The 59305-nt window shown below is 33.2% G+C and overlaps 4 protein-coding genes and 1 non-coding gene across 13 annotated transcripts; 2 read left to right on the top strand and 3 right to left on the bottom strand.

Moving 5' to 3' along the window:
- Positions 1–1391: 1391 nt before the first annotated feature.
- LOC133193597 (rho guanine nucleotide exchange factor 7-like) lies at positions 1392–28380 on the bottom strand. 9 transcript variants are annotated; one of them, XM_061329561.1, is made up of 22 exons: positions 27593–28370; positions 24977–25100; positions 24312–24412; positions 23961–24055; positions 22183–22278; positions 20840–20962; positions 20580–20715; positions 20330–20389; positions 18361–18441; positions 17935–18084; positions 17575–17650; positions 16758–16885; positions 15923–15994; positions 15321–15501; positions 14667–14717; positions 12133–12225; positions 10530–10574; positions 9928–10026; positions 9388–9480; positions 5608–5692; positions 5252–5306; positions 1392–2985 (listed from the first exon to the last, which is right to left on the bottom strand). In XM_061329561.1, exons 1-22 carry the CDS (start codon positions 28070–28072, stop codon positions 2866–2868), a joined length of 2544 nt encoding a protein of 847 aa, XP_061185545.1. In that variant the 5' UTR covers positions 28073–28370; the 3' UTR covers positions 1392–2865. The 9 variants fall into 9 exon arrangements, with proteins under 9 accessions (XP_061185545.1, XP_061185558.1, XP_061185563.1 ...); XM_061329574.1 differs by lacking the exon at positions 14667–14717 and having other exon boundaries at positions 27593–28380; XM_061329579.1 differs by lacking the exon at positions 9388–9480 and having other exon boundaries at positions 27593–28369.
- Positions 28381–40497: 12117 nt separating this feature from the next.
- On the bottom strand, positions 40498–43928 carry LOC133180375 (uncharacterized). The gene is made up of 4 exons (XM_061314920.1): positions 43755–43928; positions 42279–42492; positions 41858–42022; positions 40498–41406 (listed from the first exon to the last, which is right to left on the bottom strand). The coding sequence occupies exons 1-4, from the start codon at positions 43887–43889 to the stop codon at positions 41252–41254; spliced, it is 669 nt and encodes a 222-aa protein (XP_061170904.1). The 5' UTR covers positions 43890–43928; the 3' UTR covers positions 40498–41251.
- A 5381-nt stretch (positions 43929–49309) lies between these two features.
- Positions 49310–51776, bottom strand: LOC133180365 (flavin reductase (NADPH)-like). Its single transcript, XM_061314911.1, has 4 exons — positions 51614–51776; positions 51165–51372; positions 50532–50696; positions 49310–50021 (listed from the first exon to the last, which is right to left on the bottom strand). The coding sequence occupies exons 1-4, from the start codon at positions 51746–51748 to the stop codon at positions 49867–49869; spliced, it is 663 nt and encodes a 220-aa protein (XP_061170895.1). The 5' UTR covers positions 51749–51776; the 3' UTR covers positions 49310–49866.
- Positions 51777–54241: 2465 nt separating this feature from the next.
- Positions 54242–58281, top strand: LOC133193587 (mitochondrial import inner membrane translocase subunit TIM14-like). Its single transcript, XM_061329551.1, has 6 exons — positions 54242–54345; positions 55741–55792; positions 56154–56230; positions 56642–56718; positions 57147–57217; positions 58046–58281. Exons 1-6 carry the CDS (start codon positions 54343–54345, stop codon positions 58114–58116), a joined length of 351 nt encoding a protein of 116 aa, XP_061185535.1. The 5' UTR covers positions 54242–54342; the 3' UTR covers positions 58117–58281.
- Positions 55090–55162, top strand: Trnas-gga (transfer RNA serine (anticodon GGA)). Its single transcript has one exon. It is a non-coding gene; the product is annotated as a tRNA-Ser (tRNA).
- Positions 58282–59305: the final 1024 nt, after the last annotated feature.

Genomic DNA, 59305 nt, shown 5'->3' with positions numbered 1-59305 from the left:
ATCAATGCTTAAATCATATCGACATTATTAAAGTTTATATGAAAGTCAACTGACTTTTTAATGGAAATATAAGTGTTTTCGCTCAAGAATTGTTCAAATTTATTATGAAACCTTATTAGTTAAAAGAAAATACAAAACAAGCACCGCTCTTGCAAGCCGTAGGATAGGTATCACCCCTCGACCACATAGGTGTAATACTGGACAGCTAATTTAAACCCCAGAAACTTGGCGAGACACTTAATCAAATTTAAATGAATATAAATTTCAGAACTACCTACAATTACTATTGAAGAAATCTGAAAGAACAATCCTAACAAAACTCAGTGCTCATACACTATATATTGAAATGGGGAGATACTCAAGGCCACCTATTCCTAGAGAAAAACATGTATGTCATTCTTGTAAACTTTTTATTGAAAATGAAAAACATTTTGTACTTTGATGTCCTAGTTATGATCAGTGTAGATTACAATATTGTGATAGATTTAATGCTCAATGTTGCATGAAGGAAAACCCTATTATTGACATTATCAACTCTCCAAGTATTAAAATTGCTTGAAGAGTATGTAATTTTCTGAAAAAGTGATTTGATATTAGAAAAGAAAAACTTCTAAATAACTGATTTGCTCAATGGGATTTTTATGTATGTTAATTGTTTGTTGTATTCATGACTATATGCCAATGTATGACGTTGTTGTCAATAATATAATTGAATTGAATGCAATTTTCAATGTATGATCAATAGAGCATTTTCATCAATAGAGCTCCACCCTAACTCAAGAAACCCTGACCCATGAATTTCAGAAATTTTGAAGAAGCACTCTTGCTTATCATAACCATGCAGTTAGTTTGTCAACTAAATACAAAGGATAGGGGAGAAGACTTGATGTATTTTCACTATAAAATCAAAAGAGCCCTCTCCTAATTCCAAAACCCCTGATCCAGGGGCCATGAGATTCACGATTTAGTTACAAGCACATTTCTCACCATAACCATGCACTTTGTCTGCTAAATACTCAGGAGCAGAGAAGATTTTCAAAGAATTAATGCATTTTCACTATATGATGAATAAAGCACCACCCTAACACCTGCACCCCTGACCCTGGGGGAAATCAATGTCACAATTTCGGTAGAGGGTTTAATGATTATCATAATAATGCTAACAGTTTAACTGCATGATATCCAGAAGTAAAGAAGATTTCTAAAGAATGATTTTAATGGTTTTGGTTCCACCCCTCAGACCCAGGGGGAGGGAGGAGAGGGGTGCAGAAACCATGAAAATCACAACTTTTGTTCCCCTTTGCCCTTAGATCTACAGTATATATACCAAAATTGGTTGGAACTGATGCAGTGGTCAGCTCAGTGAACTGAAAATGCTTCTGTTGTAACAATGAATCTTTGCAATTGTTTTATTTCACATTTTGTTGCAGAAACTTGCAGAAATATACATTAGACAAAGGAGACAAATCAAACATGTCCAATTATTTAAAACAATGTATTGCACAATGTTTTCATGACAACTCACAATATCATAATTTATTATCAGTCAGTGTTCACACAGACACACACTGCACGCCCCATATGGGTTGTCACATATTCCCAACAGTCACCAACTCAAACATATGTATGTCAATCATAATTACTCCAACATTTCCATTATGCACCGATATGAAGCCCAACACTATATTATAAATCATTTATCCTGATCTACATACATGTACATATAAATTAGCTTGCAACATTCCCCCTTCCCCCACCTTTATATTTCATTATTGATGTAAAGTTTGGAAATTCTCTGTGTATGTGTTTAGCATATTAAGCATATTTGGCACAAAATACAACTACCATCTCACGGTCATTAAAGAGACAAATGTTACAATTAATGAAGCATGTCCCTAAACTTAAATACATAAACTTCAGAACACAAACAACCTACATGTACAAACTGGTGATGGATATTATGCTTTTCTGATTTTCAAACATAAAATTTTACAACTTTTTTTTTAATACTGGGCCTTGCCTTCAACTGCTAGACAGGAAAAGGATATTTTGTATTCTGTACAAAATCTTCATGAAAAAAAAAATGAAATGTGCAAAAAAGAAAGCATATGCATGTATTAATACAATTTCAATGTACAGCTGTAATAAAAAGAGCTTTCCTTTTTCTACAAAATTGTAAATAAATAACATGGATGAAAGTAAATTTTATTTCACAACTTTATAATTACAAATAGTAATGAAAAAGTCAAGCACTATTGCAAATCATTTTGACAAACAAAAGACTCAAATCTCAAAATTCATCATAGAACACAATAAATAAATTTTTAAAAATGCATGAACAATTCTAAATTTTTAAACATTTTATATATAATCTTGATGATTCACAACTCTTTCAATATAATTTTGAATGAACATAATCTGATATCAGACTTACTTGATATAAATATTCTATAAAAACACAATATCTCAGTAAAATGAATGGCGTCTCACAAAGATTCCATGATTATCATAAATCTAGACCCCAAATGTTTTGGTTCTCCTTTACAAAACTGTATAAAAGCAAGCACTGTTTATAAGAAATATTGGTCCTCATACAACCTTATTTCCAACATAATGTATACAATCCTTTTCCTTAATTAAATAGGATATCCTCTAAAGCTTGTGTCAAACTTCTTACAAAATCTGACACAAGCTCAAACTCACGGTCATGTGTTTATCTATTTTAAATCAGACAAAGAACACTATTTTCAAGTAGAATTAAGCACATTTCCATTTCACATCTTATTATAGTATATGTTATTTTCTACTTTGATACATATTTATCACAAAGAGCTGCTGTTCCTATTTTCTTTCTCTCCTGATAAGTTAAGTGGGTGCTTCTTCCCATATTAGGTTGTTGTTTTTAAAGACTTTTTTGATTGTAGACTGTAGTTTTCTTCTGGCTTTCTGCTCTTCTTCTAAATCCCTCTTCATCTTTTTATGTTCCTGTAACATGTAACAAAATAAACACAGTAGAAATACTGACACACAAAAAACCCATTCAATGAAAGCAGGCAGAACCAAACAGATGTCAAAGAGACACATCAGCCATGCCGTACTGAATTAATCAACATAATATATATATGTACTGAAAATTTTGACCAACGGTCTAACAATTTTTTTTCCTTCGCTACTCAGTTTCATGATAAACATAAAGATTACAAAGTCACCTTGACAAATTTTATCTGTAAGTGAAAACAAAGTCTAACATCAAATGAATATTCTGGTAGTGTGCATATCTAGATGCAACATCTATTAAAATTTAGTCTGTGAAGGATTTATAATTCTTGTGACTGGACCTGCTCCAGACTCTGTCAAACACTTTAACTATTTCTAACACCTGGAAATGTAGGTCAAATCATCCCAGTAGGTCAGATGCTGGCCTTATTCATGGTGGGGCATAACACACAAATAAAAAATAAATACAACTAGAAAACTGACCAGTCAGCAAGGGCCCCGCCGAGGGGTAGAAATATAAGGGTGCAGCTTACAGAATGAGAATTTTGATTACAAAAATTAAAAACTATATGAAGAAGAATATGCAATAACAACTGTATTTATAAAATTTCAAGATAATTCCTAAATATCCAACAACCTGTAAAGAGTATCCCTGTATTTACATATTAAGGCAGTAAAAAACATCATATCTATAACTCAATTAAATGTACATTTAAACAAGAATAAAGCATGTGTTTTTTAAAATGCCAGCCTTCAGTGAATGCAAATATCACCCAGGCTTGACCTCAACTTCAAAACAAACATCAGACAAAGGTTAATTTATCTTAAAGTGACAAATAAAGATAAGCCTGGAAAATTTTCTGCCCCAGACAAGATAATTAATCCCATGGGATTAATTGGACTGCTCTCTCATCCTTTTCTTCCAAGTTTACAATAAGAACTTTTTCAGTAATGATAGAATGAGTTTATTATCAGACTAATAAAAAAAAACCATATCTTTATGTATATCTTGTTTTTAGAATTCAATAAAATCATAACTCATTGTGTATTTTACCAAAATAAAGTATGAATATTATTTAAATCCACATTTCAGAGAATGTAAACATCATTCAGAATTGACCTTAACTTCAAAACAAACTTCATTTGCAGACAGAGGTGTTAATTAATCTCAATTAGACAGAAACAGATAATGCTTTGGATTTTCTTCAAGAGGAAAGTTAATTAATCCCATGGGACTAGTTGCAGCTTTCATAGTTTACAATAGGAACATTCTCAGCAGTTATCTCTCTTTGCTCTGGCATTCATTCTAATGTAAAGTTAAGGAATCTACCCCACCACCCCAGCTCCAAACTGGATGACACAGAGAACCAAACTTAGCATCAAAATATGTCTTACTGCCTCTTCAACCAACATACCAAATTTGAACTTAATTGGTCAACTACAAAAAAAGTTATTAGAAAAAAACAGAAAATTTGTGGACGGAAGAATGACAGACGGACAGACAGACAGAGTGATTACTATAGGGCACCCGCAAATCCTTGCGGGGCCTTAAATATTTATCCAGGTCTTATTCTGGATTTTTCAATACAACTTAAAGTATCAATTTTTTATGTCAAATTTGGGGGCACTTCATACTTAATGTTCTCTATGTCATATCATTAGCTGACATATCATTGCCTGACATATCATTAGCTGACATATCATAAGCCGTCATTTCATTGGCTGACATATCATTAGCTGACATATTATTGGCTGACAAATCTTTGGCTGACATGTCATTGGCTGACATATCATTAGCTGACATTTCATTGGCTGACATATCATTAGCTGACATTTCATTGGCTGACATATCATTAGCTGACATTTTATTGGCTGACATATCATTAGCCAACATATCACTGGCTGACATATCATTAGCAGACATATCAATGGCCGACATTCATTGGCTGACATATTTGCTGACCTATCATTAGCCAACATTTCATTGGCCGACATATTATTGGCTTCGATATCATTGGCTGACATCTCACTGGCCAACATTCATTGACTGACATATCATAAGCCATCATTTCCTTGGCTTACATACCATTAGCTGACATATCATTGGCTGACATATCATTAGCCAACATTTCATTGGCTGACATATCATTAGCTGATATATCATTGGCTTACATACCATTAGCCAACATTTCATTGGCTGACATATTATTGGCTTCCATATCTCATTGGTTGACATATCACTGAAGAATCTCACCTGTTCTAGAGTTCTAACTTGGTCCTTTAAGGAATAAACTGTGTCCACCAATGTCCTAAACAGAAAATAATTCAACTTTAACTGCAGGTTATGATGAATCACAGATTCTTCTATCAAAAACTCAATTCAAGAAACATTGCACTTACAATAGTTTATTGATACATTTTTCTTTTTTCTTTCTTTTTTTGAAAGGGGGGGGGGGGGGGTAATTCCTTACACATCACACTAGGTACAAGTGAAGGTTTTTCATAACACCATACATATCTGACTTACTTATATCAGTAGGTTTGGGGAGCTGGGGGGTCTTAACACATTATTCTATTTATAAATTATAACCTATACTACAGTATACTCACTTTTCCTGTAGGTTACAGGGGTCGCCATCGTCTATAATTATCTTCTCCTCTTCTGGCATCAGGACATGGGGACAGGTCACGAAAGCTGTGTACAACATCAAAAAGTGGATATCACAAACAAATCACCACTCAAAGCAAGATCAACATGCTGAGAAATGATTACTAATCTAAGCACACAACAGTATTGTAATCTAATATCAACAACTTGATAAAAAAAAATTAGAGGACTTGTAACACTGTTTCCCAGGAATTGTCTAATGTACTTACTAAATTGTACAAAAAGTGATAATGAAGATTAAAATTTTTACTAAAAACCTTCAGAATGATCCCGTTCACAAAGGCAAAATGTAACAGTTAATGCGATTTTCTAATAAAAAAAGCAGTATCAAACATATATCTCACTTGGCTACCATACACCCACCACTTGAGTAAAATACACTGGCCAGCTTCACTTTCAAAGATGCAAATGTGATGATAGCAGGAAATATTTCACACTAGAAACTTAGAGACAACAAGCAGAATATTCTGCACCAAGACATAGTGAAACATACCAATGTTCTAATAAATTGGATCAAGCTTTTAGGAAACAAGGAAAATTCATTCTTGTATCTGATGGACAAAATCAAATTAAGAAGTAGAATACCATAGCTAAGAACATTCATAAATGCAAGATGAATTTAAACAAGGATTCTAAGAGTATTGCATTAGCAATACTAGTCCCCTACCGGCAAGTGTAATCTGGTTCCCATTAAATATTGAAAATGCCATAATTCCGTCAAAAATCAATGAAGCGGAATGAAATGCAAACTTGATCTATAACACATCAAGGTAAAGTCACATACCAAAAATCAGCTCAATATCTGCAAGCGTTTAGAAAAAAAGTGCGGAAAACCCCGAAAAATTGAGAAGGTCGTAATTCCATCAAAAATCATTGAAGCGGAACGAAATGCAAACTTGATCTGTAACTCATCAAGATACACTCATATACCAAAAATCAGCTCAATATCTGCAAGCGTTTAGAAGAAAAGTGCGGAAAACCAAGTGGGACAGACTGACAGACAGACAGAGGGACAGACAGACAGACAGACGGACAGACAGACAGACGGACGGACAGACTCAGAGGAAACCTATAGTCCCCTCCGGTTTCACCGGTAGGGGACTAAAAAAAGGTAAATTCATTGTTCACCTGTCAAACGTAATGTTTTTAAGAGTATTGCATTAGCAATACTAGTCCCCTACCGGCAAGTGTAATCTGGTTCCCGTTAAGAATTGAAAATGCCATAATTTCGTCAAAAATCAATGAAGCGGGACGAAATGCAAACTTGATCTATAACTAATCAAGGTAAAGCCACATACCAAAATTCAGCTCAATATCTACAAGCGTTTAGAAGAAAATTGCGGAAAACCCGTAAAAATTGAAAAGGCCTTAATTCCGTCAAAAATCAATGAAGCGGAACGAAATGCAAACTTGATCTGTAACTCATCAAGATACACTCACATACCAAAAATCAGCTCAATATCTGCAAGCGTTTAGGAAAAAAGTGCGGAAAACCAAGTGGGACAGACTGACAGACAGACAGAGGGACAGACAGACAGCTAGACAGACAGACAGACGGACAGACAGACAGACAGACAGACAGACAGACGGACAGACAGACGGACGGACCGACTCAGAGGAAACCTATAGTCCCCTCCGGTTTCACCGGTAGGGGACTAATAATAAATACTGGTAATAAAACAAGTTGGAAGATTAAGAGAACATTTTCCCCATTTCTAAAAATAAAACTTAATTGCATAATGGTATATTCATCGCAAACATATAATAAAAGCAAATAAAGCTAAACATAGCAGGGATGCAGTATACTGTAAACAGAGGAATTCTCGCCCCGTTTTCTCCTTTTGCATTCCTCTAATCTAAACAGATTTAATAGAAAAAGAGTTGTCTTTCTTTTGACACAACAAGGTCTGGGTGAATTTAAAATGAAGTAAAATGTAAAACAAATCATGAACAGGGTAAAAACATGGACCCCCTGCAAACACCAGAGGTGGGATCAGGTGCCTTGGAGAAGTAATTATCCTGTCACGCCCGCTGTGAGCCCTATGTATTGATCAGGTAGAAGTACCCCATATCAAATTTAGTATAAAAACAATGAGATAATAAATCATATGAAACATATGAAATATGTCAGCCAAAATAAGACCATCTGCAAGTATGAGGAGATAAAAATCCTGGATACAGTGTATCAGCTAAAAACAAACAAACAAACAAAACAAAACAAAAACACACACAGTTAACATAAAATAAAAGAAATAAATATGAATGTTCAAAATTACAAATAAAACAAAATTAATATCATGCAAGTAATGAAATACAACTATATCATAATTTTTTTTTTAAATTCTGTGCTTTTTATTAGATAAATTGAAAAACATTATAATTATTACCAACTGTACACTTGTATTTACCAAAAGTAAAATCATTTCACAAATTACATCAAAGATTTTTTTTTAAATTCATCCATTTAAAAAAATGCAGCTGATGGAGTTTTTTTTTTACTTCTTTTTACATAGAACAGTTATACTTAAATCATACTTAAATGATTGATGAAGTCATACTTAAATCACATGATTTCATGACATGTTAATAAAAAACTATCTAGAAGTTAGTTTTCAACAAGCTGTAACAAGTGATCTTATATTTAACATTAATGCAGTATAAAGTTACATCTCATTGAGTCAGTGCAAATGCAGTTACATCTCACTGAGTCAGTGGAGATGCAAAGTTGCATCTCACTGACTCAGTGAAAATATAAAGTTACAACTCATTGATTCAGTGAAAATATAAAGTTACAACTCATTGATTCAGTGAAAATATAAAGTTACAACTCACTGACTCTGTGGAAATAAAACTTATATCTCACTGACTCAGTGGGAATAATTATATCTCACTGAGTCAGCAGAATTACAAAATTACATCTCAATAAATGGAAATATAAAGTTGCATCTCATGCTGTATTTAACTCATTGTTTATTGTAGCATCACATCAAGTTTGTATCTGCAATCTGCATGCTGTTAATTAAACACAACCAAGTGATGGTCACCTTGATGACGTGGGGCTTTAAAAGATTGGGAGGGGAGGGGATTTATATTAAATTTTCATGCTGTTATTCATCATGAATAAATAAACATGTATGTAATGCTCTTGAAGGTGAATGTTGCAGACATCTACAGAATGATGTGCTGAGATATTCAAAAGTAAAGGTCATTCAAGGTCATAATTGATTGGCAGCTTTATATGACCAGCACAGTCGAATCCTCAGGCCTGAATCTTCAAGATTTATAAAGCGTAAACTGCCCCAACCCAGATCTGAATCCTGGACCCTAGCACCATACATTTCAAATTATTGATAGAGGTTTTAGTACTCATTCCAAGTCAGTAATTGTTTTGGTAAGTATGAATAAGTATAGAAAGAGTTTTGAAAACTACATTTTTATAGTTTATCCATAAGTCCTTATGGAAAGGGGGGGGGGGGGGGGGGGGGTGAAATTCACAGTTTTGTTCCTACATGGAATATACGAACTTTGGATGAAACTGCTTCAGTCAATTTAGAGAAAAGGGCAGAAATATGTTTAGATTTTTTAAAAAAGCATGATGGGTAGGAACTTAAAACAATAGGTAACTAGATTCTGGTATCTTAATGAAGTGGAAAAGTAATATACAAGGTGACAATACAGGTGACATCACTTGGGGACAACACATGTCAGCATTCCCAGAATACCTTGGATGCCGACATCTCGTCGAATGACATTAGGTGTGCCTGTACTCTCTGACTGTAATGGTTTCACTATGTTTACGGATTCTTTAGGCAAGGCTGCTCTCCAAAGAAAAGAATTTTTTAGATGATTTAGGCTCACAAATCAATAAGTGTAGTGGCATATCCATTTCATTGTATTTCATGTACAAAAAACATTTTTTAGAACATACAACCATAACATCAAATTTATAGTCTTAATAAATTAACTGCTAAATAATCAAGAAATCAAACGAAAACTTCTTGAAGATACACAGAAAATGTAATGGTATACAAACAAATGAAATACTTAAAAATAATGTCAAATTTCACACAAACCATGCAGATTTTTAATCAGATAGTTCTATTGTTAAAAAATCATAGAACTGAGCCATAGCTATGTGAATACACTGAATATATTCAACAATTACATAAAGGGGTGTAAATGGACAAACATATATGGAAACAGAACACAGAAGGCTAGGTTGTCCCCCGAAACAGGGGGAATCACATCAGATATAGTGTTACCTTGGACAGCTACGTCCGCTTTCTTCACACTTTCATTAATGGTACCAAGATTAGGATTAGGAAGGGGTCTCACCAACGTAAATTTTTCCTTAGCAATAGCTACAACAGACAGACAGATGACTTCATTCATAAAGCCACTTCACTAAGCTTAAAGCTGGACAAATATACACAAATTTTATAACACAAAGGTTAATGTACACAGGGTCTGATGTATTTTTGTTCCATCCATTATGAATGCATAACTGTAGAAAAAAATCTTTCCTTCGTATCATATACAGGTATGTATCTCTTATATCAAAATACGTGGCAATTCTATATATGGCACAAATTTTATTTTCAACATAAGGGCTGTAACTCTGGTAGAAGTAAAATTTTGTATTACAACTTGTCTCCCCTGATGGCAGAGTTTGATATCTCTGTACATATTTTATCATTTTTATATGTCAGAACTGTATATTCACAAAATTAGAGTCGTTTAATTGTGCGAGCCAGTCCCTTTGCTATGGGAAATGAAGCACAACAGAACCCCCCGATCATGCCCTGGTGTCCATGCACAAAATGATACTCCTCCGATTCAGGGGAGATAATTGTATCACCATAACCTTCCACGGTTCCCTCCGCACTCAGACGAAGCTTCTTAAGGTCCACTATCAGAGCAGCATTGATAAAAATAAAAACTAAAATTACTACCTACAGTCAATTAATAAGTCATTAAAATGTTAATTTCTAATGGTACAACAATGGCAATTTTTATACAAATGTTTTTAATTACTAATGTAAGATATTACACCTGTCTACAACATTGAAAGCATATTTCATGAATTCTTATCTGATACAAAAAAAAAGAGTTACATATCATTTTCTTTCAATTTTACCAAAGCTTTATGTGAAACACAAAAGAAGTGTTGCTTGGAAGGTACACAACAAGTAAAATATCCTAAGTATAAATCATGCAAAAAATTTCAGGGAAAAATCTGTGCAACTTTATAAATTTTGTTAGTTTCCCATTCTGTGACAAACAGAAAAACCCCAATTAGTGCTAGCCCTTTTTTCATTATTGTTTTATTAAAAGCTCTTTCTTTTCAATTTTAATTTTCATTTGTTTAAAAATAATCTTCCAGACTAACCTACTTAGAGGTTGAACTAATGGATTACATTGTATATATATATGAGAAAAAAACAAATTGAAATTATCCTCTCAAGTTACCTCTGTACAGATTTATCTCTGAAAATTCATCAAATACTTTGTACTAGGCAATTTTTATAAATCTACTTATTAATCAGGCTTTAATAAGTGACACTAACACATGCATTTCATGTCAGTCAATCTGACTTATAGGCAAGCATATGTGTTTAACAACATATAGCACTTGCTTCACAAAATCATTTTATGATGCCATTTCTGAACCACACACGGTTCTTTGTTGGAACTCAATAGAATTAGTGCCTAAAATAATGTCATGGATGGACAAGGGAATTAACTTTTCCTGTTCTCTTTTACACAAGAGTTCTGATCAGGGAGGTAGTTCAAAAATGGCATATTACAATTCTTGGAAAAAATAAATATAACATGTAAATAGCAAATATTACAACTCTTTAAAAAAACATATTACAATAAAAATCATGCACCAACCAAAACTTTCTGCAATCCATATTTAAAAAGAGAATATGTGCTAAAAAATGTGAATTTCTACCAAAATTTCTTTGGATCTTCATGCTTTTTTATACTTGTGCACAAAGATAACTTGCCACATACTTTTAAGCAAATCAATTTACATAGGTAAGCATTTGGGTATCATTGTAAGTATAATTGAACAGGGCACAAAAGAATATTGGAATCTTTTCTTTTCATTCTCTTGCTTCACAGAATTGATTTCAATCCTACATAAACCCAAGAGGTCAGTATACCCTGCTTTAAATAACAAGATATAAACTAAGAGACTTTCAAAACCCATTCTGTAAACAAAAAATCCCAACCACATCAAACAACATGCAGAACTGATACATTTATTGTCCAATACACAGTGGTTTTGATACAACATCATTTTAAAAAAGCAGAGCCCACATACAAAACTGACCCACTGCTTACTTAGACAAAGATCACACATTCTGTCTTTACGCCATCTAGAATTCACAGGAGATAGACACACAAAAAACAAAGAAACACACACCTCCACTCTGTACATATATGATCCCTGTACTTACAAGAGTTAACGGTGTGTCTTGTTTTAGCACTAGTGCAGTACGCCTCGATCACTTTCAGAATCAATGCATCCTCTTCCATAGTTCTGGGATCATCTGTCACAAAGAAGAAAGGGAAGTGCATCTCTCTATTTTATACAAGCAAGTCTTATTGAATGTTTATAAAAATGCAATTTGAAAGTTTTTAGAATTTGCTGCAGATACATGTATCTATACTTCTTCCTCTTTTTAGAAAAAAAATTCCTCTGTAAAATATGATAAGACTGCTGTGGGAAGTTAAGGTTTGTAATTTTTGCATTAAATTAATGCTCACTTTATAAGAAAAAATGTGCATTGTTCATGCAAGGCAGCTAGACCAAAAAACAAAATAATAAATAAATAAAAATATAGCAATTGTAGGCAGATTAATTTTTTTTGTTTAAATCATGCAAAGTGTGTACATTTTTTTCATTCTTTTAATTTTTTTGACATGCAGTCAAATTATCAGGGAGATGTACGTTTATCTATATATTCAAACCAAATAAGAGGAAAAGCTACTGAATTAATCTGAGGAATACATTCGATACTTAAAATTGTTATTGGATGTCATAAACATGTATAAATATTTATTAGAATTGCATTCAATAAAAGTGGAAAGTAAAGAAATCTAAAAAAAAAAAATGTAAAATAAAAAATAGATAAGGAACTCAAAATTAAGCCATAACAGTAGGACAACATCAAGTCAGCAATACACAATGAAACTTTGATGTAATGTTTTTACACAATTAACTGAAAATTTATTTTATTTTAACCCAATGCAGCTCAAAAACAGCAATTTTCTAACTTGGCAGATAATGTCCATGTACATGTATTTTAAGGAATGAATTTAATAGCTACCCAAGTTATACTGTATAACCTGGGATGGGCAGTTTACACTTTACAAACTGCAAACTGTTCTAACCTAGTTTATACAAGTATAATTTGGATGGCTGTTAAGTTTACTCCTTATAATCTAGTTTTCTGTCACTGAATGTTAAAAAAGATATATTTTCACTACCCCTTCAAAAAACATTCAGACATACAACAAGAGGCCCATGGGCCACATCGCTCACCTGAATACACTGGCTAGGAAAAAGCACAAATCACTTCAGTATTGAAAAGTTTAAAGGGGGACCTGGATTTTGAACTACCTGAGGATGCTTCCATATCAATATAACAAATGGCTTTGCTGTTCTTGAGCAGAAGATTTTTAAAGATTTGATTCCTATATATTCCCTTGTTAAAAATTTGATCCCCCATGGTGGACCCTCCCTACCCCCCCCCCCCCCCCCCCCACCATCATTTAAACAAACTTGAATCTACAATACCTGAAGATGCTTCCATATCAATATGACTAAACATGGCTTTTCTGTTGTTGAAAAGATTTTTTCCTATATATTCCTATGTAAAAATTTGATCCCACATTGTGACCCCACCCTACCTCTGGGGGTTATGATTTGAACAAACTTGAATCTACACTACCTGAAGATGCCTCCATATCAATATGACAAATCATGGCTTTGCTGTTCCTGAGAAGAAGATTTTTCAAGTTTTTCCCCTATATATATTCCTATGTAAAACTATGATCCCCCATTGTGGCCCCACCCTACCCCTAGAGGTACCGTTATGATTTGAACAAACTTGAATCTACACTACCTGAAGATGCCTCCATATCAATATGACAAAACATGGCTTTGCTGTTCCTGAGAAGAAGATTTTTCAAGTTTTATTCCCTATATATTCCAATGTAAAACTATAATCCCCCATTGTGGCCCCATCCTACCCCCAGGGGTCATGATTTGAACAAACTTGAATCTACACTACCTGAGGATGATTCCATATCAATATGACTAATTGTGGTTTAGTTGTTCTTGAGGAGAAGATTTTTAAAGATTTATTCCTATATATTCCTATGTAAAACTTTGATCCCCCATTGTGGTCCCACCCTACCCTAGGGGGTCATGATTTGAACAAACTTGAATCTACACTATGTAATGAAGGTCTCACATAAGTTTCAACTTTTACAGCCCAGTGGTTCTTGAGAAGAAGATTTTTAAAAGATACCATCAAATTTTCACTAATTCTTTATTATCTCCCCTTGAAAGAGGGTGTGGCCCTTCATTTGAACAAACTTGAATCCCCTTTACCCAAGGATACTTTGTGGCAAGTTTGGTTAAAATTGGCCCAGTGGTTCTGGAGAAGAAGTCAAAAATGTGAAAAGTTTACAGACGGACGGACAGATGGACGGACAGACAGATGGACGGACGACGGACAAAATGTGATCAGAAAACCTCACTTGAGCCTTTGGTTCAGGTGAGCTAAAAATTTTAATGTAAAGAGGATTGATGTATTTTTTATGCAAGTCATATAGGCAACACAAGTTATATGATATAAACTTTTTTTTCTATCCAAATCAATGGCATGTTACAACAAAAATTAAATTATAAATAAATAACTTCAAAGTTTCATTGCTTTGCTATCAGGCAATCCTAACAGACATGTGACACTTTAATACTAACATTGTCGCCATTTGTATTTATAATCATACTCATCCTGAGAATGGGTCCGCACTAAGAAAATCAAAGTCTTGTTTAAAAGGCGTAACAGCATTATTAAATTGAAATAAGTAAATGAACTCGATTAATCACAAACTAAATATACTAAAGTAAACAAAGGATGCCAAGTTTTTACTTCTAGCTCCTAAACTCTAAAATTCATGAACAAATTAGTTTTTAATCTTGAAGCATCATTTTTTTCAAACGCATTTCAAACTGTAGTGACTAAAGGCACAAACTGCTTAGAATTTTTAATTGTGGTAATCAATGCTTAGCATCAAGCCTTCAGTTATTTGTGCTATTTGATTTTGTTGTACATAAAAACAATAGTTGACTTCTACTGAGAGCACCTTCAAAGGCCTATGTATATAGATTACAACATTCATATTATTTGCGCTGGTGCACACTTTTTTCCCCCCAAGTATTTTTTTCACCCAAAAATAGAAGGTGTGCATTATAGACTGTACACAGGGAAAAATGCCACCCTTTTGCTTCTGCTGAATTTGCTAAAGCTTTCAATTTTTATCATGACAAGGTAAAACCATAAATTACATCCTGTACTTCATTGATTCTTTAAACTGATATTTTCCGCTAATTAAGTATTACTTTAACCGTTACCTGGTTTCCGCCTGACAGGTTTCCTACCCATACGAGGACTTCTGACTAGATCCTCCTTACATGGGAGGTGCTGTCTGAGGGGTGGGGAGGGGCGGAGACAGGACATTGTCCAGGTGGAATGTGTCACCAGTGCGGTCTTAGCTGGAGTCAACAAACTTATACTAGGCTGGGAGGTCGAAATCTGTAAAAACAAGTGTCCCAATTTAAATCTGTAAAAACACATGTCCAGATTAAAGTCGGACAACTTTACACTTGTAAAACAAGTGTCCCAGTTAAAGTCGGAGACTGAAACAAACTTACACTTCTAAAACAAGTGTCCCGATTAAAGTCAGACAAACTTACACTGTAAAACAAGGGGCCCAGTTAGAAGCAAGACTAAAAGAAATGTGACAACTGCTTTCCTCGTAAAATGAAACATTATTATTTAGACTTCATGAAGCAAGTGATGATTAAATACCATAAAATTGCATTATGAGTGACTTATAATTCATACTGATTCAAGAATGCTGTAAATTTTAATTTGAATGTCATTTACGAGAAATACTGAGTTATACATGATAACTCTATTATACATGGTATTAAACTCTAGTGATTGTATTTACCTCTCCATAAGTGGTGATCTGTTTTGCCATATCTATGTCAGGTGTGTTGGAGTTAGGAAGTGAACGAGTCTCCTAAAACAGAAGTATTTATATACACCACAATATGTATTTAAATACTTATCTAAATTATGATATATCCTTAATATAATCAAAATTACCAGTGTAGTATTAACTTACTTCTTTGGATTATTTCAAGTAATTATTTACATGTTAAATGCTTTATTTACATCAAAAATAATAAATTTTATGCCACTGATTTACTAGAATAAATTACACAGTAAAAACTTCTGCACTCTAATGCCCTATTCACATGAATGCGCATTAAATATCTAATTCTCAATATATTGATTCAAAGTTAAATAATGCAAATGAAAATTATATGAATTAAATTGCATTCACATGACAGATAATTCAAAGTAAACTAATGCGCATTAAAATCTATTTCCAGAGTAAGGCTATTATGATGTCATTTGCAAATCACATCACCTTATGTAGAGCAGATAATACATTTGACATAATGACATAGTGTGTCTGAACACATTTTTAATGATAAACTTAATTTTTCTTTGTTTTTCACTCAAAAATAGCATAAGTACTTATATCTGACCACTGACATATGCCATGTGGCTTAATTGTGCTATGATGCATGCGTCACAATTAAATTTCAAATTAGCTTCGCTTAGTGTTTACACAGAGTTAATGTGAAGTAATTTGATGCGCAGTAAATGAATTTGAATTAAACTAATTTGCAGTAAGTTCTCTGTATGAACACTGTTCAAATATTATTTGCAGTAACTTCCATTTAACATCTATTATATAATCTACATGTTCATACCTGAAAACTTTTACTGCTGGGTCCATTCATCACTGTAACCTGAGCTTGGTCCTTCCCTAGGGCCTCGACCCAGCCCGCTGCATCCATGGGGCTCCCACAGGTCACAATTATCTTATCTATCATATTACCTAAACATAATTTTAAAACATTAAAATGATGATCTTACATGATACCACACCAACACTATAGTGAGTAATAAACATGTAAATATCAATGTTATCAGTAAAATTTAAAATGTTGATATTATTTCCTGTGGTTTATACCTGATATTTCTATTATCAGTATAAATTCCTTTGGTTTATACCTAATATTTTATTATCAGTGAAATTTCCTATGGTTTATACCTGATATTTCTATTATCAGTATCCCTTGGTTTATAACTGATATCTCTATTATCAGTATCCCATGGTTTATACCTGATATCTCTTTTATCAGTATCCCATGGTTTATAACTGATACCTCTATTATGAATATCCCATGGTTTATAACTGATATCTCTATTATCAGTATCCCATGGTTTATAACTGATATCTCTATTATCAGTATCCCATGGTTTATAACTGATATCTCTATTATCAATATCCCATGGTTTATAACTGATATCTCTATTATGAATATCCCATGGTTTATAACTGATATCTCTATTATCAATATCCCATGGTTTATAACTGATACCTCTATTATCAGTATCCCATGGTTTATAACTGATATCTCTATTATCAATATCCCATGGTTTATAACTGATATCTCTATTATCAGTATCCCAAGGTTTATAACTAATATCTCATTTATCAGTACAATTTCCTGTGGTTTATACCTGATATTTCAAAGCTACACTCCATATCCTCTTCCTCTATGATGCTTACAGTCATTCCACTGAGTGGTAATTTACCCTGAAAGTCAGCAGTACACAACTTGATAATGACAATTACTATAGCAGTATATTCTGGAACTTTATGTAAAATACTGACAGAAATATTTCTCAACTGTTTCCAATACAATCCTCTTGGCTTAATACAGGTAATGTTTGATATTCTTTACCTCATACTGGTACCCGCTGAGTCGGGGGCTCATTGACAACATAACAGGAAATGATTGATATTCTTTACCTCATACTGGTACCCACTGAGTCAGGGGCTCATTGACAACATAACAGGTAATGTTTGATATTCTTTACCTCATACTGGTACCCGCTGAGTCGGGGGCTCATTGACAACATAACAAGTAGACCAGGGAACAACACAAATATCCGGTCATTTTTGTCACCATTCAGGGAGGTCACCTGTACCTGGGACAACCTGACCACCTCCCCGAGCTTGGCTATATCCTGTAAAAAGTGAGAAATAATAACTAGAACTTATCACAAATCATACTTCTAGAGATCTGAACAAAACACTTTTATGTCAAGTGCTTTTATATACAGGTATATTTATTATACATCATACATGTATTTTAAATTCTGCTGTTTTGGTAAACTTTTCAAAATTCTGATCTTTAAATGTATTTAATATTACTTACAAAAATTATCACTCAAAGTAGCCCTGTGCTTAAAGACTACTTTGCTAATACATGTATATAATGCAAACTATATAAAAATGATTACCTCCCCTGCCCAGCCCTTTATAGAACTTGTTAATATCTCATACTCCATCTCTTTACACTTTCTAATTTCCATGCAAGCATTCTGTAAATAAACCAAAAATAAATCAGTAAATCTAAAAATAAGACAGCATCTACATGCAAGTCTTACATAAAATATCTTATTATGAGAAAACATTAAAATCACTATATAGGTATATCATACATGTACTACATACATAAAAGAAACATCCTACCTCAACAAAGTAAAAGTTACTGTATAAACACGGTATTTCTGTGGCTCAAAGTTTATGTGATCTAATCATTCAAAATTAGCATTCTAGTTTCTTATGACTCCATTTGAATAGGAATACAGTAAAACTTGGTTATAAGGGGAAGTGACTGGGACTTTGAATTTTACTTCCTTATATTTATCCCTATGAAGAAGAAAGTGAAAAGTCGCCTAAAGGATTAATAAAAAAAATTACTTATATCCAAGATTTCCTAATAACAGAGGACTTTATAACCAAGTTTTACTGTACTGAAATTTTAAACATATTATGATTATCTTTTTTAGTGAATTTGACAGAACAACCCCAGAAATCACTAAATACACTTTAGCTATTTAAATTATATATATTTCATATATATTTAAGTACCCATTTAACATATTTCACTGAGATGGTTTTCAGTATTCAGATGTATGTAAAGCTATTCCTCCTAGAAAAACATAGTATGAATAAACTTACATTGTAATGGCTATAATATTTCTCTTTAGTGTATACATACAGTACCATGATACCTCTGTTTTGTCAGCTTTTAAAAGCTATTTCTGTGTAGTGTATACTTACAGCAATATCTTTGCAGTATAAACTTAGGGTTATTACAATTTTAAAAAAGCTACACAAGGACTCCAGAATATATCACAGGTACCACCCATATTTTTTTCTTGAAAAAGAAAAATATTTTTTTTCTGGAAAAAGGAACCATGCAAAGATTTTTTTTTCATACTGGGGCCTGGGGTAAAAGCAATTAATTAAATGTACAAATCTTATAGCCGTTGTTCATTGATTATTCCCACTTGTTATATCAGTATCAAGGCGTCAATAATAACTATCTTTAAACATGAGCATAATGAGCAAAAGTAACTGTAAATCAGACTCAAGATTCCATGTTTTCTTTATTGTCAGATCAAATTTGCTTCGACTTATAGACTTCTTCGCTAACCAAGGGTTTCTGATCCGCTACTCTCCTCACAAACACTTAGCCTATGGTGCTGAAAAAAATCAGGATTTTTTTTCTCAAGTTGTGATTGGAGTTGATTGATATCGTTTGACCAATCAGCAATTGCTTTTTGTAAACGAAGATAACTGCGTTTGGGATATATCTTGACTCTTTAGTCTCGCGAATGAAAAACACAAGTAAACAATGATCCCTAAGATAACATGCCATTCTACAAATAGCTATGGTGTCATCCAGTCTTAAGTTAATGTGCATATACATGTAATTTGATCAGGATTCTATATAGCAGATGTAGTTTTCCATGCTAAATAAAATTAAACATCGCTTGATATCTCGTTAATTATTCTCGAAAACTTTTTTTAAATTTGCTCTTATTTCTGTCGATGACGCAATGTGTGCGTATGTGGTAAGATTCGAGATCACATGATGTAAACAAACCCGACTTTTAACAGCACCATAGGCCAAGGGTTTGTGAGAAGAGTAGCAGTTCAGAAACCATTGGCTAGCGAAGATGACTTGGAGAATGCTACCAATGTTTCCAATAAACTTGCCTATGTTATAAACAGGAAAAAAAATATAGCCATGTTTATTACCCAAGCAGGCAGGGTTAGAAGATATTTTTAAAAGTAATACCATGGATAGATTTTATAGAATTGATTTATTCATGAGTACCCCCACGGATAGAAGAGAGGGGTCAGGTAGAGTTTTTACTGGAAGAGCCCGTACCCTATTTTAGATATACATGTACTTACAGCTATTTCCCTGTATACAGATATGGCTCTTTGAGTATCCCCTCTGTCTATGTGACTCTCCTATAATAAAATTTTCTCAATTAACTGCCATATACACATACACATGTATTTTAATGAAAATATTATATAATTTTACATCCTGTTTGAAAATCTGATTTTAAAAACCAACAAAATTATGTCCAAAGAAGTCTGTATGTGAAATACATTTTGTATTATATTTGTGTGTGTGTGGTCAGAAAGCAATGCTTACCTCTATATGCCTTTCCAGCTCCTTTAGGAGACTGGGATACTTGTCTAACCGGGTAAATGGCTTGTACAGATTTGTAGTTAACATCATTGTTCCTTTAGTAGCACCAATTGATTCCATAAACTTATTCAGTTCATCTCTGAAAATGACACATATTCTTAGCTTCTTCATAACAGTTTTTTTAAAACTAAATATTTTATTATTTGATAAAAAATTTTAATGACTGCCCCATAAAAACAATGCTTCTTAGTTTGCCTCTTTACCTTTTGTTTTGTAGAATGGCTGCAGCTTGAGGATGATTAGCTGAGTACGCCATATAGAGCTCCTTCACACGAGGGGCATACTTAAGAAACACTCCTCCCACCCTTCTCTGGTGAGGTGGCTGTCTATAGATGGAAAAAATTATTAGTAAAGAATAAAATTTATTACATTTTCAACAGTGAAATACTGCAATTTATTTACTGAATAAAAGTGATATTCTGACACAGTGTGAAAGGATATCAAAATGGTATTCTCAAAGTGTGAGGATATCAGAAGTGCGGCAAAACTAACAAATTTCCTTCCCTTCACGCAGAGTGTTTTTTTTTTTTTTTAAATCCCTGGCCTGTTATAAGATAGAGTTAATAAACCATCCTGACAAAGACTAATAGTTATACTGCCAAAGTTTTTCCAAATAAGTCGTTAAAAATCCATGTTTACAACCTTTTTCAACATGCAATCACTTAGCTATGACATCTCAACCGCTCAACTATGACGTCACAGCCTATGACACTGTGTTACGAAAGATATAGGCAATGGGAAAATCTAAGAAAATGTAATGAACAGAAAATTCAATGTTTTGTAGATGAATATGGAATTTATTTCACTCCTGAGACTCGTGAAAATATAAAAAAAAAATTCTGTCCCACTCGTGAAATAAATTCCATATTCATCTACAAAACATTGAATATCCTCTATGTCTATCATGGCAAATATCCTGTACATTCTCCTTGTGTAACAGTCAACCAGCAACATATTGTAATAGATGATACATTTCTACCATAATGGAGCGTGGTGAACAAAATTTGCAAGTGTTCATATGTTTTGTTTTCTTTTGAATACTTATTCTTTATCTCACAATTATAATATTCTTGTACAGCATCGAAACCTATTTATTTTTTTTTTTTTAAAATTCAAACATAAAGAACTTGGATAGCTAACATTGGAAAATAAGTCATTGATAAATACCATTTCAAACATCTCAAATATCACTGTGCAGAGCATGCCAAATTTTTTAAAAATATTATTTTCATTCATTTATAAAAGAGCACCTGTTTTAACAGAAATATTACATAACCATGTGTAAATCATGCAAGTCAGACAGATGGTTTGCTCTGCAATGGAATCAACACATTCACAGCCAAAACATCACACCTGGGAATAATCAGCTGACTATCTATTTATCAGGTTATCATGCTTGTTTATAATTTCTCACAGCTAACACATAAAAATAAATCATGTGTTACTTGTGCCCTATGTAAAGTGAACCATTTCCCCATCATCCTGGCATATCCTATACATCTGTGATCTTGGAATAACAAAGCTACTACGTCTGTTTTATACTCACTTCATGCACTCTTCTATGGCTAAAAGAAAAGTGTTCTGGAATGATATGATCTCCTCTATGTTCCCAATCAGCTGAGAGTACTCTGTGGGGGTCAGTCTAAAAACAGGAACAAGAGGTCCATGGACCACAACGCTCACCTGAGACAGCCTTGCTGTTATTGAGAGGAAGATTTTTTCTATTTTTTTCCTTCTATACACCTATAAAATTTTTGTTCCCATTTTGTGGCCTCATCCTACTCTTGGCGTTATGAATTTAACAAACTTGAATCCACACTACCTGAGAATGCTTGCATTTTAATACGAATGGTATGCCAAAATAGTTTTATGAGGGAAAAAATTTAAGATTTTTTCTCCTACAAATTGCTATGCAGAATATTGTACATGTAAATATGACCAATCATAATCCTTAAAGCTATTGAAAAGATTTCATCAGATTTTCTGAATGTATTCCTATCAATAACTTTGAACCTTTATTGTGGCCCCACCTTACCCACAGGGGCTATAATTGGAACAAGCTTGAATCTTCACTACCTAAGAATGATTGCACATCAACATCATTAATCATGGTCCTGCTGTTCTCAAGAAATTTTTTCCAGTATACTCCTATGAAAAAATTTGATTCTCTTTTGTGGCCCCACCTTACTCCAGGGGACCCTGGAATGAACAAATTAAGATTTACACTGTGTAAAGACAGACAAAGTTTTTGTCCTTTTTGGCCCACTTGTTCTTGAGAAAAAGATTTTTAAATGATGCCACCAAATTTCACCATTTTCTAATTATCTCCCCTTAAAAAAAAGTGTGGCCCTTTATTTGAACAAAACTTGAATTCCCTCCACTCAAAGATGATTTGTGGTAAGTTTGATTGAAATTGGCCTGGTGGTTCTGATGGGGAAGTTGAAAATATGAAAAGTTTACAAACAACACATGACACACTGCAGACAGACAGACTTTAACCAGAAAAGTTCACTTGAGTCTTAGGCTCAGGTGAGCTAAAGTGCTAAAGATACTGACAGATAATTAGCTTGTTGTCAAAATAGTATGTCAAAATTGGTCCACAAAAAATTGCAGTTAATAAAATAAATTAACTGATGAAAGTTCATACAAAACCTATTGAAAGGAATCAATTAACTTTAGTACATGTATATTTATTGGCAATATTTATTGTATATTTATTGGCAATATTTATTGTATATTTATTGGCAATATTTATTTATTTATTTGAATCAGTCAACTTACATGGATAACTTATGTATTAACTGTGAGTTAGCAACATTGCTCTTACAAGATCTAGAGTTGAATTTGATTATTTGTATGGATGAATTCTAGATTGGCTTTATACAGATTGTAACACTGTTATTTGAATTGAATCTGATTATTTGTATGGATGAGTTCTATATTGGCTATATGCGGATTGTAACGCTGTTATCTGAGTTGAATCTGTTGACTTATATGGATCAATTACACAATTACATATCAATTGTATGTGTGTAACGCTTGTTACTTGAGTCTGTTAACTTACATGGTTGAGTTATATATCAATTGTATGTGTGTAACATTTGTTACTTGAGTTTGTTGACTTACATGGATGAGGTATGAATTGTCTGAATGTAAGTTTGTAACACTTGTTATCCGAGTTTGTTGACTTATATGGATGAGTTAGGAGTTGGCTGAATGTAATTTTGTAACACTTGTTATCTGAGTTTGTTGACCTACATGGATGAGTTATGAATTGGATGAATGTAAGTTTGTAACACTTGTTATTTGAGTTTGTTGACTTACATGGATGAGTTATGAATTGGCTGAATGTACGTTTGTAACACTGTTGTTAATTCCTGGACATGTGTTTTCTCAGTTTCAATCACATTCTGTAAAACCTGAAAATTAAAATAAAAATGACCATTACTGTACAATAATGTAAAATGTAAAGTGAAGTCCTCGAGTGGTCTGTATCATCAGGGTCTTATATTCTTAATGACTTTGTCCTTGATATACTACCTAAATTTATCCTTAGTCTCTTCAATGACTCAATAATAAAAGAAAGCATTCTTTTTAAATATCAATCAGAAAAAAACTGTAGAATTTAAATCCTTAAAAAATGAATTTTCAAACAATGAATGGGAAAAAACTTACCACATTATGATAATACTGCATGCTCTCTCGTTTATAAACTTGAACGTCCCCCTTCAGGGCCCCTGACTGTCTCTTTCCTGGGATATCTTGTGTAACAATATCTGAAAAATAAAAATTAATCTGAGGGGACAAACTGGAATATGTATAATCATCAAGTTTTAAACTTTTATTTAGTCAAAAAAATTAAGGTTTTCTTTTTCTTTGTAGCAAAAAGTACAATTCACATGTTTCAGTTTAAAATTTCCCCCCTTTTGAGCGGAGAAAATTGTTAGTTTAAAGGAAAATAAAACTATTTGTTAGGGAATTAAGATGTTTTTGAACACAAAGGCAGGAAGCCCTAAATTGATCAAATTTAATTTGGAGGAGAAAAAAAAGTCTAATAGCTGAGTGTCTGCCTCCAGAGTTCTGTGGTGCTTTGGTTCATCTTGATCAAGTATTGTAAAGTCAGATAATGGCAGGAAATGGATATATCAAAACAACCAAAATATATCAAACATCTAAAAATAAAACTAACAAGTTCAACAATCTGTATTATAAACTCTGTATAAACCTTGCTTTTGTTCCTCCTTATAGGTTTTTATTTATAACCACCATGAAAAACGACAGTAACAATTGTGAATGACTTATCCCACATGAGAATTTAACATTTTAAGTATGATACTTACCAGATTTGAGTTCCTTGACGTAGTTACTGGGGAACCAGCCTGTTTTGCCATTCAGTGTTCCCTCCCACCACCCTCCATCCATTGTCTGGGACACAGTTATTATGTCACCCTTGTTCAAACACAACTAAAAATAATAAATATATTCAGAATTAATACAAGAGTCTGATGATATGTCTATTTGGAGTATTTAATAAGGGACAGCTTTAAGTTAAGACTTTCCTTTTGTTTTGTGTTGATATCTTATGTCAATGTTTATTAATACTCATAGAAAAATCATGATGAGTCCGATTCAGAGAACACAGAGTTTTGAAATTTAGTCTCTATATCAGGTCTGTACAATAAATTTTTGGTGGAGTTATCATCTTTTGCTGTTGTAGATGATAAGTAAGCAGTGACTTCTGATTAATCATAAACACACTTTAAGCTGGGTTCAGTGAGTTGATACTACTCAGTACAAATTAAGATGCTTTATCAAAACCAGCAGCTCTTTCTCCTTCATGAAATAGACAACTCAAATGGACCACACCTAACTGACCAATTCCCTGAATACCAATGACCCTTACTCATACAACTGCTTAATGTATCAGAGTAACTGTCTTAAGAGGCCTCCAAATGTGTATACAAACATACGAAAGCAATCTTGTGTACTGGGCCCATGTAAAAAGCATGTCTGTAAAATCATAAGCACCTGTCAAAAATCCATTCTCCATCACATTACAAAATTAAGAACATATAACACAGATCAAAGACCCCCTGGGGCAGGAGATTGACCCCCTCACTGCTGGGTGCCCTCATCATAACTCACCGCCTGATTTCTATGGCAGTGCCTCATCATCTCCTGGAGAAAACATGTGTTTAGTTAGACAGACTGGTAAATATAACACAGTCTGATGGTGTAGGGGGAATTCTAATGCAGCCTCCAGAAGTATTACAAATTCCTCATTTAAAACCTATATCTGCAACCTGTTTCTCTGCTGTTTACATGTGTACGCCATAAGATTTGACCTAAAACTCTTTGATGTATTCAGTATGTGGATTTCATGTTTTTAATTGTGCGATTTATTTTAATACTAAGATTAGGTGTAATAAACAGCCATTGGCTGGAAACATTTTTATTACACACAATTTGCATTTGTCATTAAATATATCTAATCTGTAAAACATATAAATCACACAGCTTTTTATCTTACCTTATTATAAAAAACCCTTAAACATTACAGAGGGTAATATTTTGTATCAGCAGTGCTGGTGCTGTTTGCTGACTGGGGGTTAATGCCATCCCCTTATCTTATCATCAATTCCTGATATACCCCATCAACCCATTAAAACGGTAGACTTGAAAGTCACTTCATGAAATTATTTTCTGAATCTACGATAATTTTAACATAAAAACTGGCTACTAAATATCAATGTTTTTCAAAATATAGAGATAAATTTGTCAAATAAAGTCTCTCTTTTTCCTCAACTTTTGTCTATATAGGAATGAGCTATATCTTAAGAAAAATTTAAAACCTTTTTCTTTCTGAGTATAAAATATCTTAGCAATATGTGTCAGAGTGCATATTAAAGCATTAATTAATGGTGAGGATGTGTATTCTCTTATGTTGACACTGTCTATATATTAGCCTTACTCTAGGGAAGTCCCTAGCATCTTAAACTACAGTAGATGAGAGATACAAAACTAAAATATATCAGAATATACACAAAGCAATAGTTGGGAAAACATCAGCGTTAATGGACCTGACATTAAGACTTGACTCTGTCTAATCTCCTCATGAAAAACTCGCCTCCCTAAAAACTGCGACCCCCAACCTGACCTGTAAATGAGAGGTGAGACCAAACAAGCTGGAATATGACAGCTGATATCAGCATTGATAATCCGAATCAAACAAGTACAGGAGAATGCTTCTTATATCCCAGCACAAAAAACCTCTAGTGATAAACAGAAAATAACGGCATCATTCTTAATCACACCTCACAACAGGTGGCTTTCCTGTGTTAGGAATCGGAATTATATATTTTACATAGGAGTTCTTGCTCAATAATTATAATAGCAGCATCACTTTTGTTTTTCACAAAGATTCTAGATATGTAAAATTATTCTCTCTGAAATTACTTACAGGAAACGTGAATGATCAGAACTGCTTGGGACAGGTTTCTTACAATGCATTAGTGAATGGAAACATTCAGGGAAATAATTCTGATCATGTTTACGTCAATTAACTTGGTAAAAAGATCTCTATTTTTTCCTGTTTTTAACATTCAACAAACATACACTTAGTACACAATGACAGATGAAACAGATGGATGAATCCATGTTTAACAACTTGAGTAATAAATAGACATAAACAATTGTACAACAGATGCCAGTTTTGGCTCATTTATCAACTGCATTTTGATCACTAGCACTAGTCATTCCAATCTTAACATGAAAAACATATACATTTCTGATGTGGTACATTTACTTCATAGGGACTAGCTTTGTGGTGGATTTTTTGCAACACAATCAAATATAACACTGAATGCATTTTTTGTAACTAATATGAATGCAAATAAAAAATTATGAAACTTTCTATATAAACCTATCTCAGCATTGTATGTGTAAACTATACCTACCTCATCATTGTTTGTGCCCTTAAAATTGTGAATGGCCTTGACCCTTTTAGGCGGGTGTCCTGGCTCTCCCATCTTTCTGAGGTTGAGAGGTTTGGGTTTGGGCAGTGGTTTGTAGGCCTGGGGAATAAGGTTAGCTGTGGCAATAGCCTTTGGTTTTGGTCTTACATTCTGTATAGATTCATACGGACATTCATGGACCTCATCAAATGACTCGTAGATGGGTTCTGAACTCTCCTGTTGCTGGAGGAAGAGATCAGTGTCCTCGATGTGGATAACAGTGTTACGTGGCGACAGAGACAGAGACGAAGTTTCAGAATCAACTTCCTGTCCAGTATCCAATGGTAATGGCACACTAGGCTTGTGTCCTTGTTCCTCTAAAATAGCAATAAAATCGTTAATTTCATTCACAATTAAATCAAAATCCTCTGATAGTTCCTGGCTGCGAGTTTTCTTCTTTTTGAAATGACTTTCACTTGCCATGACTATAGAACAAGGATGTTAGCTTAATGTAGACAAGCAACTTCAAAGGTTATCAGGTATTTGCTCCTGATTTTGAAATCCCAATCTTCTATACAGAACAAGATATCCCATCTCTTTCCCATAGTTTCATCTTTACTTATGTCTGCCTTCAGCAGCAGGAGATTGTTTTGAGGCCCAAACGAAGGAAAACATTCAAATAAAATCTATCTCACGTTTTACCACACTACAAACAACCCACTAAACCAACAGCTGCTCAAAATCTTGCTGCCAAGAAAATTACATTACACATTCTCAAACACAGAAATTCTAGGGATTTTTAAAACAACCATTAGATAAGATATCAGATAGATCCCCTTTGAGGGCCCCAGAAACCCAAAGATTTCCACAACTGATTGGAAGGTCTTTCATGTTTTTAATAATTGGGGGTCAGGAGGGGACAATTAGGATACTGATGAGGCAGTATAGATAAAACATCCCTTATCTACCAATAAACCTATCAGTACCCATCTATCACATGGCATCTCAACACTACTTTTATCACCTCAGTTCATCATCTTCAATATTCACACTCTCACTAACCAAATACATGTTCAATTTCATGAACCCTCATTGTGCAATTGAAATCTTTTTTAACTCAGCAGCAAAGATGCAATTTTCCCTGCATGAAGCTTTGCTAACATAGTTAAGTGATTCTTGAAATTAGCTGCATATTACAAAGAAAACAAGAGGTTGATGCTTTGGCTATAAATAGTTGGCATTCCATCTCTAGATCTCGGAGATATAGGAGCAGAGAGCACCGTCTATATACAGCTCTTATACATACTGCCCAGTAAAGTCCAGGATAAGCATAAACAGGTTAGTAAGACTGCAACTGTTTAATTTCTTCAATTTTGAATGATCCATAAAATCTTAAATTCTGTTCTATCTTTTTTAAATTTCACTTTGTTAATTGGAGTGAATCATATATTGTTGAATGAGTCATTACTTTAAGACGCTGCTATTCTTTTTCACTGCATGAATGTTTCTCTAATTGTTTTCTTCTATAGAATGATGTTGAAACATTCTGCAAAACTATTGCAAAGAATTCTACTGTTCAATTCTATGATGTCGGTAGAAAATTTTCTTTAAAATTCCTCTATTGCTTTAAAATCTGACAATGGAAGGCATTCCTTTGCTTAACTGAAGTTCACTAGACTGATGTGAGTAGTTTTCATATTATCCAGTGTGCAGTACATGTGGGTGAATTAAAAAAAATGACCACCAAACTGAATTTTTTTGGCAAAATTCAACTACATATAACACATTTTTCACTTATACCATCATATTGCACATGCATTCTAGTTTAAAATCCTGAAGTGGCAATAGAATAGACAATTGGATTAAGGTGGTATGGGATACCAAACGAAACTTCTCCTACATATTTATGTACCCAAATTAGAAGGATTTGAAATACCCCCATCTTTCAGTATATTAAAGTGTAATTTTAATATTTTTTTTATTATTTTAATGAGAAATACAAAAACGATTTTTTTTCTTGCATAATTCTTTTTTCATAAGCTTAATATTATAGGCAGGCGTTTGCTAATATAAAGTGTTTATAAAAACAAAAATGACAAGAAATATGTCTTAGTATTTTTTTAATTTTCAACAAAAAATAAGCGTAAAAAACTGGGAAAACTTTATTTCTTGAAAACAGACGGATAACATTTCATGAAAGTCTACAATAAGAATGTATCTTAATATGTTAGCAAAGTGAAATAAACAAATTGAAAATATATATATAAATGGAAAATATAAAATGCATTTAAAATTTTTTGAATTAAAAGACCCGAGCGGAAGAGTTATCCTTCTTTATTTTCCAAGGGTTGAAAAAACCTGGGTGCTATTTTAGAAATGATGAGCATTTTTTCCCAACCATAAAAAAAATCGCACTTTGTAGTTTTCAACTTTGAGCGGTTTGAAAACAATGCATGGACAATCGCTTTCCAGGACGTGTCTTGTTCAGAGCAATTGCATTCATCTGAACGTTTTGGGACTATATACAACAGCTAGCTGATTTGTGACCAAACAGTTACTTCTTGAATTAAATAACAAAAAAGTCCAGCTCTGGTTAACGTGATAATTGATTGGTCATAATTCAACACAATGTGGAGTAATCACACTTATCCATGCCTCACCGCACACAAGGTGCTGTACAGTTGCTCAAACAATTGAAATACAGCTTTTGCTTAAAAGTGTTCAAAAGCAGCAATGTTGAAACTACCTTTTACAGGGGTTTGCTTTTTTAAATGTCCATTGTACAATTATAAGTAAATTTATATACTTGCGATTTTTTTGTCTGTTTTTACTTAAAATGCCGACTTGTGAGAACTTGCATTGAAATAGGCTTCAGAGTGTTCTTTTCAACGGTGTATCTACAAATTTTGACCCGATAATAAGCACTCATGCAAATCAAAACAATACTTCAAACGGAAATACGTCATAACGTGGAGGTATCCCATACTACCTTAAAAAGTTTCAGAATTTTTATTAGTAAAATTTCTTTTGAAAAAAGAAAATATCATTAAACCTTAAAAGACTTTCTAAAATACCTAATCAAAAGAAATTATAGTTTTTTATGCTTCAAAATGGTAAAAGGGGTATAAATGATTAAATCTAGACCTTGAATGAGTATCTTCTCTTGTACATGTGACAAAAAATTGGCTTTTTGATTGTTATTTTACATTATTTTTTCAATTCTGGTTTGAAAAGTTTAATATGAAAAAAATATGAAGCAATAAAATTCCCCAAAATTCACTTTTTTGTCCGTTTAAGTCAATTCTTTAAAAATAAGCCAAAAAAGAATTGTTATATACGAGCTCTCTTACGAAAAATACTAGATTTTGAAGTGACCCTATGTTACATTAGTGTTGCACTCCTGACATCTGATATGTATTTTATTTAACATTGTTTTAAAAATTATAACACACAATAACCCATTCTTACTTTGTAAATCAATATGTCGTGTTGATATTTTTCATCATTTACAGCAGGTTTTTCATATTTTGAAGACCTTAAAACATGATTATTTGCAAAGTGTAATATATATAAATTGTATTTAAAATATATGTGAAATGATGAAAACTATTCCCTGAATTGACTGTAAAATTTCTGTAATTTGTTGATAGACATAGTGTTTTGAACATCAAATAGTATCAAGCATTTTTTTCAACTTATTTTTTAGTAAAGATAGTTAAAAAGCATCGGTAATTATAAAGCAGTTTTGTTGCACTCCTGAATGCAGTAAAGTTTAAAATTAAAACCATAGAACACAAAAATTCATAAAGTGTTGGCAACATCAAGTGGTAATGAAATTGTGCAATACTTATAGTCCAATACTTCATAATTAAAACAGATGAAAGTATTTAAAAATCCCAGTTTATCTGGAATTATACCCTATTTTATGCCAAAAATCTAGCTTAAATGTATATTTAGAAGATAAAATATATTTTAAAGCATATTTTCCTATAGAAGACAAACACAGTAACCCACCAGAAAAATTCTACTTATCATTTTTTCTTTATTTTTATTCTTATTGGATGATTTATAATTCTAACATATTTGTTGCACTCCTGACCAAAAGCATTGAGGCCTTTAAAGTAGAATTGTGAAGTGAAAATTACATAAGAACTTGTTCTGTTGTTTCAGTGAAGTTGAGGAGGAATTACTTGAATTTTATGACAATGTTTTAGTGTGTTTATTTTTAACGTTCATTAAAAAAATCACAAAAAAGATAAAAACACATCTGAATTGATAAAATTGAAAAAGGAAGGATTTTAATAATAAAACTGTCAATAATTTAGTATTAAATTATACAAAAAGATCATTATTAATTAATAAATTATACTTCTAAGCATGAATAGAAGTCTTTTCGTCACACAACTTGAATCTTTAAAAAAATGTGTTGCACTCCTGACCATAGAAATACGGATCTGAAGCACAGACAGATCCTGTAATTGATAAATCTATTTGGTAAAAATGTTCTTTGTGTCTTTATTTTCCAAAATAAAAATCAGAAAATCATATAATGATAATAGTTTTTTCATGCTTGGGAGCAAACATCAAATGTTGCACTCCTGACATTTTTGGTATGCACAAATACTTGACTCTCATTAATGCTGCTTGTGATTTATATAACATTTTTAAGTTTTAAAATGTATATCAGTTATTGTTTTACACTTCGAAAATTCTTTTTTGTCTTAATTTTCTATCAGAATTTTACAATTGATGTTTTTTGGCAACACTACATTTTTTCTGTTGCACTCCTGGCATGGTATAACATTTTTTTAAACATCAGCCATGACCACAACCTGATTAAACAGAAGTTATGACAGTCCACATTTAAAGCTCAATACTTTGAATATTATCAGGAAAGTCTTTATTTTCAACATGAAGCATTATTTTTTATTACACAGATCTCCAAAAAATATTGAAATTTCAAAATGTCACAAAAAGGTGTTGCACTCCTGACAATTTTAGCATCATTTTTGGGCATAACTTTTTTGTTAATTGAGATATCAACGAGATATTTGGCAGGTATTTAGACACATCTAAAGACATATTCTAAGACATAGAAATCTATTTTCATTGCCTGTATTTTTAGTGTGGGTAGATAAATATGCGTTTGGTCATTTTTTTTAATTCACCCATGTACTTCTTACAAAAACTTCCTAGCTTTAAATTCTAATCACATTTTTTATGCTGTCAACCATGGTGAAACATTTTTCAGTATAACTAGTAATAGTAATCCAACTCAATACATTTACCTAAGTACATATACTTTAACATCCTAGTTGTCCTATAAAATACAATCATCCAGGTATCAATAAAAAATCATAATATTTCTTATGCCTCTCTGTCTCATATAATTCTAAATCTTGCAATTAATGAAGTTTAAGCCTAAATCAAAATATTGTTTGTTTTGCCCTTAGCTGACATAGCCAGGAAAATTTCCCTACTCAAAATATTTTATTCCTTTTTTTCATTCATTTTTCTTTCAATCATTTTATGTCTATATATTGGGGTAGATTTTCATAAAAACTCTTATGAGTTCATTCAGAAGCTTTGATTTAAGGAGGAGAAGGACCTTGGGCTGAAAAAATACCTGTCATTCAATTTTTTTCATATTTTGTATATTTCTTATTAAGTATGTCCCACATATCATAAAGCAGTTATATCATTAGGTTTCTTACCTTATTTTGGAGATATTGATTGACAAATACTATGCCCTACAGTATCTAAGTGGAGTTTTAATTCTCCATGTTTCCGGACTCATCACTCTGTCCATAATGGGATTTTTTAAGCATATATAAAAAAATATTAAAGTGGACATGTATCTTTTAAAATAATACAGAGTATAAATAGATTGAAAATTCGAAAAAGCAAGTTTTGTCTATCACACTGCATCTGGATATGGAAAATTACGCACTTTTTAAGACAACTTAAACAATAAAAAACGTAATTTACAAAAAATTCTATCATTCAATACTTTTTTATTTACGTTGAAATGCAAATCCTTCAAATTATTGATGAACTGTAAAAATTTCGAATGATGAAGCTGACCTCAATATTTCACAGGACATCGTTAAAGAGGACATAAGCATGACAAAAAACGTGTCATGTTACATTTCTCGAGTACGGGAAAAACCAACTGTGACGTCACACGTAAGCTAAATAAGCGAAATAAGATATACCTACATAAGATTTCCGTCATCAGCCATGCAAAAATAATTTTTGTGTTCCCCGTTTCTCGAAATATTTCATCATATACCGATTATGACCTGTTTTTACATAATAATACCGCCCTGTGTTCACCGAGTATGATCTTGCTGTAATAACAGATCGTGTATGACGTCACCGACTTGTTGGACGCGCAGTTAAGGAAACAGAGGAGTGGATCAATCTTTTTCATAATTTGTTAATGTTTACCAGAATGTTGAAACTTTTTAGTTTTTTTTTTAAATAAGATGGTAATTAAAGTTAAAACATTGTCAAAAATTTATACAAGAACTGACGCTTTACACGTTTTGCACTTATATAAACGGAGACTATGACGTAGTTTAACAGAATCATGTGACCATGTGTCCTTCTCCTCCTTAATGTTTCTTAAAGGTGTCATAGGTGGTGAAAAATCAAATCTCAACTGGGACTCAAACCTAGGGCCTCTGGCGTACCATGCCAGTGCTCTAACCACTGAGCTATTGAGACCCGATATATTGACTGACTTTCACACACCTGTAAACCCAATGACATATTCCCCCTCTTTGTAGAAATTCATCCCCGAATTTTATAAGTTAAGGAAATGCTGTAAGGCATGTCATAGGTAATAGTAGCCTGTAGGTATTTTTATGTTGGGCGCCAAATGTCACAGTTGGTGAAAAATCAAGTCTAAAACCCAGGGCCTCTGGTCTACCATGCCAGCACTCAAACCACTGAGCTATTGAGACCCAATATATGACAGACTGTCACACACCTGTGAACCCAATGACATAGGCATAAAGTGCTGGTGACTGAGACTTAACAAACCAAAATTAAATTTTGTACACTTCACATCTTAATGGGAAATACACAGTTAAAGGCTGCAGTTTTTATGATTGTTTTAGTAAATTATAGTGAAGATGTATCAGAAATTTAAGATGAAAAATTAAAATGTATTTCCTTCCTACCAATCTATTGTAAACCTGGGTTGGAAAAGGGCAAACAAACATTTTTTTTTTATTTTGGCCTTTTCTCCTAGGAAAAACAGAATTTGCTAAAAATGTTTATCATATTTATTGATTTACTGTTGATCTTGAGTTAACAGAACTTCAAAGATTGCAGGAAGTATATCAAACTGCAGAAGAAACTCTCCTAAGGCTAACACTATAGAATACTTGTCCAGTCATCAAATAAACTGTAATTTCAAGTTTCAGAGCATATCCAAACCAACGAAAGAGGACATATAATACCACTGGTATAACATCTCTAAAATACACTGTCTCTGTTATATTTGCTAAGATGACTCTAACTATATAAAAATAATTCAAGCTATAAGGATCTGCCACAACTCACAAGTATAAATATAGTAAATAAATATGCCTCTGAAACAGTAAGAAAGATAATTCATGATTGATAAAATTACCAAAATTATCTACCAGTATATATCAGCAAACTCAAATGCAAAATATTTTGTTTCCAATATTCTCATCTAGTTGAAGCATATTTGATTCTTTTAGATACTTTTTAAACACCACATTGCATGTATACATGTAACACTCAGGGTTGTCCTTAAGACCCAGGGGAATTTCCCCACCAATAATGATGTAATCCCCCTGCTACTTCTGTATTCCCCCTCATTCCCCTGTTAAGGAAGGAACCCTAGACCCCCTCCTATTTTTTAAATGTCCCCTGATATTTTAATTCATAGGAACAACCCTGAACACTATAGGTAAAACATTCAACCTTACAGAACATAAACTACCTTTTATACCAACAACAAAACAATCAAAGCAAGGATATTGAATATTTACAAAGCTATTTCATTCCAATTTCACATATCATCATAATAATTCATACACATGCAGTCAGAGTATGATGTCTGAAAGTCTTTGTTTTTTTTTAGGCAGACTATATATTTGAACATTATCAAAAAAGCAGTGCTAAAGAATATACCTTTTCAACCAGCAATTGACATAATGACATACTTACGAACTTATTTTCAGACTTACTAGCTTATTAGTATATAGCCATTTGTAAATATCACTGGGGGCCCTAATTTCTTCATGGTCCCAGAGTCATGCCCCTTTTATTTTCCTTGAGTATCTCACTAGATTGTGCGTCCCTAGCTACTGCACCGAACATAGTTAGAAAAATTTATTTGGATTGCTTTTTTCATATTTAGAGCTGCTGATGATGATAAGGTCAAAACAGGTAAAAAATATAGTCTGAAACAAAAAATTTCACCTCACTTAGTATAAATCCACTACTACCGCATACATTTGAAAAGAGAGTATAAAATATTTTTTTCTTACAACCTATCTCAAGTGTATTGGTGCTACCTTGTGCATTGTTTACATTATGTTAACCCTTCCACCAACAGAAGTCACATATCCGATTTGGAATTTTTGGCCTTTATAATATTATCTCTGCTGAGGTCATGACCCTAGGACCTGTTATTCAAAATGGTGCCGGGTAAACATCGGCACTTTGAATGAGAGTAAACAATCAATAAAGGCATGATTTTTCTAAACTATCAGTTCAATCGAAAGAAAAAGTATTTATAACTAAGGTCTGCATGAGTATGACTTAAGAAATGCATACATGTGATATGTACCGGCTGTACGCAAAATGTACAGTTTTTCGAGCCCATTCATCGTGTACCGGCGGGACACCAAAATTCACGGAATATGAAAATTTGTACAGTATTTTGAATTTCTCGCTAAATGCCGCCATTTTCCTCTCATTCTCGCTCGCGAGACACTGGAAAACGTCACCTGTGTTGACACTTGACCTTCTGATAATTGTGTAGTGTACACAAACCATCGCGTGCGAAGGTGTGAACTGCCAATTGGGATAATTATCTTGCTATAAATTCGTATCAAATACCCCTTTAGGTAGCTTTATTTTTTAAGAGGTACTTAATTACTGTTAAATGTTTCATATACGTAACTTGATTGAAAAAAATTAAGCCAACTTCTAAAGTTGATATACGTGAATCTGACCCAGATCTTCGTAGGTATAAAATATACGATGTTTATTACAATGATTACGATGGAATTTCATCAGAATTTAAGCGATATTTTATACCATTTTTTGTACCGTTTTTTGATAGGCAGTGTACAGTTTTTTCACCCAAATTCCAGTTTTTTTATGGCTCCTGTACAGTTTTGTGGTCTTTGACTTATCACATGTATGGAAATGAAACAAGTGTTTCAAATATTTTTACAAAATGGATACAATGAAATTAGGGTACGAGTCATGGACCTCCAAGGATAATTAAAACAACTGGGAAAAATCTTCCTCCTCTGTGCATGAAAGCTGCCTTCCCCCCCCCTACATTCAGCCTCATATTTTTCTGCTCGCTGACTGAATACAATCAACTGAACGTTCACCTACTTTCTCTACTCCTATAATTCATATTGTTATCCCGCATTAACCATATCAAACTTTCTTTAATTTTTTTTTAATCTGAAGTATGTACTCGCTATTTTCATTCCCCTGTGATTCTAAAAAATTCTGTCAAGTGTCACGGACTTCAATCACCATCATACACTTGGTGCAATATAAAAAGTACACATTACTTGATTCGTATATATCATAATTAAGTAATAAGAAATCACCAGTGAGGATCCATTATTGTGCAAGAGATCCAGAGGCAACTTTCTCTTTCGTCTTTATTTTCTTTGCAGCCAAAATGGCGGAAGCAGATGTAGTAATGACGTCAACCCGGAAGTGAAAGGACACATGAAGAGACCCAGGGACTGTGTCAAAAGTCTTTGTATCACACATCACAAAACCAAAAATAAATAATTTGTTTGTGCAATTAATTAAAACATCCAAAGTCCCGTGCATATCATTTAACAATAATGCTTTATTTATGTTTATTTATGTATCATTTCCTTATGGAATAGTTGGACATTTGTATAAAAAACTATCTGATTTATTCCTCCTTATTTATGTCTTTCTCCTATCAATCATGCGACTCTTTCTCTCTTGTGTGTATGTATACTGTATTACACGTATACGACTATATATAAGTGTTTACAATGTACTTTCTTTTTGACCCGCGAAGGCCCTTAATTGGTAAATAAACAACTGAATTGAATTATTTTGTTTTTACTCCGTCTAATTTTTATTATGATTAAAAAAATAGAAAGAAAGAAAAAAAAAGCGGAGAGGAATGAGTTTGACAAAAAATTATTATGAATAAACTGTCTTCCGTTACTAATGCTAAACAGAAATGTTCAGCATTTTATATACATTTTGTTAAGTCTGACTTAATAAAGAAAAAAATCAATATTATACGGCCTTATTCATGAATTATATTTTTGCATCATAGTATAAAACTTCTGTCTTCATTTATGAGTATATTTCATAGATCTAAAAATTTCCTTGCTTGAACCCAAGTTTATTGGTTCTTCATTTGCCTATTGCACAAAATTTAGACTTTTAAAAAAAATCAGTAATATTTAGACAATACAAGAATATAGAAGAATATATAGACAAGTAGTACAGAAAATATAAATGCATATAATAACACAGACATTAAGTTTATAACACAATAATTTAATTTTGCTTGTAAGGAGTCATTTGATTGGATAAAAAAATTAGTTTATATCGTATAACCTGTGTTGCCTACGTCACAATGACTTACGTCAAAAACGTAGTAATCCGCTTGACGTTACATTTAAAATATGTACAATTTGAGGGCAATTTTGAAGGAGAAATTGTCTTATTTTCTATAATTGATTAAGGAAAATCAAATTATAAGGAATGAATATAATAGCTACGCAAGTTATACTGGTATAACCTGGGCTGGAACAGTTTACACTTTTTTATATGAACCGCAATAAACGGTTAATAACTAGTGATTTACAAGGACATCACTTCTGTTCTATCTGCCAATACTTTCTTAATTTAATAAGTGTACCAACATCCTTACAACAACCCTTCTATACACACTTCTTTATCACGCGTTGTATATGTTGCAAGGCAAAAACTTGGCAAGAATTTTTTCAGCATCATACAGTATTGGGCACCCCAGCAGAAAATGTATAATTCCACTCTCAATGGATGTTTACACAACCTTAATTATACCTTCTTCAATAAGAAGACAGAGTTTTTCTGAAATGGTAATCCAAACATGATAAAATAATACTCAAAGAAAAAACTGCTTTTTGAACAAAACATAAAATGCACATTTAGGTGAATCAGTAATCTACTCACCCCAGGTTTGGTAAGCACAATCTCTCAACCTTTCTCTAAATATTCGAAGGAAAACATCAGCATGACCTGGGCCACGTATATATATAACCACACTTCGCAAAAAATACACATCGAAAAAGAATAAATTTGACACAAGTCGCCCAATCAATTTAAACGTTCACTATCTGCATTTATATGGCATAATATTTCAAAGCAGTGGCGAGGAATCATGTCTCCAAGGTTCAATTCTTACGACTGGCTTAGACATATTCTTATCTCCCATATTCACCTCTTACCATAATATTGGTTGCTTTTCTACTTACACCTAATACCCATTTCCAAAAATCATTGTGGACTGCTTCGATTTCTTCCTTGACCTCCAGACCCTATATTTCGGCTTCCATCTGCTAATTATTATATAGAGAGATGAAATATGGAGATAACGAACAGTAATCAAGCTCAAAAATCCATTGAAACAATACAAATTTGGAGCAGAGCAAACGCAAACCTCTAAACACATCAGAGATGGGATCAGGTTCCATGGAGGAGTTAGCATCCCCGGTCACACCGCCGTCATTTCCATAATCAAAAATCCGTAGACAATTCAGTTTGTAAATAATGGCCTAACAATTAACAAGATATGACTAATCATTAAAACTGGTATTTTATTTAAAAAAATTGTGATCGAAATAGTTTTACGCTTCATCGGTGATATTTTCATGATTAGCATTCCAAGTTGCGCCTGTGATAGAAATGTTACCAATTTAATAGTAATGTCCCTCTTAAATGCATTTTTATTTCTAAATGCAATTTTGAAAGGAGTAGAAGAAAACCGTTTTATAGCAGTTCATATTTACATATATCTGTATCATGTGCATATGCATTTTACAGATATTCCTTATACCATTGACGCACCCTGGTACGGATACCATTGACGCAACCTGCATGGTACAGATTGTATATTCCTTATAACATTGATGCACCTTGGTACCTTAGTACCAAGGTGCATCTTATAACATCTCATATCATTGATGGACCTTGGTACAGATACCATTGACGCATTCTGGTACAGATACCATTGACTCACCCTGGTACAGATTGTATATTCCCTATAACATTGATGCACCTTGGTACCTTAGTACCAAGGTGGCACGCATCTTATAACATCTCATATCATTGATGGACCTTGGTACCTTGACGGATGGTCAAAGAGTATACATTGAATATTGACCTTTAATTTAACTCTATTAGTCAAAACAATTCCATGTTTTATCTAATCAACTGTAATATTCATTATAATAAACATGTAGATGAAAAAATGTTCCAGTTTTTTAACATTAAAATAATGAAATGTGAATTATTTAAAAATACTGCAAATCTAGAACTAAAGGTGTATACGGTGAGATCAATTTTGGCAAAAATATTTCACAATGAAAGCATTCCTTTATATTCTGGCAAAGAAAAAAACAGAATCGAGAAAAGAAAAAAAATATAAAAATACTGAACGAATATGTTAATAATTTACTACAAATTTTGATAATTCCATTCACAATAGTTTACCATCTATTATACGTCACAGTGAAATACCGCTAAAAATGTAAGCCTTTATGTTTTTAAACATACATTATGTGTGATGAATAGATACATGTAATAATTTATCTGCGATAATACTATTTTTAATAAAACTGCAGTTCCTTAATATTCAGTACATAAAGACGTTTTTAAAAAGTGTCATCCCTTTCTGTATTCAAAAACGTCAGAGAAAAGCGCCATCCCTTTCTGTGTTCTATATAGTCTTTGAAAAGCGCCATTCCTTGCGTATTCATAATTAAGTGTCATACTTCATCATACTTTATCACGTATGTACACTGTATATGAAAACTGTCATCCCTCCTTGTATTCAATGGTGTCTGTGAAAAGTGTCTCTGGCGCCCACGAAAGCATAACCACTGCGTATCTATACCATATTCTGCGTCCATGTGCATTTACCATGGTAATCTCTTTACATTACTAGTATTTACACTGTGTACCAATCAACTCATTAACATTCAGATTTGTCAAAGTTCAAACACTTTTTTGCTGTTAATCTTAACAATGAAGTTAATAATACATACATGCATAAATATTACATACAAAATTATGCATGGAAATGAAAATAAGACAATAAACAAACATATTCAAGCCCACATGGAAGCTAATCTTGGCACTCCTTGAAGCTTTGGGTATGGACAACTCTGGTCACTTTTTCTTGTCATAGCCAATAGCGACACAAACTTTGTATACTGAGGAGTCGTTGACAATATCTAGGAGGAACTTCGCCACATCTCGCCGGGAGATCCACCCTTCGCTGTTTTCCAGGAATTGACGACCATTTTCTGCTTTAATAGGTTTCTCTGCCAACAAAGAAAAATGTATATACACTGAATTTAATTCAACAACTCGGAGACAGAAACATTGTGAAAGGGGTATATGTATGATGTATTTTAATGAGTATGAGAAACATTTTACTGTTTTCCTGCTGCTAGAGAACATTCAAAACACGTTAAATCAGGATGACAAACATTGTGTTTACGTCACACAGGGACAGAGTTCGATATACATGTATATTATAGTCTCAAAACTCAGATAATAATGTGAGAAACTTAATTATGTATATCATTATTTCTATAATGCCAGTACATGGAAACACAGTCAGCGTTTACCCTTTCGTCCTATTGACAGTACAGATACATATGTAGGACATTATATGAGAAAGACGATTCTGTATGTACAGATAGATATTAATGTGAGATATACCCGGTATATAAATATGAGACAGAAGATTGTTTTATTTTTCACCAGTACCTGTACTAGTTCCGTTAGTGAGCCCTGGAGCTCTGACTGTAGTGAAGTCGATATCTTGGCATTCCTGATTTAGATAGTCCTCCATTTCTCCAATATTTTCCAGTACTTTCCCAATAAACAACGGTCGTAGAATCCATTTCATAAGAAAAGGTTCGCCCTCTGTCACTGTGAAGAGAATTCATAGATTATGACACAAATTATGGATGGAAATTATGATATCTCTTGTCAGACAACACTCATTTAACCAGGGTAAAGTTGCCTTTCCCTAACAAAGTTACACCCGGGTTGGAGATAAGGTGGTCCCCAACCCTCTTCCGCATTAAATAAACCCTAGCTTTACATCCCTGTCGATACAAATCTTGGTAACTGAGGACTATAAAAACAAACTGATTTTTATGTTAGTCCTATGTATTTATAATACCTGCGCTACCCCAGGATGACATGGCTATTAGACGCTTCACTCCCGATTTCCTCATCGCCCCCACTATACTCCTGATAGAGTCCGTGTAGAGGGTACATTTGTTCCTCCCGAACAAAGAGCCCCCACCGGACCCTCCTAAACACGATACAACAGCATCAGATCCCTCGAAATGTGGGGCCAATTCACCCCCTTTAAAGATGTCCACTTTACATACCTGAGGAAAAAAGTATTGGATCATCAGTGTTAGTGTTTAATGATTTCTCCACTTAATTCAATCTGTAGCGGGGAACATCATGCGCCCCGTCCAATGAATTAAAGAAATTCTTAATAAAAGCTATGTAATTATACTCTGTATCTGCTGCAGATGGTGCCTATGTCTCTCAACTAATTCGGTACGTAAGAGCATGTTCTGAGAACAATCAGGTTTTCTTAATCGAGACAAGCTACTGGCAAATAAGTTGATGTTACAGAGTTTTCATCAATTTCGTTAAAAATTCAGCATTTCGCAGATTCTATGCACCGTAATGATGACATTGATTGCAAATACATGTAAAACATATCTTTGGGTCGTGTTTTGGCTGACATGTTGTACTAATTTTGACCACAGATTAGTACTAGTATTAGCTTTTCAATAAAGAGGGCTTACGGCGGATGTGACTGGTCTGCAGGGGATGCTTACTTCTCCTAGGCACCTGATTCCACCTCTGTTTTTGTCCTTTTCACGTTTTCCTATTGTTTACCGGATTCATGAGAATAATGACAGTTCGTTATCTTCATTTTTTTTTTTCATTTCAATAATTTGTCTGGCTTTCTCCACTCAACAGAAAGGAATGCATATTTTATACGGCATTTTTCTTATGTCGACGAAAGCTAAGTCTGTAATGTACATTATTACATTAATTCATAGATGAAGTGCGTGCATACGCTATTAAAGATTCTGGGCTAGAAAAAGGTAATAGCTTTGATAAATAAATATATTATAGGAATTTGATCAACTTTGATGTTGCTTATGGTTTATTTCTCAGTCTTTCTCCGATGCCGCTTCCTCCTGTTGTCGGTTAGAAGTCAATCTGAAGGGTTCTCAAACAAGTACAGTAGTATTTAATCTTAAAGAGATAATAAAACTATCATCCATATTGTATTTAATTCAGTAATTTTAAGTATATTTTTTACAAACATATTTTCCAAGGTCGTTTTCATATCTTGTTTACCATTTAAAAAGCAATGAGAAACTCAGTTTGTGATCGTGTTTATATATAGTGGGAGGACTATGCGGATACTTAACCGTATATATAGAAACTTCTTATTTAATAGGGTAGTTTTATAACAATTTAATACATGTACATCAAAAATACAATTCATTTATATATAGAATACATAATTTTTGAAGATGGGATTTATGACAATAAGAATCCACCCAAGCCTCGTTTAAAAGTTTTAACTTAGGAATTTATCAATTATGCAACCTAATTTTACCTGTAGTTTATCGTCCTTCACATTCAATTTATCTGGGTTCCTCACCAGGGCCACGACGTTGTATCCTCTCCCCAAGGCCTCTAACACTGTCTGTACCCCCGATGGACCAGTAGCGCCCAGCACAGAGATTTTCATCTTTTTACTGCTTATCTAAATATTATGTTTTCCCTCGAAAACGCATTGTAAAACGATCCTAATCTTTACGCTCTAGATAAAATGACGTCTACGGGGGTACGACAGGACAATAAATGTCACTTTACATTAATTAATTTTTTTTAAAATCTTAATCTGGTTTCGTATTTAATGCTAGACACTTCCACATATGATACTCTGTCCATTCTTCTTTGGATAATACTTCTAATGGCGGGTACAATAATGCAACGCTTTTAATTTGTTTTTTATTCTTGAGTTTTCATACATCATCCTTGATTGATAACTTCTTTTCTATGCAGATCTCTGTAAGTTTATTAACATTGTACTTTCATATACATGCCAAACTTTTTTCAGAACAAAAAGAAAAGAAGACAAATGGTAATTTGCTTTGTTATTTAACAAGACCAAACTGACAGCTAGAAAAATAATTTATGATGTCGTCTACAGATGTACATGTAAATCAAATGTAGATTCTAAAAAAAAAAATCCAAAGAACTTTTAAAAAATCTAAAATCTAAATTTTTTTTCAAAAACCAGTAGCATCATATGACTTTTCTACTTTTTTAAAAAATACAACCATTCCTAACGATAAATTAAAGAGCAGGTTTTTGACATCATAGACAACTGCTTCCTCAATGAAAATGGAACCCGTAAATTTTCATATCTTGTGATTGGTCATCTACAAAAAAAAATTGTTAAGAATCATTTTGATTTTACATACATGTACATGTATATAAAGTTGTTATTAAAAAGATGCTGGAGTTCCTCAATAACAATGTCTATGTAGTCATTAGAGACCAGATCTTCTAACACTCTGTTGGAAATCCGATGGGCACTAATTGTCCTACTTTCATAGCCGACCTGTTTTTATATTCCCATGAAGCAGAATTTATTTTTCTACACTGACGAGAAGAAGAAAACTTTTGCTGTGCACTTCAACTCAATATTTAGATATGATGTAATCCAGAGAACTCGAAATAAAAGACACTGCAGAGTCTGCCAAATCTGTTTCATATTTGGATGTTTGACTGACTTTAGACGACAATGGCCAACTCATAACTAAACTGTATTACTTCAGTTTTTCCTTCATCAACTTTCCACATTTATGTAGTAATATTCCAACATTACCTGCATATGTTAATATGTATGCATATCCCAACTGATTTCATACGCAAGGAAATGCTCTGAGTACGATCAATTTTCAAACCGAGGCAAGCTACTGAAAAATAAGTTGATGTCACAACGAATTCAACAACCCCGTTTAAAATAAGCTTTTTCGCAAATTCTACGGTCGTTATAATGACCTTGTTTGTAAATACAAACCATCGTTAGTCTTATTTTGTCTGATATGTTTCATACAAAATATTAGATCATTGTTTTTACATTAAATTTGATTACGAAATCCTCCTAGGCCCCTGATCTCTAGTGTTTCCAGGAGACAGTGTTTTTGCTCTGATCCCCTGTTCCCGTTTCGGTTTGTTTACTGGACTTATGACACTGATCACTATTCATTATCTTTACTGTTACATTTTAAAATTGCATCCTTCTGAAATTTTAGCCCAGAATTTGCATTGTACTGCAATGATATTTAACAGTGAAATATGGAGATAACAAACAGTATTCAAGCTCAAAGTCTATATAAACTATACAAATCGGGAGCAGAGCAAACACGGATTTCCAAAAACATCAGAGGTGGGATCGGGTGCCATGGAGGAGTGAGCATCCCCTGCCGACCGGTCACACTCGCCGTGGGCTCCTTGTCATGATCGGAAACCCCCTCCCCCCGGAAAATCCGTTGATAATTTAGTGTATAAATAATGGCCTAAGAATTTGTTTGAAAAACGTCAGTCAGCATTTGACTCAACGACAGGCTGTATTTGCTGACAAGGTCATTGTATCGACCAAAAACTTGCGAAATGATGACTTCAGACGAGACCGTTGATGCCCTTGTTTCATCAACTTGTTTGTCAATAGCTTGTCTAATTCTGGAAATTGTTCATACGTAGAACATGCTCTAATTGTGTATCGAATCAGAGAGACATAAACCTCATATGCAGGTGATAAGGGTATATTGCTACATAAGTAAGGAAAGTTGACGATTGAAAAGTTGAAGTCATCACCTTTATCATAAATCTTTGTTGTAAGGTTACCATTAATTAACGTCTTTTTCGAGTAAAATATCCTCTGTGGTATCTTTTATTTCAAGCTCGCTGGGATATATCGAATCGACATATGAATGGAAGTAACTATTAACTATTGTCAATTGATAATACATCGTCGATATATCGAAATGTCGAGTTAAAGGCCACAGCAAGTGTTTTCTTCTTCTCATGTAGACGTTTTTGAATAAATTCTGCTTCATATGAATCATTCTTCAAACCTAAATGCAATAGCACATAAAGATAGACACGCCATATAATATAAAACAATGTAAGATGTAAACATTAAACATAAGAACAAGGATGAATTTTGCTAAAATTTATTCCTCGGTCCCCAACACCTGGTAAAATCTGGATTACTTGATTATTATTTCTGAGAGTGTCTTGTCTTAGAAATTTACTTCTTGAATGTCAGTATACTAGAATAAAGGTCAAAAGAATCTGGGGGGATAAGACGAGCCATGTGCTCATGCCCATTTTTTCGGCTATGCAAGAACATTTATTGGAAAAAAGCTCTCAATTGTTCGAATTTACTTAAGCATTTTAATGTTTACCGTAGTTTTCAAAATGATATTTATATTCTAAACAAGCTAAACAGTTGACTTTCATTTACTGTCACAAATGTCTAACATGGGTAAGGACTTCTATTAATTAATCTGCATATTGAGTGTTTACACTTATTGTGGAGATATTATAAAAATGTTAACATCGTATATAATGATAATGGTGATCTAGAAGCGCTTTTATTTAAAATAAATAAAACGGGAATAAAAGTATTCAAATATCTATTATAATTTTTATCCGGCAATTTAAATAATTTACTGTAAATAAGTTCATTACTAAATGTATATATTTTATTTCCAGTGAAAAATATGTTATTCCTATAGACATTTTTTATGAAGTAAAACAAAATTAAAACCAAAAAAATCAACAACAAAAAAAAATCAAAAAATCAGATTATGACTGGAACACTTTCCTCAATAAACGTCCCTTTTAAGAGCTCCTCGCTAACCACTAGACCACGGAGTCACACTAACATGACTATTTAAATAGCATACAGTTCTCTATATTTAGCAAGCGTTTTTGGACTTAGAATTTTTTAAGACCACGGTGAAAATTTAAGTAAGTTAACTTAATTTTTTATGTAGAGTGGGTCTTCATACCAAATTTTTGCAAGTGTAAAAAGCAACATCTTTCCATTGCCTTTCATTAATCGTTCTCAAAAAAATGGTACGATGACCCACTCTATTTAAAAAATGTAGTTATATCATCCATTTTATGTCAGTTTCTATGAAAATTGAGCGTGATGCCATTTTATTGTGTTAATCAGAATCACTTTCGCTGTTACAGTATTCAGGTTTTGTCAAATTTATATGCAACTGGTAATAAGCATTACATTAATTCAACAAAAAGGGAAATTTTTGTAAAATGAATTTATTGATTTTTTATCGATCGTTATGTAGGCATATGGCTCGGCTTATCCCCCCAGTTTCTTTACCGCTAAAATTCTAAAATAAATTTTCGGCATTTTTCATTGCATAAATTGAAGAAAAATGAGTTTAAAATTTTGTTCAATTTTCAAGTTCTGTGTCATTAAAATGCTATTTACATGTAATGTTATAGGAGTAAATGTAAATGGTGCTAGCCTATATCCAGATTCCTGCCTAAATATACCAGTATATATATGATGAAATCAAAAATAACACTATATTTACCCATGTAACAACCCTTAATGCTAAATAGAGCCTTTCATCGTTACCTTAACTTATAATAAATATAAAATTTACAATTTTAAGAGAATCACTAAGGACATTGTGAATGCATTATTTTGGACTCGTGTCGCATTCCATTCCTCATTAACCTCATTCAGTATGATTATATATCAAATGACAGCTCAAATCCAATAATTTTTATACAGAAGTGGGATACCTTGGTGCATGTACATATTTGTTAATATTTTATTGGTAAATGGTTTATTCACTCAACAATGATATATACAACGTCGTGTTAATGAGTATAATTTTATGCAAAATGAAATAAATATTGAAAAATCAAAGAAAAGTATAAATGGTATGTGTCTATAGTTTGTACCTATTCCTTTCTTTCTACTGGGACACAGGGCTTAATGATATAGAAAGTATAGTATCCTCACTGTCGCAATCTGACTGAGCTTTTTATGAAGTAAGACATTTACAAAGTTTTTGCGCCTCCCATTTTCTTTTTTAAAACGAAGTGTTGCAGAGTAAATTTGATAAAATGAATACTTTCAAATAAGATACAACGGTATGTCACAGATTGAAGAAAAGGGCATTGTGGTTTATCATTCTAGAAGTATTTTTAAACCTTTCAAAATTGTAGGTAACTTTATAGGGTTCAATCCCTTTAAAGACTTGCCACTACAGTTGAGATGGTATGAATAAAGTCCATCAGTACATCACTTGAAATCTGTATGATTTTATTCGTTATCCTCTAGAATTACTCAAGTATAAAACACAGTGGTTGCTTGTGAACTAAATACAGTCAAATAGGGATGGGTATCGCCAAAAATTTTCGTATCGCGATATATTTAGATTTTCCCCTAAAAGATCATACATGTATTTATTTACATAATACAAAGCATGTTTGGGTGCTAGGATGCCGTTCTTTTACAGTTTTCAACATTTTTTTTACACTTCCTGTAATTGTATTTTAAAATTTTGAACAAATTAATAATTTCTGGAATTTATAATTATGTACCTAAATACCGGTATTTTAATCTCCGTATCATGATACGTATCACGCAATTAAAAATCATGATATACCGGTATATTGATAAGATCGCGAATCCCTACAGTCAAACCTCGTTATCTTGAATTTCACGGGACCAAGAAAATATTTCGAGATATCTAAGGATTCGAGATATTCAGGGTAAAATACTCAAGAAATACGCGCTTGGGACTTCAAAATCATTTTGACATATCCATGGTATTCGAGATATCCGTGTTTGAGAACCGAAGTTCAACTGTATACAAGTAATATATGAGTAAATTTGGTTTTGATACATAATAATAATTAAAAAACAAGGTTGCAATTCCAGTATACCCCTCGCCCCTATCACTTCGTTTCAGGTGTGTTCAGAAAACAAATCCACAAGGAAAAAAAATACAAGATTCTGATGACACAGACCTATCTGCATATCTGTCATATTACCCCACTTTTGTGATGTGTCTTTTGAAAGTGAAGAGAGTATAATTAACCAATAGCTATATTAATTAAATATACATGTATTTTATTCATAAAAAATTCAATCTTCAAATAAAAAGTTAACAATAACAAATTGCATAATTTATGAAAGCCTTAGAAATGAATTACAATATGTATACATGTATAAAAGAGTTCAATAGGTTGACAAACACTCTTAAAACCTCTTGAACAAAGATCGTGGTGCAAATTTAAACCATCAAGGTTTATTTTTCCTTTTATAGTCCTCTATTTAAAAAAAAAAAACACCCTTTCCCAATTTAATTCGAGAAAGGTGTCTATTTGGGAGGGGAATATTTAATCTTACACAATTTTTATCCTCAAAACAATTTTTTGTATTTGTTTACTATAAATGTGTCATCATATTAAGCTACATGTATGACCTTTATGTAACCTTGGACATAAACCAGAAGCATTATTCATATAATTAGGTCGGATGTAAGCATATCTTATCCAATAATAGATGCACTCAAGTTTTTGTATACGAATGACATGTATAAGGCACAGGGGATTAAGGCAATAACCTCTATACAATGGCCAGTGAATGAAAAATGCTATGGTCACTTTTTCTTGTCATAGCCAATAGCGACACAAGCTTTGTATACTGAAGTGTCGTTGACAATATCTAGGAGGTACTTGGCCACATCTCGCCGTGATATCTGTGTTTCACTGTTTTCCAGAAACTGGCGCCCGTTTTCGGCTCGAACGGTTTGCCCTGCAAATAATTAGAACGCTATTATTCATCAGGTTTATTCATGTATGATCACCATGGGCGGATCCAGGAATTTTCTAAGAGGGAGAGAATGTGCATGTCCCCCTCAAATAAAATCCACACATAAAATCCCTCTTTATTTCTTTGGGGAAAGGACCTTTTAACACTGCTTCATATAAAAGATCCCTTTTACCAACTTTATTACAAGGGGTCCTCATTTAATTTCTGAAGAGGTGGGACCCAAGGTCATTTTTTCAGTTACTTTACTAAATAAATATGTTCATTTAATAACCCTGAAAATCCGGGGTGGGGTGGGGGGTCGTGAAATAATGGGTGCAATCAATTTGCAGAATTGTAATTTACATAACGGCTTATTATTAAAATATTAAAACAAATTACTACATGATAAGCTGCGACTACCGCGACTACTATACTGTACCACTGTTGACTTTATTTCCCATAAATTATTTAGTTTTAATATGAAATGTCATTATCTTTCGATCCTGACCTTACCTGTACTGGGTTGGTTTGTGAGCCCAGGTGGTCTAACAGAGGTGAAGTTGATATCTTGACATTCTTTGTTCAGGTAATCCTCCATTTCTCCAAGATTCGTCAGTAAGTTTCCGATAAACAGGGGTCGAAGGATCCATTTTATGATAAACGGTTCGCCCTCTGTCACTGCGGAAAAAAAAGGACCGAAGTTCGGAAAATGCACAAATCTGATTTTATAGTCAGAAAGTTTTCAAATATTTTTCCTTAGTGTACTTTTTTTCAAATTAGAAGGCTGTTCATTTTCTCATGAACTACCATGGATGAGCATGAATATCTCCATTGTTACGTCATAATACCGTACTTGATGTCAAAACTATAATGCAAACTGTTTTGCTTTAAAAATGACAGTTGAATGGCATAATTTGTGGTAACTCATCAGAAAATAATGTAAATATAAGAAATGAATTTAATTTTAGAAGATTCATGAGGTACATGAACTACGACGCTTAACGCCGGCATATTTATCATGAAGCGCTAACGCGCTTCATGAAATATGCCGGCGTGAAGCGTCGTAGTTCATGTACTCATGAATCTTCAAAAATTAAATTCATTTCTTAAATATATCGTCAAGTTTCCTCAACAAGTTCACTATACCTGCGCTACCCCAGGCAGACATTGCTATCAGACGCTTGACTCCGGACTGTCTCATTGCCCCGACTATACTCTTGACCGAGTCCGTGTAGAGAGTACATTTTGTCCACCCAAACAAAGAGGCAGAGCCTCCCAGACAAGACACGACAGCATCCGAGCCCTTAATGTGGGGAGCCAATTCATCCTCCTTAAATATATCCACCTTACATACCTATACAGAGAAATGTGTCAGATTAATAATGCGCCAGAGAGAGAGAGAGAGAGAGAGAGAGAACCTTTAATTGCTATTGCCAGTACGCTTCGAAAATTTTGCAAAAGTTTACGTGCTTAAATCTTAATTATGTCGTGGTTCCAATCCTATTTGACTGAGTCGTATTATATTTCTCTCTCTCACACTCACACACATGTATACACACTCAAACCTCTATTAAGTAATCGTTGATTAATTTTACCTGTAGTTTATCGTCCTTCACAGCCAGTTTGTCTGGGTTCCTCACCAGAGCCACAACACTGTATCCTCTCTCCAAAGCCTCTAACACTGTCTGTACCCCCGATGGACCGGTAGCACCCAGCACAGAGATTTTCATCGTTCACGTACGACCAATATTATATATTTTCTATCAGGTGAATCAAATCTATGGGGGAAAGGCAGGGACAATATTAGTCAATTGCAATTGCAACACCTTGAATGAATTTTACAGTGGGGGATTGGAGGGTTGGGCAAATATTACCTGATTACAGTATCAGATAATAGATAAGATAATTTTATTTTCCAATTTTGGGCCCAGAAGGCATACAAGCTCTTTACAATGAAAAGATAGAGAGTTCTGGATGAAAGGTTGCATATATACACACAGATAAACACCCACCCACCCACCCATATATATATATATATATATATATATATATATATATATATATATATATATATATATATATATATATATATATATATATATATATATATATATATATATATATATATATACATAAGATATAATCCATACAAGTAACTTAAGGTTATCAGTAACAGTATCATCTGCAACAGGGTTTTTTTTAAAGCATATAATAGCGACATGCCTGACGTCAGAATATCAGCTTTCAGGGCTGGTATTGATCTGCAGGATATTGATCTATAGGGCTGATATGGATCTGCAGTGCTGATATTGATCTGCAGGGCTGATATATCTATAGGGCTGATATGGATCTGCAGGGCTGATATTGATCTGCAGGATATGGATCTATAGGGCTGATATGGATCTGCAGGGCTGATATTGATCTGCAGGGCTGATATATCTATAGGGCTAATATGGATCTGCAGGATATTGATCTGCAGGGCTGATATTGATCTGCAGGGCTGATATTGATCTGCAGGGCTGATATATCTATAGGGCTGATATGGATCTGCAGGGCTGATATTGATCTGCAGGGCTGATATATCTATAGGGTTGATATGGATCTGCGGGGCTGATACGGATTTTTATCACATACTTAGTAATAAATACAAGGTTTTTAATATTTGCATATGCGATATGTCTGACTTCACAGTAGCTGTATCAGCTTCCAGGGTTGATACGGATCCTACAGGGCTGATATCGAGCTGCAGGGCTGATACGGGGATTGTATCACACCCCTTGCGGATTAGACATTTGAAAAACAGTTCTTGTGATAATACACATATTTTTTTTCGTTCGTATTCTCTGAAAAAAATGTTTTGATTTTAAAATACTGTTATTTGATTTAATAATTTAGTCGATGATTATTTTATTTTATATATTAATTCATGTAATTAATTCATAACAGAAAGCATAATGAAAACAGTTTTCAAGGGAGAATATCACATTGTTATCTGTGCTGGTAAAAAATGCATCTATTACCAATCTAAGAGATTCCTCTTTAGAATGTTTGTTTAGGAAAAAACGCACTGATTAATTATGGAAATTCTATAAAATTATTTATAAAGAGATAGAAATATTACAATATGCAACAGTTAAAAATAGCGGGTGCAAATGTCATGTCAAAAGTTATTAATAATTATCATCATTATTTTTATCAACAGAAGACAGAAGTCAATGTTTGCGGCATAACATTGGTTCAGATTGAAATGTCTATACAGTGGTCTCCTGCGCTCAAACTTCTGTCAATATAACTAATTTCATGGGAAGTTTAATTAATCTTCCCAAGAAAATCATTGTAATTGTCCGATAGTTGTCTCTCTTATCAGAGGGTTATTCCACCTTAGCAAGTTTTAAATGATCAAACTATGACTTCCACATTATTATTACGGGTGCTCGGATCATAGGACCCGCTTCTTCCAACGGATTCGAATATGTAACGAAGATCTTCCATCCCCCCTTTCCATTGTGCTCAGTGAGAAAAATCCATATTCTGATAGCTTACAATAAATTCAGATAGCTTACAATAAAGATTTCATTGGGTCTATCAACGGGACGTAGCTTACAACGACTCAGGCACGTAGCATCGGGGAGGGGGGGGGGCACTTTTTTCCCAAACGTAACCATTTACTATTGAAAACTTTCATTGAAGTGGCAGTTGCTCTCCATTTTGTTGCAGTGTAGTCAAATCAGTATGTATTAATTAATAGTGGAAAAAGTTGGACACCCCCACCCCCTTCAAAGAAAGAGGATTTTTTATGTTTCGGACATTTTTTTTTGGGGGGGGGGGTATTCTTATCAAAGATTTTTTTTAAATTTTTGTCTGGCTGTCCCCCTTTCAAATATGATATTACGTGCTTTATTCCGTACCTTAATGAATCGTTGATAATTTTTCAAGATGTTCTTTATTTAAAATCATAGTACGATCAGATGATCCTAGGATCCCAGGAAATGAAAAAGAAAGCTTTTAAAAAACCTTGGATTCAGAATTCATAGAAGGTTTTTCTCTAAGGCTAAGAGTGCTAGTGATTTAATTACCATCTTTCATTTTTCAGCATATTTTGTGCATTTTGTAAATTTGATTTGTGTGCGTATTAATTTTCCTTTTTGTACAGTGTTTTATGTCCCGAAATGACCCTCTTACTTATATTATTATACTCGGGATCGGCATTCATATGACATTGATTTCGTAAGAAAACAACGCAATGTGGTTGTGATTGAACTATATTTCGGCGTAAAAGCTCTTATACAATGAACAGAAAAGGATAATCATTAAATGAGAAAAAATGGTAAGATAATTTCTGCACATAGTGGTGTTGATTATTCGTATTTCTTTATTAAACTATTGAAATCGAAAACGTGAAGCTTAACTCGAATGTCCTCAGACTGTATATTGCTTTTCTTCGTGTTACTATAATTGATAATTAACTTATTAAATGTCTGTCCTTTCCCCATCTTTATTTACAGTTAGTTAGTCATTTATTTGAGCACGATCGTTAACAACTGGTTAAGTTGTGGATTTACCGATGATGTTGTGGGTTCAAGGAAAAAATCTTTCTTTTAAAATATTCTTTGTTGAACTGTTTAATTCTTATAATATATATCTAAGGAGAACAAGGCAATTTGCATCAAATTTAGGCTTATTTAGCTCACCTCAACAAAATACTGATGAGCATATGCTATATCCTCAGGGTCAGCATCCTGGTAAAAGTTTTTAGGAACAAGTCCATTCCCTAACTATCAGCCCTTCCTAGACCAAACAATTTTCTGAATGAGTGACCAGGTTTAAGTTACTTGCTGCTGGCAAAAGTTGTTCAATAGATGTCTCAGTTCTTTTATTTAAAGCGACTGTGACTGAGACTGTGAGCATTAATTCAATCCTGATTTATAAATTGGCAACTTGTTACTCTTCACGACCGCTACAGTTAGTCGATTTGATTTATTTAATTAGTCAAAGTGGAAATTTTAACAGCCAGGCATCAATACAAAAATTTGTAAATATGTGTGGCGGTCAGACGGGTTCGATCGCCGGTGGCCAGATAGCTCAGTTGGTAGAGCACCTGACTGGAGATTCAGGGGGCCCGGGTTCGAATCCCGGTCTGGTCCGCTGCATTTTTCTCCTCTCCCGTTACATTTGGTGCCGTGCCATGCCCTGGAAGTGACAGGTGAAAGACCTGCCAGGGAAGAGCCTGGGTTGGAGTCTTTGGGGGGCCAAAGACCTTTAAGGAGGGAGGAATGTGGCGGTCAGACGGGTTCGATCGCCGGTGGCCAGATAGCTCAGTTGGTAGAGCACCTGATTGGAGATTCAGGGGGCCCGGGTTCGAATCCCGGTCTGGTCCGTTGCATTTTTCTCCTCTCCCGTTACATATGTTTACCCACTGTGAAATGTATGCATCTTTTGCATTCAGGCACACAGTTATTTTAAACACTGCTTATATAGAAAACATGTCAGAATGAACTTTATAATCTTTGATTACTCATACTGAATTTAGTTAGAGGACTTTTTAGCTATAACTTAGAATTTCTTAGTGTTGTTCATCCTTCATTGGAAATAAGACATGTAGGTTCATTTAGTTCATTTGCATATTATGATATTATTTTCATTTTTTTTAATGTTCTTTTTCTTGGTGGGTGGGAGGGGTGGTATATTTTCAATTCATGTATTTGTATGTTATTACTTTCAGAGTTCAGCAGTTATTTTAGCTGGGCTTGGTATGGCTGTGGTGGGATTTGGTGGTAAGCATATACATTTGTTTGTCACTTGGAAGATATACAAACTCAGATTTTATTTACAGTCAATCCTTGTTATCTCAAACTTGATGGGACCGAGAAAAAAAAAATCTGAGGATTCGAGATATCAAGAGTAAAATACTTAAAGAATAAGTAGTCGAAACTTCCAAATCACTTTGACGTGTCCATGGTATTCAAGATATCAGTGTTTGAGATACCAAAGTTCAACTGTATTTTAAAATTGGCTCTTGAATTATTTTATCGATGGTAATTTTTTAAATGACAAAACCCAAGAATTTTTATCATTAAATATTCTTTTTCATATTTTTTCTATGAAATTCAGTGGAAGAACATATCTTTTCAACAGGTAGATACCTAGCCAAACATGCTCCTGCCTTTGGTGCCACTGTGAAAAAATCCATGGATGCTAGCCTCAACTCAGGGGTAAGTGTGATAGTCCCCCTCCCACCTTAATAATGATGTCTGTGTTCATAAAATACAAAATGAAACTACTGGAAACATAATTTTTTCATAATTCTGTTGAATCACAATTTCTATTCAATCTGTGGGTAAGAAAATTATGCAGATTTTTTTGGATTGTTATTGCATGTCCTTAATGCATTTTAAGTACACTGTGACAAATTTCAAAAGAAAAATTGTGACTGCGTACATAGTGTATATTAATCCCACTCAGAAAAATATATGTTTACAGTATTACTTTCTAACAAATGTTTGATATCGATTTATTTTTTACTGTTTGGATATTGTAAACATTTTGCACCTGTAGAAAACAATAAATTTCAAAAATCTTATTACTAGTATCAAATTACAGAATGTTTTCATCATAAATTCCAGGCTTTCAGTAAATACTACAAAGGTGGATTTGAGGCCAAAATGTCAAAAAGGGAGGCAGGTCTCATACTTGGAGTAAGGTAATGTGGCATCTCCTGTTTTTACCATTCATAAATATTTTGAATTATCAACCTCTCTCTCTTTCTCAAAAATAAACACTACAATGAAAAGAGTATGTTCACTTTATATATGTATATGTGTGTATTATAACATTGTGTATTTCTTATAAAAAAAAAAATTAAAAATAAAAAAATTGAATTATTTCGTCAGTTATTAGTTTAACTGTTTAATGTGTTTTCAAAATGGTCTGAAAATTACGTTTTTTTTAAAAATTAACATTATTTTGCAAATTTTAATAAATTTGGGTTGATTAAATGTCATCAAAGTAACCTGAGTTTTGTGACTTTTAGAAGGTACATGTATTTCCAAAGACTCTTGTTGTAAAAAGATTAGGGCATGCATGTGATATAGTAATTGTTTTGTATGAAGTATTTAATTTTTTGTGCAGCCCTTCTGCCAACAAGGCCAGAATTAAGGAGGCCCACAAAAGGATAATGATCTTGAATCATCCTGATAAAGGTTGGTATATGGTAATACCTTTATATAGTGTATGTTAGTTTTCATATACAAAGTGTTTAAAATTTTTTTAAAAATTCCATAAAATGGACAACCTAAAAATTAAGACCACCATTGTGAAATGGAAAAAAAGAGCTACTGTTTAAAGGTATTATGAAATAAGAAGTACATGTAATATAAAACTCTCTAAAAATCAAAAGTGGAAAGACCTAATAAAAGTATTAATCTGCTTCCTTGCCCTTGGGCTACTAATATGTTTTGCCTTGAGAATAAAAACATTTTTTGATAGATAGAAAACATTGATTGATTGCTAGTAAATATTTTTTCCTGGTTTAGAGAGGTTAGAAGCAAGCATTTATATGTTAGACAATTCTTACGAAAAAACAAAGAAAAAGAAATATTTTGTTTAAAAGCCTGAGGTATCCTTTAGGTATAAATGATCATTGTAAAGTAGAATCTTCTTTTTTCTGATTTTCTAGACTTTTAGACAACTACTTCATGTTATCTGATTAATAAAGATGAAAAATCTTGTGATCTTTTACCCACATATTTTGGTAGATTTAGGTTATTCCGATGTTGAAATATTGATGATGACTGTGGAATCAACAGATGTTGTAGTAATGCTCTCTGCCCTGTGTTATGTAAATTTTACTGATGTTAGGCACTCATTTTGGAGCACACCATGCAAATTATTCTGGTGCTATGCTAGAATTATAATTATGTACAATAATAATGATTACAAATATAACAGTTACTGCATATTTCAAAATCATTGATATACTCTTTCAAGGGGAATAACTCTGTATCATCTATGATTCCATTTTTTTTCAGGAGGTTCTCCTTATTTAGCAGCAAAGATTAACGAAGCCAAGGACATGTTAGATGGCCATACAAAGAAATAAATCAGGATCTTTTAATCTTTACATGAAGTGGTCTTGAAGAGACCTTATTTAAACATATTGAACTATACACAAGTTGATGTTTTAAAGATTTTGAATGAATGTATTGAAAATGTGTGAATGATATTTCTTGTGACATTGTTACATGGTAATAAACTTTTTAACATATACATATGTCAGTTTAATATATAACTTGATGAAATCTTATACAAATATCTTATTCTTTCAAGTTTTTTTCCCAGGAAATTTTATATCGGTCTTGATCAAAGATTTATCAGAAGCAGTGTCAGACCATTTTTACATAACACATTAACCAAGCTGACATAGGGTCATGCCGCCCTTCTCCAAGAAATGTATACCTTACCAGAAAAAATGCAATAGATAATGAAATTATTCTAATTTTGAGCAACATTATGGACCCTCGACACTGTACACAAGTGAAAAATGTTTCTGGACATAGAGGAAAATATATAAAATTGTAAATATTGAGTTTATTCATTTTATTTTGCAACATAGGGTACCAGCCACTTACCCCCCAGGAAAACTTTTCAAAGACGATTAAGTACAGTACTGGTGAAAAGAAATCACTGTTGCTTACTTTTATGGGAAAAGTACAATTAATTTATTGAGGACTAGTTAAACTTTAAGTATGCTTGAATTGATTGAGTAGAGCACAGTAGATTTCAATTTATTTTATTTTAGATTTAAGGGCAGATCACTCCATCTGCAAAAAATACCATGGAATCAGAACTTTTCAATTTGTAGTGTATGAAGGGACATCTTGATTGCTTATGAAATGCTTTTCCAATTAAATATGAATATTAATATTTTAATTATACATATACTTCCATCTTTGCTCTATTGTGTAGTAGGAAATGAGGAAAGAAAAAAGAAAATATATGGGGCGATCGGGAATTGAACCCAGGACCTCTGTATCAGTAGTCAGGTGCTCTTCCACTGAGCTACCCAGGCCGATATCCACAGTCTATATAGCTCAAACTTTTACATTCATATGCAAGCTTAAGATGCTGTATATATTCGACTTTTGTGGTAAAGGCCAGCATATTGGCCTGTTTCTAGCTGCAGAAAACCAATCATGCTCATATCCTCTTCCAGGGTGAATATAATTAACTCAGCAAAAAAGGTATGCACCCTTCAATCTTTAGCCTGCCCCCAAGATATTGAAACAGAC

Source organism: Saccostrea echinata, unplaced genomic scaffold (assembly GCF_033153115.1).
Source record: "Saccostrea echinata isolate AGI-Se365-2 ecotype Australia unplaced genomic scaffold, CSIRO_AGI_Sech_v1 ptg000001l, whole genome shotgun sequence".
Taxonomy (NCBI): Eukaryota; Metazoa; Mollusca; class Bivalvia; order Ostreida; family Ostreidae; genus Saccostrea; species Saccostrea echinata.
This window is presented reverse-complemented; position numbering and strand designations above follow the sequence as displayed.

Bases quoted from the DNA above. Each gene is read 5' to 3' on its own strand.
- LOC133180365 (XM_061314911.1), bottom strand. From the start codon at position 51,748: ATGAAAATCTCTGTGCTGGGTGCTACCGGTCCATCGGGGGTACAGACA. The intron at 51,373-51,613 runs GTAAAATTAATC...TTCTCTGTATAG, and splicing joins TGAAGGACGATAAACTACAG to GTATGTAAGGTGGATATATT. The intron at 50,697-51,164 runs GTATAGTGAACT...TTTTTTCCGCAG, and splicing joins GTCTGCCTGGGGTAGCGCAG to TGACAGAGGGCGAACCGTTT.
- LOC133193587 (XM_061329551.1), top strand. The intron at 55,793-56,153 runs GTAAGCATATAC...TCTTTTCAACAG, and splicing joins GGCTGTGGTGGGATTTGGTG to GTAGATACCTAGCCAAACAT. The intron at 56,231-56,641 runs GTAAGTGTGATA...CATAAATTCCAG, and splicing joins ATGCTAGCCTCAACTCAGGG to GCTTTCAGTAAATACTACAA.
- LOC133193597 (XM_061329561.1), bottom strand. From the start codon at position 28,072: ATGGCAAGTGAAAGTCATTTCAAAAAGAAGAAAACTCGCAGCCAGGAA. The intron at 20,390-20,579 runs GTAAGCATTGCT...ATTTTATTATAG, and splicing joins AGCTGGAAAGGCATATAGAG to GAGAGTCACATAGACAGAGG. The intron at 14,718-15,320 runs GTAACGGTTAAA...TGATTTTCTTAG, and splicing joins ACCTGTCAGGCGGAAACCAG to TGCGGACCCATTCTCAGGAT.
- LOC133180375 (XM_061314920.1), bottom strand. From the start codon at position 43,889: ATGAAAATCTCTGTGCTGGGCGCTACTGGTCCATCGGGGGTACAGACA. The intron at 42,023-42,278 runs GTATTATAAATA...TTCTCTTCACAG, and splicing joins GTCATCCTGGGGTAGCGCAG to TGACAGAGGGCGAACCTTTT. The intron at 41,407-41,857 runs GTACTGGTGAAA...CTTTGTTGGCAG, and splicing joins CACTAACGGAACTAGTACAG to AGAAACCTATTAAAGCAGAA.